Source organism: Prionailurus bengalensis, chromosome D2, assembly GCF_016509475.1.
Source record: "Prionailurus bengalensis isolate Pbe53 chromosome D2, Fcat_Pben_1.1_paternal_pri, whole genome shotgun sequence".
NCBI classification, from domain to species: Eukaryota; Metazoa; Chordata; class Mammalia; order Carnivora; family Felidae; genus Prionailurus; species Prionailurus bengalensis.
In genome coordinates, this window is record NC_057351.1 from 39,149,931 (window position 1) to 39,220,717 (window position 70,787).

At 46.5% G+C, this 70,787-nt stretch overlaps 2 protein-coding genes and 1 pseudogene across 3 annotated transcripts; 1 reads left to right on the forward strand and 2 right to left on the reverse strand.

The window, feature by feature from the left end:
- Positions 1–743: 743 nt before the first annotated feature.
- Positions 744–15,055, reverse strand: LOC122492908 (placenta-specific protein 9-like). Of its 2 annotated transcripts, XM_043596710.1 has the most exons (4): positions 14,664–14,784; positions 2,922–3,019; positions 1,374–1,500; positions 744–881 (listed from the first exon to the last, which is right to left on the reverse strand). In XM_043596710.1, the coding sequence occupies exons 1-4, from the start codon at positions 14,713–14,715 to the stop codon at positions 835–837; spliced, it is 324 nt and encodes a 107-aa protein (XP_043452645.1). In that variant the 5' UTR covers positions 14,716–14,784; the 3' UTR covers positions 744–834. The 2 variants fall into 2 exon arrangements, with proteins under 2 accessions (XP_043452645.1, XP_043452646.1); XM_043596711.1 differs by lacking the exons at positions 744–881; positions 1,374–1,500 and having other exon boundaries at positions 14,664–15,055.
- A 13,125-nt stretch (positions 15,056–28,180) lies between these two features.
- Positions 28,181–29,323, forward strand: LOC122493527 (annotated as a pseudogene).
- A 14,694-nt stretch (positions 29,324–44,017) lies between these two features.
- TMEM254 (transmembrane protein 254) lies at positions 44,018–52,352 on the reverse strand. Its single transcript, XM_043596712.1, has 4 exons — positions 52,206–52,352; positions 50,014–50,117; positions 49,765–49,824; positions 44,018–45,459 (listed from the first exon to the last, which is right to left on the reverse strand). The coding sequence occupies exons 1-4, from the start codon at positions 52,293–52,295 to the stop codon at positions 45,339–45,341; spliced, it is 375 nt and encodes a 124-aa protein (XP_043452647.1). The 5' UTR covers positions 52,296–52,352; the 3' UTR covers positions 44,018–45,338.
- Between the last annotated feature and the right edge of the window lie 18,435 nt (positions 52,353–70,787).

A 70,787-nucleotide genomic window follows, 5' to 3' on the forward strand; every position in this document is an offset into this window, starting at 1 on the left:
GGGGAATAGAAAGTGACTGCTTGGGAGCGCCTGGGTGGCTCAGTCGGTTAAGCGACCGACTGCGGCTCAGGTCACGATCTGGAGGTTCCAGCCCCGCATCGGGCTCTGTGCTGACAGCTCGGAGCCTCCATCCCGCTTCAGAGTCTGTGTCTCCCTCTTTCTCTCTGCCCCTCCCCCACTCGCACTCTGTCTCTCTCTCTCTGTCAAAAATAATAATAATAAAAAAAATTTTTAAAAAGTGACTGCTTGTAGGTACAGGGTTTCTTTTGGGGGTGATGAAAATGTTCGGCAATGAGTATACAACAGTGTGAAACGGCTGAATTTGAACAGTTTAACAAGGTTAAAAATCTGAAACTTACGTTGCGCGAATTTTACCTCAATAGAAAAGGTTTTAAGTCGCACACAAATTTGCACACCTGTCCCCTGGGGATCTCACTGAAATGTAGGTTCTGATTCAGGAGGTCTGGGTTGTGACGGGCTCCCACTGCCGCTCATCTATGGCCACATTCTGAGTAGTGAGGCTACTCAAGGGCCCTTCCGCTGTGTCCCCTTGCCGGTCTGGGCCTCGGGTGCCTCACCTCCGCACCAGCTCCTGCCCTGTCTGCCCCTATAACGAAGACGGGCGGAAGCAGCCCGCCGGAAGTCCCCAGGTCTGAGCCTGCAGGAGGATGTGGGCCTCGGGGCGTGGGAGTGGACAGAGAAGGGGCTGTGGCTATAGGGGTCACGGTCAGCAGACACAGAGGCCCAAGGGAGTAGCTTTTATTGTGCACAAAGCTGAGGAAGGCAGGCCACCATGTGCCACTCTGTGCCCAGAGAAGCTGCACCACGGGCGTGTCATTTCCAGTTGCCGGGCAGCTCTGGCTCCGGTGCTCCAAAGCCATCTGAAAGAGAAGGGACGGCTCGGGAGCGCTAAAGGCCCCCCGCGGCCCCGCTCCCAGGCCCTGCCCCCCTCCCCCAACTCCTGTGACAGGGAACTCGGGGCTCGGGGAGGGGCAGGGGGCAGCCCCTCCACCGCGCCCTCGGAGGGTTCTGTGGTGGCGCAGGAGTGGTTCCCTGCAAGGGACCTGAGAGGAGACCAGGAGCTTTGAGGCGGGAAGATGGCCAGCGGAGGAGGCAGCAGCGCTGTGCCCCCCGCGGCGCTGGGTGGGACCCCGGTGAACTGTGCCAGCTCTTCCCGAAGCCCCGTCCGGATGCCAGGCTGCAGCGCCCTCCAGAGGGGGGCGAGGGCAAAGAACATTGGGGGTGGGCCGGGGAGGGGGTGATGCCCTCCCAACTCTGACCCGAGGCCTCTCCCTGCCTGTCCAGGCCACACCCGTGCGGTGGGCAACCATCCCTCCCCCCACCCCCCACCCCAGCCCGAGGCAGCCGCTCACCCTCTCCGAGGAGGTCGGGGGTCGTGGGGCTGAAAGACCCCGGGGGCAGGTTCCAGGCCAGCTCCTCCAGCTGACCCAGCAAGCCTTTCACTTCTGCCTCCAGGTGTTCCACCGTCTTCTCCACCGTCTAGAGCGAGAGAGATGGGAGCGGGGTGGGGCCGGGGGCAGGGGGGCAGGAGTGGGGCACTAGAGTGGAGCCAAGTCCATCAGCCACATCCTAAGGGGCACGGGGCGGCCCAGTGAGGCGCGAGAGAACTGAGCGCCAGGGGACTTGGGCCCTTCTTGTTCAGGCTCAGCCCCTGCCGGCCTCGCCATCCCCCAGATGTGACAGGATCCTAGGGCTTCGTTCTCTAAGGCCACCGCTGGCTCGGGCCCTAAGCGCTTCACCCAGTCACAACAGGTGTGACAAGGAGCCACCCTTTTTTCCTGTTTTCCTTTCTGTTCTTCACCACTAGGAGCTCACATTCCTTTTGTCGCCCCGCCCCCTGGTGGCAATTCTGCCAATTGACAGGTGGGGGATTTTGAAATGTTCTTTATTCAGGGTTCCTAGCCTTTTCATGAATGAAAAGCAGTCTGGTGAAACCTACAGACCCCCTTCTCAGAAAAATACCTTAATTGAAAACAAAATAAAGCATATTAGGATTTCCAAGGATTCCCACTGCATTAAAATACTGTCCAAGTGCTAAAAATTAAATCTTTGATGTAAAAATGTATGTATTTATTAACTTAGGAAAGAACACGATCTAACATCAGGTCTAACGACGACTGTAATTACGTCATGCTGACAAGGATGAATGATGTGTCGATATATTCACAACAACTATGATGGAGTGAAATTATCTGTGATTTCTATTGAGAACAAAGTCACAGTACTGTTAATACTACTATGGTGTGTTGCCTGTATTTATAGTGAATTGGAATGCTAAATTCCAGTTAAAGGTTTGTGAAAATAAGGTGTAATTTTTTCCCACACAAGTTTATAGACCCTCGGTTACAAACCGTGGCTGTGTAACAAAACACAGTGACCGAATTTCCACCATCTCATTGTGTAATTATGTGGCGATCTCTAGCTGGGTTTAAGCAAGCCCCTCTCCCCACCCCCCCCCCCACCAGGGGCAGGGTCTGTTGAGGGCTGGTCAGCCTAAGAGACCAGACAGGGCAGGGAGATGTTTCACATGGTGGCCAGGGAGCAGAATTGGCATGGGTTTTCCCGATTTTCCAAAGCAAGGTTGTCCTGAGCCCTATAAATCTACCAGCCTGGGGACGCCTGGGTGGCTCAGTCGGTTAAGCATCCAACTTCGGCTCGGGTCGTGGTCTCACGGTTCGTGAGTCCGAGCCCTGCGTCGGGCTCTGTGCTGACGGCTCAGAGCCCAGAGCCTGCTTCAGATTCTGTGTGTGTGTCTCTCTCTCTGCCACTCCCCCGCTTGTACTCTGTCTCTCTCCCTCTCAAAAATAGACAAACATTAAAAAAATTAAAGAAAAAAAAAAAAGCTGCCAGCCTGCCAGGTGGTCCTGAAGCTGTACGTCCTCCCAAGTCACCCTGATTACCTCCTCTATGACGTCTAAACGGCCGTGGATAGCCATGTGTCTGTCACACCCTGTGTTCCAAGCTGGGTCTCCATGGGAAGGCATGAAGGGTTCAGCAGCTGTGGAAAAACAAGCCTTGTCACCATTCCCTGTGACACTAGAGACTCCCGTAAAGCGCTGGGCTCCGTGAGGTGGGTCCTGAAAACAGTCACAGAGAAGCAAAGGAAGGCTCAGTGTGTGGGTCAGGGTGTGAGGGGCCGGGGGGCTGGCCCAATCACTCGCTTGTCTCTATGGCCATGGTCACCTCCATACCCAGGTGGGCTTCTTCAAGGAGCTGCTGCCTGAACTGGGTGAGGTAAGGAAGGGAGGCAAGGTTGCAGACAGAGAGAACGGCGTGTGCAAAGAGAGAGGCACACGACGGCACGGTTCCGTGTGCAAACCCTCAGGGAGTTGGCGTGGCTGGAAAACACAGGGTGCATGGCAGGACACTGGGTCATGGAAACAAAACCAGAGGCCCTAATAAGCCAACCGCAGTGCTTATCTTGGGGGTTATTTCAACACAAGAGTCACACGGTCCTATGTGAATTTTTTAAATACAGAGAATGGATCGGAGGGATTTGGCTTTGAAGGCAGGAAGTTATTGCAGGAATCCCTGTGAGAAGTGATGAGGGGAGGCAGTAGGTATAGAGAGGATGAAGGGAAGATATTTTAGTCGTCACACTGACATTGATGACCAGTTATTAATATCAGACATTTGATGAGCACTAACTATGTACCACATGGCCCGCTAAACAAGTGTGCGAACTCATTCAATTCTTACAATAACCTGTTTATTATCCCCAGTTGATGCAGAGGGGTGAAATGCTATATCCTACGTCACGCAGCTAGTTAAATGGAAGATCTGAGGTCCGACCCGTCCGGATTTTGGTTCATCGTTTTCCTCCCCAACGCTGGTTCCCCCTTGGTTCCTCCTGGCACCACCAGCCATCACACCAGAAGGTTCTGAGCTCAGGTTTTGTGTCAGTGACCCCCAGTTACCTGTGAGGCAGCAGAGTTGGCTGGATCCTTGGAGAATGCGGATACTCAGGAAGAAGGCCACTGTCCCAGAAACAAAAAGAAGCAAGGAGCTTCCCTGAGGATGAAGTGGTCAGCATGGCCTAAAGCAGCAGGGAAGTCTAGCAAGATAAGGATTGAAAGACAGAGCAACAGGAAAGTCCTGCTAAATTCCACCCCGACCCTGTTCAAGGAGTCGTGGAGGCAAAGCCAAGCCGAGATGCTGTGGGATGGGAACGGAAAGAGAGGTTGGAAGGTGGAAATTTGGACCCTGGGAAACATTTTTCAAGAAGTTTGGCTGTGAAGGAAGGGAGATCAGATCACATGGTCTACAGAATGTTTCTTGTTGTCATTTCTGTTCTTTTAAGTCGAAGAAACAACCACACTTACAGCCTGAAGGAAAGAACTTAACAAAGGACTGGGAATACAAGCTGGTGCAGCCACTCTGGAAAACAGTATGGAGGTCCCTCAAAAAACTGAAAATAGAACTACCCTACGACCCAGCAATTGCACTACTAGGTATCTATCCATACAGGTGTGCTGTTTCAAAGGGACACATGCACCCCCGTGTTTATAGCAGCACTATCCACAATAGCCAAAGTATGGAAAGAGCCCAAATGTCCATCGGTGGATGAATGGATAAAGAAGATGTGGCATATATCTACAATGGAGTATTACTCGGCAATCAACAAGAATGAAATCTTGCCATTTACAACTACGTGGATGGAACTGGAGGGTCCTATGCTAAGTGAAATTAGTCAGCCAGAGAAAGACAAAAATCATACGACTTCACTCATACGGGACTGTAAGAGACAAAACAGATGAACCTAAGGGAAGGGAAACAAAAATAATATAAAAACAGGGAGGGGGACAAAACAGAAGAGACTCAGAAATATGGACAACAAACTGAGGCTTGCTGGAGGGGTTGTGGGAGGAGGGATGGGCTAAATGGGTAAGGGGCACTAAGGAATCTACTCCCGAAATCATGGTTGCACTATATGCTAATTGGGGTGTAAATTTAAAAAAATAAAATTTAAAAAAAGGGTTTCAGTGCAGATTAGACTGAATGAAGAACTTTTTTTTTTTGAATCAGGATTATTGCAGATTGATGATATATGTATATTATTCAGAAGTTTTAAATACATAAGTGATCAGATTTGGCAAAAATAAGCTAGGCAAGATGTATGAGTGACTGCAGCAAACTCTTCTAGGCTACCCAAGGAAGGCTGAAAATGAGCACCTGAGGAAAAGCCGGGGCCCAAGTGTCATCGGAAAGAAAGAAACATCGTGAGACAGGAGGGGCCCATCTGTGAAGGGCTGGAAATGGAACTCACGGTTCAAAATAAAGACAGATTCACTCAGGCTTTCACATCTGGGATTCTCACAGAAAGGTGAAAGGCATATGCTAATTTATATTAATGATCTAAATTGAATGATGGGAGCAGCCAGAAATGACAAAGTGAAAGTCTCAGGAACATACTAAGTTAAAATAATTCAAGTGAGGGGATTGATTCTCTCACGTCAACTTAGTTTCCAGAAGTAAAGGAGACATAGCAGTCTCAGTTCTGGGCGTGCTCGCCCACCACACCGGGCTGAGAGGGAGCACGGCAGGAAGTGCAGGTCCCTTGGAAGCTGTCCCACAGAGCATCTCAAGCCCAGAACTTCAATGAGAAACATCATCCACCCAAGGGTCCACAGTCAAGTTTCCTCTCACGGTTCTGGGCTTATTTGCTTCCATATTTGTGTTTGTGTTTGTGTTTCCCCTCGGGTCATGATCTCACAGTTTGTGAGTTCGAGCCCTTCTTCGGTCTCCCGGCTGTGAGCTGCTTGGGATTCTCTCTCTCCCTTTCTCTCTGCCCCTCCCACGGTCACTCGTGTGCTCTCTCTCTTTCAAAAATAAATCACTAAATTTAAAAAAAGATTTAGGGGCGCCTGGGTGGCTCAGTCGAAGTGTCCAACTTCAGCTCAGGTCATGATCTCATCGTTCATGAGTTCGAGCCCCATGTTGAGCTCTGTGCTGACAGCTCAGAGCCTGGAGCCTGCTTTGGATTCTGTATCCACCCCCTCTTCTGCTCCTACCCCATTTGTGCTCTCTCTCTCTCTCTCTCAAAAAATAAAAATTAAAATGAATAAAAAAAAAAACAGGGAGGGGGCCAAAACATAAGAGACTCTTAAATACAGAGAACAAACTGAGGGCTGTTGGAGGGGTTGTGGGAGGGAGGATGGGCTAAATGGGAAGGGGCACTAAGGAATCTACTCCTGAAATCATTGTTGCACTATATGCTAACTAACTTGGGTGTAAATTGTAAAAATAAATAAATAAATTAGTAAAAAAAGGAAAAAGAAAAGAAAAAAAAGAACTGAGCAGAGGACAAGGGGCACAGTAGACCTCTACCCAAAGGGCCAAGAAGTTGAGGGAGTTCTCACCTGCTGGCCTCTGTTCACTCTGTGAAGCAAGAGGGGAATCATCTGCTGGTAATACGCGTTGGCTTGTGAAAGAGGAAGCTAGTTGTGACGTTTTCAGGAATTCTGTAAGGGGGGGTTGTTGAACACAGCCACTAAAACGGGAGGCGCAGTGAGAGCACTTCCATCATGGAAACCAGCAAATGTCCTGTTTCGGTTTGTGTCTGTTTTTGCGAGCCACTTTATCGGCAGACCACTGGGGAGGGGGCTCAAATATGCAGAGGACTTCAAAAGGAGATGAGGAGAATGAGGAGGGCCATGGAGAAGGACGCGACTCAGGGAAGAACTCTGGAAACCCCAGACCCACGGTGTGCCACCTGACAGGCTGGGAGTGGCCAGGACAGGTGGCTGGATGGAGCGGAAGCTGGGAGTCTGCAGAGAGAGTATGGGGGAGAGCAAGCGAGCAAAGGACTGAGGATTTGACCAGCAAGCAGTTAAGGGGATGAGCTCTGGAGTCTAGCTTGAATAAGGAAGGAGAGAGGCCAAGAAGAGGGCCAATAAATTGGGAGAAACGGAGGGGCTGAAGGGTGATGGCAGTAACGGAAGGAATGAGTGGCAAAAGATATTGCAGCTTCAGCTCTAAGAGGTGAAGCAGCTTCCTAGTGGCAATATCAAGGTTGCGGCCATAGACGTGGGCATCTGAGGCACAGTGGGGACAAAGAGTTATTGGACTTGATCTGTCTAGGTGCAAAACTGTTGTAACCATTAAGACCCAGGTGTTGGCTGGATGGCCCAAGGGGACATACAGAGTCGCCCAGAAGGTTGACAGTTCTCGAGGCGAGGACAGAGATGGTGAGCCATTTTGCTGGTGATGAATGTGTAACTCTGAGAGGTTGAGTGACCTGCCCAAGGTCACATGGTTAGCAAATGACTGGACCCCTAGCACCCTTCTCCTGATCTCTCACTGCAGCAAGCTGGCCTTCTGGCCAGAGGCTTCCCGTCCTGAGACTTTCCTGTCCCAACTCTCTCTGGATCCCAGCTCTTCCACTTAGGGGTAAGAACTAACAGCAGAGACAAAACTCCCTTCCACCCTGAGCATCTTTCACGGAGAACAATTTGTTTCTGTATTTTCCATTAGTTCCCTCCACTGAACTTAGAAAAGCCTCTTCAAAAGACAACGGTCTTGGGGCGCCAGGGGAGTCGGCTGGTTCAGCGTCTGACTTCGGCTCGGGTCATGATCTCGTACTTTGTGGGTTAGAGCCCCGCGTTGGGCTCTGTGCTGACAGCTCAGAGTCTGGAGCCTGCTTCAGAATCTGTGTCTCCGTCTCTCTCTTCCCCTCCCCTGCTCGCGCTCTCTCTGTCTCTCAAAAATAAATAAACATTAAAAAAAAATTTTTTTTAAAGACAATGGTCTTGTTGACTTTGGGGAGGGGGGTTGACATTACAATGGTACTTCGGTTATTTTTTTCTAGTATATGTGCGGCTCAAGTGAGGACTGGTTATGTTCTTAAAAGGGAGTCTTTCAGAGATCCATACTGAAATCTTTAGAGATGAAATGTTATGATATCTTGGATTCACTTCAAAGTAATCCAGGCCTGGGAGTGGGTGGGGGCATGGGTGGCCAAACCAGATTGGCCGAAATTGATAATTGTTGAAACTGTGTGACGGGGACATTGGAGTTCTTCCCACTACCCTCTCTGCTCTTGTATATATGGTTTGAAATTTTCCATAATAAAGGCCAGTTGTCTGATAGGGTTGTTAGCTAAAAGCAGAAGCCGTGGCGGGCCGCATGCGCGGACAGGAAAGGCTCAGGAAGAGGGAGGGGGTGGTCTGAGGGACCCCACCTGGATGGTTGTGCTCTGTTCTGGGCCTTTGATAGGCAGAAGCAGATCTAGAAGTGGCCATGGTGAAGGGACTAGAAAGTTTGACTCATCTGTCTCAGCGGAAAGAACTCAGCTCTCCAGAGCCCAGTCTAGAGAGGAAGGGTTTCCTGGGGGGCAAGAAGAGTTGCTTTCACCCCCAGGGAGGACTGTCCGTGAAAAGGGGATCTGTCCAGTGTGGATCTGTGTCCACACACAGCCACTGTGGGCTCCGCCCATGAGCCTCTGGCCAAGCCTCTCCCCGGAGCCCGGCCTGCCCTCTCCCAGCCCCAGCTTGGGCCAGGAGGAAACAGTCTGACCCGGCTGGCCAAGTGTGAGGGTCTGCCAGCCCTGTAAGTCCTGAACAACATGAATCTACTCCCCTCCGCCGGCCTAAAACATCCTGTTTTGTACGAGTCTGCAATGAGGTCTAATTTGGCTCCAAAAGCCCTCCAGGGGAAAGGATTGGCTGAGGTTGCTTTCCACATCACACAGCACTAATCCCTCACATCTGGACAGAGCTGTGCCCTGGGCTCCGCTGCACAACTGTCCGTGAGCTCATCCAGGCCTCCCTACGAGCTCATCTGAGAGAGAAAGCTGCCTCGGGGCCTGTGCTGCTGCTCCCTCCCCCACGTGGGTCCCTAACTTGGCACTGACCTCACTGCACAAGGGCCCCAAACACACCGGAGAGCCCCGTTCTCACCCCCCTCTGCCACGAGTTGGTGCGGGCCTGTGGGAAGCTTTCCTCTCCTCCCTGAGTCTCTGCTGCCTCCTTGCTAACTCGGGGTGGGGAGGCCTGACGCACCGCCACCCCCATCTGGCTCATGGGGGATGCCGCTTTGTCTCTCACAGCCTGCTGAGAGGCCTCAAAAATTAGCTACCAGGACAAAACCGGCGTGAGTCAAGGACAAGTTGCTTCTTGGATCAGAAGCTCCAGCGAGACAAGAGCTGGGCGTCTGCCATGTCTTTGAGCTTCCCCGTCAATAGAAAGGGGCTCAGGATAATGCCTGCCCCACGGGGTTGTTGGGACAGTCAGGAGTGGGGAAGGCTAAAGGGTTACCATGAGCATGTTGGAGGAGCCAAGGCTGTGGGTCTCCATGTTCCCTTCCTTCCTCTGCTCCCGCCCTCCCTGCCCGGCCAGTTGGGAAACGGACCTTCTTGGACGCCGGGCTGTTTTCCCTGGCCTGGCTCCCACTCAGGGCCTATGCGCACCCTGGATGGCGGCCATGGGTGGAACACAGTGGGCTGGTGAGAGCAGGCTGTCGGGGAGGCCAGAGGCCCAGTGGAGGTGCTGGGCTAACTTCTTCAGTTAAAGAGACATGGCCACCGGGTCCCCATCCTCTGAGGCAGGAAGTATGGCCCCTCCTACTTACAGGCATAGGGGACCTCTTGTATCTGGGACTCAAACACCAAGAAAGCATGCACAGCTCCAATGATTTCTGGGATGACGCATAATTTCCCAGAGGAGACCCTGAAGATTGCTGTGCCTTCTGAATCATCAAAGACACACTCTGCTTTGACCAGCAACATCCATCAGTTAGGGGTTAATTGTGTTCGACCGCACTCACTATAACAGAATAAAATTTACCACATTTAATATTCGTATTAAAATTGGTGCTTCATTTAAAACCACCAGCGGTTTAAAAAAAATTTTTTTTAAGCAGAAGAATACTATTTTCAAACAAGTATATGAAGAATTCCAGTATGAGGAACTGCTCTGGCTGAGCCAGGAGAGAGACCCTTGAGCCCCCCAAGAAAGAGCTCAGATTCTGAGGCACATTCTTGGGGGAGACACGCCCTCCCATCTCCCCTGGTCTCTGGTCATTTTCCAAATGGGGGTCTGAGTCTTGTTGATCACTCTGAGAACACTTCAATGTCATTTCCAGTACATTCAGTATCTGGTTGCAGTAAGTAAGCTAGGCTACCATAAAAAAGCCCCCTTCCCCCCTCGGCTTCACATGTATTTATTCGTTTTCTCATATGTGAGTTCAGAGGTAGATTGGCTGGTGGTCAGGGCTGGCAGAGAGCTCTGCTCCCCGAGCCATATGGGAACCCTGATTCCTTCTATCTTGGAATACCATGCTCTTTTAGTCCGCGGGGTCATAATGTACTAGAACACTCCAAAAGCCCCACAAGACGGAGAAGGTGTAAGAAGCCATCCAGAATAAACCTCTCTCCGTGCACCGTGAAAAGCACACATGGCTGGAAGTCAGAGACGCAGCCCCACCTCCGAGACTTACTGAGGACGCTCTTTGCCTCTCTTTCAGACGGTGAGGGAGCTGTCCTGCCAGGTCTACTTGGCAGGACTGCTGTGTTGATTAAAGGGACTCCTGCCCTTGAAGATGCCTTGGAACTGCCAAGTGCTATGCCAGTGGCGTGTAGGGCATCTATCAGGGGAGCTGAAGATGGAAGAAGGCAGAGGAAGCTGCCAGGGCTCTGCCTCTCTGCTGGGTCACACAGACCAGTTCTCAGGATGGAGAGGCATCTGCTCTAGGGATAAACCTATGCAGGGGTCCAAGGGATGCTGGGGAGGGGCTTCTCCAACAAGGACACAGAGGACTCGGTGCTGACTCGGCTCTCTGGCTCTCTTACAAGCCAGTCCCACTCACTGGATTCCTGGGTCCTTCGCCTTTTCAATAAGCAGAGCCACACTCTACACGGGAAGCTCCCATCGATTAGCAATCACTCATTGTGCGCCAAGCTCTCTGTTGAGCGCTTACGTACATTATCCCACTTGACGCTTATGTCACGTTTTTACAAATTAGAAAACTAAAGAGCAAAGAGATTGCGTAACATGACCAAGATTACATAGCTAGTAGGTGGTAGGGAGAGGATTTGAATCCTACCTGCCCGACACAGTCTAGACCGTGCACTGGCAGTCATGTGACCTTGTGTAAGTTAAGGGCCTCCCCTCTCGGGGTCTCAGCTGTCTCCTCTGTAAAAGGTAACAGGGAGAAACTTAGCATGCCTGACTCCATATTGCGTTTATTTTCCTTGCCACTGTAACCTGTAGCTTAGAAACGTTGCTTAGCCCCCCACACAGGCACGGTAATCACGGAAGGAATTCTGCTTACAACTGAGATTTGCAAAAACCGCCTTCTTACCTGAAACCTGCCTCATTGGAGGAGATACAGAAGTACATACAGAAATGACTATGCTATGTTTAAGATTTACAGGAACGACACCACCAGATTCCTACACACAAAGATCAACTGACCAAGGGCAAAGAAGTTACCCGACTGTTTTCAATGTCTACAGATATCAGTCATCTTTTGACTCCCTTGCCCCTCTTCCTAACATAGAACAAGCCCGACTCACATGCTCTGAGAGATGGTTCTTTGGGACAATAGTTCACCATGTCCTCAGTTGGCTGGCTTTCCAAATAAAGTCGCTTTCCTACACCAACGTCTTGCTTCTCAACTCACCTATCATTCGGCAAGCAAATACATTTGAACACAGTTACAAAATGAGGGGTTGGACAGGTATGGGGCAAAGAGGACCTGTTCGCATGACCCTCACAGCTGTCTGGGGCCCCATAAGAGCCCAAATATGTGCTTGGCATCAAAATGTCTTTGACTGGTTCACTCCCACGATACCCATCTTTGTAGGAAGAAATGCTGTGACCCTCACGACAGCCCTTCAGCATCTTCCTTCACTTGAAGCAGAAAGCAGAATGTCCAGTGGAAGACAGATGTCCAGTCCACGGGGATCTGGAGCCGGGGCGGACAATGAGAGAATGCCCAAAGGGCCCCAAGGCATGGGTGACAATTGGTAAAAGAACCAGGCTCTAGGAGTTTAGATGTCTCTGATAGGAAAACAGGAAAGGAACTCAACAGAAAACTTAATTTTGAAAAAGGGCTCTTATCAGCATTCCAAGCAGTTTGCTTCGGTCAATACATAAAGAGCTTTTGTAGGTCAATATGAAAAATCCCAGTACCGCAACTGAAAAGCGCGAGACAATTCGCATGAATTAGTAGAAATGACCAATATGCACTTAAAGAAAAAGTTCAACCTCAGTAGTAATCAAAGAAATACAAATTAAAGCAACAAACCATCTTAACATATTCTTGCAGAACAGCAAAAGTTTCCAGACCTGCCAGTTTATAGACAATACGGGGGAGAGAAGAACATTTAAATGACTCGCGGCAGATGCAATCAGCTAAAATCTAAATGTGGAAAAACTTTTTAGGACAAAACAACCCAGCTGCGTCCACAAATACATCTTAAGGAAAAGGGGGGAAGAGACCTCATGTGTTAAAGGAAACATAACTGACATGTCCGCCAAAAGCAACATGTGTACTTTATTTGGACAAAACAAAACCAAATGTAAACATGACACAACGGGGGATGTGGACATTTGATGATATTAAGAAATTTTCATCCCTTTTTAGGGTGTGATAATGGTATTGCAGTTGTGTTTATTAAAATATTACTTATCTTCGGGGTGCCTGGCTGGCTCAGCTGAGAGTGCATATGAATTTAAACAATTTTTTAAATGTGTATTTATTTATTTTTGAAGGAGAGAGAGACAGAGCATGAGCAGGCGAGGGGCAGAGAGAGCGGGAGACACAGAATCTGAAGCAGGTTCCACGCTCTGAGCCCGATTCGGGACTTGAATTCACAAACTATGAGATCATGACCTGAGCCAAAGTCAGGCGCTTAACCTGCTGAGCTACCCAGGCGCCCCATATATGACTCTTGATCTTGGAGTCATGAGTTCAAGCCCCACACTGGGTATGCAGATTACTTAAATAAACGAAACTTAAAAAGAACAAGATTACTTATCTTTTAGAGATACCGAAGGAAATATTTACGGATGAAAATATATGGTGCCTGGAATTTCCTTTAAAATTATTGGAGGGAGGGGACAGAATGTGGGGTGACAGAGGAAACAAGACAGGCCAATACTCGCCGAAGCAGGATGGCAGGAACACCGGGGTTTGCCGCGCTGCTCTGCCTTTGCATCCAAGATATTTCATAGTCAAGCGTTAAGAAACACAATGGTAAATTGTCTGAAGTCTGAAAGATTATACACAACACTGTGCGAACGCGGTGTGAGATTACACTCATACATTTATACTTCCCCCCTTTGTAAAACATCCGTAGCAATAAGCAAGCATAATCAGAAAGAATGTTTAAGAACGGTTTTAAATTAAAGCGCATATACTGGTCATGACTGCAGGGGCCACAATAAAGTCGGCCAGTTGTGGGCGGCAGCCAGATCCTCCCTCTGGGGGAGCACAGACTCGGCTTTGTGCCCTCGGCTCCCGGAGGGGAGGGGGGGCTCCAGGAGCAGCGGGGGAGGAGGGGGGAAAGAAGGCCTGGCTCTATGGGCTCTGTGCCGAGCACAGTCCCAGCCACTCATCATACAGCCCTTGAGGAGGCAGTTGTTGGTCCTCCTTCATTAATAAGTGGGGAAACTGAGGCTCAGAGAGATCAGTGGAGCTGAGGGGATGAGGGAGGGAGCCCGTTTGTGTTGAATTCCGTGCTGGGGACTTCATTCAGTCTCCGCAGGGTGGGTGTCATTCTCCCCACCTTACAGAGGAGGAAACAGGCTCACAGAGATAAGGCAGCAGATCCAACTTACTCCGGGGGGCGGGGGGGGGGGGTGCTGCCCAGGATCAGCACAGGCCTCCACCCTGCCCCTGGGTGCTCACACCCACAGCTGGCTGTGCCCTGAAAGGCACTGGCCTGGGAGGCTCCCATCTTAGCTCAGGGGACTTCACTTAGGTGATTCACCTGCACTGGCTCCAGGCTGATGGGCAAGCTGCCAGGTGGGGGCAAGGGTCGGCCTGAGGGGGCAGGAGGCCTGGGTACTTGGTGAGGCCTCTGCCATGGCGCCGCTGTGAGAGCTGAGCCTTCCCCTCACCTGCCCCGCTGGGAGCAGCAGCCTGTGGAGCTCCCCCAGCCTGTGGAGCACCCGGAGGGCCTCTCCCTCCCGCACCCCAACACCCCCACCCAAGGCAGCTCGGGGCCTCAGGGGAGATCTCTGGAAGCAGAGACACTGGCCTCCTCTCCCACGCCGCAGAGCCCTAGGCCGGCCAGATGGCAGGTGAAGTCGTGGCCTTTCTCCTGGGGCAGCCTGTCCGCCCGCTGGCTCTGCTGGGCCAAGCCTGGGTCGTCGTCTGCCGGAACTCAGCTTCCAAGGGAGTGCCCTGCCCGTAAGCCCAGCCCGGGCGCCTCCACAGGCCCTCGGGATGCAGCTGGCCCGGAAGGCGGCGGGGGGCGCTGGGGGAATGTGTGCCCTCCCTGCAGACTTGACCTCCCCGCCCTGCGATGCCTGTCTCCTCTCTCTCCTGCGGGGCGTCGGGTCTCTCCAGCCTTCCTCTTTCGGGCGCTCTCTCTCACGTCTCTTTTCACACACCCCCCCCCCTTCCCGGGAGGTCCCCCCTTTCTCCATCTCTCCGCTCTCCGTCCCCTAGGTCCCACCCGGCCCGACCCCACTCACCGGCGGCGCGGAGCAGGGCGAGCCCGGCCAGCGCGCAGAGCAGGGGCCGCATGCTGCCGGCCGGCCGAGCGCAGCGCGGAGTCTGCCCGCCGCCGCGCCCCCGGGCCCGCGTCGGCCCGCCCGCAGGAAATGCTCGCAGCGGAGCCAAGATTCCTGGGCGGCTCCGGGCTCTCCGGCTCGCGCGACCCGCCCCCTCCAGAGACCCCGCGGGCGGAGGGGTCGGCGTGCCAGCCCGGGCGCCTCCCCAGCCGGGGGCCGCCGCCCCCCTTCCCTGCGGCTCCCGGGGGCCCGGGCGCAGGAGGGCGGGAGGGGCGAGGGCTGCCCCCACCCCCACCCCGGGGCCACCGCTCCCCGGCCCGGGTATTCGCGGGAGCCATCTCAGACCCGCAGACCGAGGCTTCCCCGGTGTCACCCCCGGTTCCCGAACCCCGAACGCACCGAGTGCGGAGGCTTTCATCCGTCCACCTACGCATTTTAATTCGTAATTAACTACAAGGGGACAGGGACCCTGAGAGTCTCAGTGGTGGGGTCTGCCTTTCATGGAAACTTCCTGTTCTGCTATCAGGTAAATAGCAAGTGTTAAAAGATACTTTTCAGAAAAAGGTAAAATCGTGACTTTCATACAGATGTAAAGTGAGCATGTGCTGAAGATTTTATTTCACTCACGATTAAGGAGGGAACCAGTAAGAGGTGACACCCAGTCCAAAGAACAGACATGGGTCTGGAATATCGGCAAGAAGGCACAGGTGGAGGTGAGACCGGCTTCTTCCACACGGAGACGGAGAATTGAACCTCTAACAGGAATAGTTTGCCTGTCTGTAGGCAACAATTATTTTGCACTGCTCTCTGTAACACACCGACTTGTGAAATGGCTTCATCGCAAGGAGAGACCCAAAGCCCTAATAGGATCAAAATCAGAATCAGGGGCGCCTGGGTGGCGCAGTCGGTTAAGCGTCCGACTTCAGCCAGGTCACGATCTCGCGGTCCGTGAGTTCGAGCCCCGCGTCGGGCTCTGGGCTGATGGCTCGGAGCCTGGAGCCTGTTTCTGATTCTGTGTCTCCCTCTCTCTCTGCCCCTCCCCCGTTCATGCTCTGTCTCTCTCTGTCCCAAAAATAAATAAACGTTGAAAAAAAAATTAAAAAAAAAAAAAGAATCAGTGTTCAGCAAATACTTAAGGTCTGTACTAGATTAGTGTTAGGTAAACTCTGGAGAAGGGAGGAGAGAAAAAATTCTCGGCATCACGTATGTCTGCCTCCAGGAGTTCATGGTCTAGGAACTGCTGTAATATTAATAAGCCGCAGCTCAGCTTTGATTGATTCGCTTGTACACACACAACCTCTCCAATCTTCACTGCAACTCCAGGAGGAGCACATCGTTACATCCATTCTGCAGACCAAGATATTGAGGCTCAGAGAGGTTAAGAACCTTGCGACAGTCACGTGGCTGATAAATGCGGAGTCAGGATTTGAATCCACTTCCACCGCCTCTGCAGGCCGGAGTTTATTTATTTATCCTTAAATAAGGATATACTTACACATCGTCCCCGAGAGCCGGGTTTTCTTTCTCCATCTAAGCAAACCCAGGTGAGTTTTGGGGTGAACTTCAACTCTCCACCTTCCCTCCAGTTTAGAACACAATAGCACCCACCCAAAAAGTGCAAGAAAAGCTAACTTTTAGCGAAAACAAGAAATGAAGGCTGCAGTCCTACCGTCTGTTCTGCACAGCTTTGAGGGCCTGGCCTGGCTACACTGGCCCAAGAGCACACCTTTATCCATCAGGTGTCTCCACTGGGGGTCACTGGAGCCCTCACAGATCCAGGCTGCCTCCCTGCTTCTCCCTCCCACCTGTGGCTGTCCCATACAGCCACCACACTACCCAGGGACCCTCACCCGTCACTTCCTCCTCCAGATAATAGCCACAGCACAGAAATTCCTGTTCTGAATCCGCAGATCTTGCACAGAGACTTGGATCTAAATTTTTAGAAAGCTGTCGTGGGGATTAGGATGCCCGGATGAGCCGGCTCAGAAAAATCTATTTCAGAATGCCAACAACAATGTCTCCCGCTTCCGTAGGACATTCCTCAGTAGTTCAGCCAGGTGGGAAGGTGTCAAAGAACAGCCGAACCCACAGGGATTCTCGAAGCTCGGACCAAGTGGGGGTACTTAAGGTTTTGAAGTCGCAGAGAAAAACAGCACATGTACTATACTTTCTGGTTGTGGTAGAGTCACGCATAGAGCAGGTAGAGTGAAAGCTGAGAGTCCTCCCTGTCACCACCCTCCCTGGCGCAGCCATTCCAGTCCACTTCTGTCAGCCTGGTGGACTCTTCCAGCTCCTTGCCTATGCATTTTCAGACGCAAACGTACGTACATGGGAATGAATAATAGATATCTGGGGGATTTGCTTTCACATTCATGTTCACCTCAGTCAGAACATTAAACCTTGAAGATCATTCTGTTAGTACACAGAAATCCACTTCATTCCTTTGAAGAGTTGCAAAATATGTCACGAACGGATGCCCCCTTATTTGTGCAGACAGCCCTCTGTCGACGGACATGTACTTTCTCTCCTGTTTTTCCCCAATATAAAGCAAGCTTCAATGAGCATCCTTTTGCGTGTATCTTTACGCCCACGTTACATACTCATATATTTCTGAAAGGCTAGATTCCTGGAAAAGGAATCATTGAGTTAGAGGGCCTGTCACATCTTACTGGTTATGCAAAAACTGACACTCAGCCGGAGGGAGGAGGCAGGCACTCAGAGCCTGACTCCAAGGGGCACCCAATTCCATTGTAGTTAATGGAACTAACGTTCCATGTAGTTAAGGCAGTTGGGCTGCAGGGGGCGCCATTTACATAAAATACTTGACCTAAAATACCACTGAAGTCTTAGATCTAGCTAGCCATGCACATTTCGCAACGCTGGAAACAACTTTTAAAACGTGGACAGTGTGACGATGAAAAATATTACCTTACTATTTTCGTTTACATGCTATTTAGTATTTGTTTGCCTAGTCAAATACTTTTTTCTATTTTCCTCTTTTGACATATTCTGATTATTAATCCAATGCCTGTTACGTATGTTGGCAATGTTTCTTTCCATTCCTCCCGAGTCTTTAACTTTCTCTGTGGTGTCTTTCATCATACAGAAGTTTTAGCTAGTTAGGTGACCAAATCTCTCAGGATTTTCTTTTATGGCTTCTAGCTTTTACAACTTGCTTGTGATTCCTCATATCAAGACTATAAAAAATATTCTCCAATATTTTTTTTGCCAACTAGTCTAAAACTTTTTTAAAGGTATAATCCCTGATCCATCTAGAATTTTAATGTGGTTGCAAAGAAAGATTCAAACTTAAATATTTTCCTGAATGGGCATCCAAACAGCCTAGTGCTCCTTGTGTACCCCATCCTTTAGCCACTAATTGGAACACAAAATTAAATAGCTATTCATTCCCAAGTGGAGTTCCAGAAAAATCTCTAGCCATCGTGTCTGTCGTAAGGTCAAAGAAACAAAAATCAAATAACCGTATCATTTCAACGAACACTGAAACTATTATTTGGTGAAATCGAACAGCCTTCCCAGACTAAACAACAACAACAAACTCTAAGAGGTAGAAATAAAGAAAATAAAGGGATATTGCCGTAACAAGATAGCTACTTTTACCTCACACAAATAGTTGACGCGTACGTACAGGAGAGAGGAGAGAGGCATTCGTTGTTAAGCCAGGAATGAGGTAAAGAGGCAACGTGAGTCACTATTAGTTATCCTTAGTGTGATCCATGCAACGAAACACAAACGAAGAGGCATCGTGAAGGGGACAAAATATTGCTAACAGTAGAAGGGTCCATTGCTTTCTTAGAAAATCCTTAGAAGGACAACTCAAATGATTCCATGAACTGGCTGGATTGACTCAAGTGTCTGGAAATCAATTTCTTTCCACATACCGACGGAAATCAGGCTGCAACACGCAAGGGAAAACTTCCGGGCCAGATGATATTAAGGTCATCGTTTGTTAATATCCTCCTTCTGACCTTCTCCAGAAATGGGCAATAAAACAAAAAGTAGAAGAAACTGGCAGGAACTAGGGAAAGTGCCAGGAACTAGGGAAATATGTCAACCATATGCCAGGTCTCAAAGCAAGTTGGTGGCCAGCTGGACTAATGACAATAAGTATCATTATGTGTTGTTACTCTGTTATCTGCTAAGCTTCTCGGAACCTGGTATTGGGCAAAGGCCGCCCGTGGGTTATCTCATTTAATCCTAGTACCAATAAACCTATAAGGTGAGTGTCCTTATCCCCATTTTTCAAATAAGATGTATTTGGTCAAAGTCAGAGAGGGGGCAGATCTCAGCTCGAAAGCCAGGTAGATCTGATGTTGCAATCCATGCTCTTGTGTGATATTAGGCCTCTTGACTCTCGGGCCCCAGGTGAGCAGGGAGTTAGGAAGTCTGGAGGGAGGTGGGTGAGTAGAGGGCAAACAGGGCATTTGAGGGCTCCGAGCGGCAAGTTCTTGGCCATTAGGGGGACACGCATAGCATCCTGTGTCAATGGAGTGCTGTAACTTGCAGAGTTTTTCATTTAATGCTACCGTCAAGATTCGCAATATGAGGCTTAGGGAGGTTAAGAAGTGGCCCAAGGTTAGACACATACCATGTAGAAATGTGGGGATTTGCTCCCAGGGACCCCACGCCTCCACAGGCAACCGGGCACGGGCCTCCCACCCGGCTTCGCTCCAGGACGAAGGGAGGGGAGTCAGGCAGAGGCTTGCTCTCCCAGCCCGCAACCAAAGCAAAGGGCCATCATCTCTGGGGGGCTGGGGGAGGGGCGGAGGGGGAGGCACAGCCCAATGGAAAGGGTCTCAGGGGCTAGAAGTGTCAGAGCTGGGCCTCACAAAGCCTCCTCGTCTTCTTGTCTGGGCACAAGCAAGACCCATTCGAGGAGAGCCCTCAGTGCTGGTGGGCCAGGCCGCCTCCTCTCAGCATAGATGGAGCAGGCTACTAGCCCAGGGCCATGCAAGCCACTGTCAGAGGAAGCGACCCAGTGGGGCGGTGGGGTGTGGCCATGGATGTCTCTGCTGAGGTTGGGGGTTAGATAGCAGTGGGGGGGGGGGGGTAGGATGGACAAGCTGAAATTTCAGAACACTTTTTGACTGTCAAGTTGGCTAACATACAGTGTAATCTTGGCTTCAGGAGTAGAATCCCGTGACTCCTCACTCACGTACAACGCCCGTTGCTCATCACAACAAGCGTCCCCCTCAATGTCCGTCACCCATTTCCCCCACCCTAGAACTTTTTGTTTTTGACTCTGCTCCCTTTCTGGTATGCGGTCCTGAATCTCCCCAGATAGGAAAATATGTAAGATCTTTCTGTAAGAAGGGAAAATCTGCTGAGTCCAAGGGGCTGAGCAGTGGGGGAGGGTAGAGGCTTAACGTTGATAATATCAAGGGGCGCTGGGTGGCTCAGTCGGTTAAGCGTCCTACCTCGGCCTAGGTCATGATCTCGTCATTCCGAGTTTGAACCCCACTGACATCTCAGAGCCTGGAGCCTGTGTCAGATTCTGTGTCTCCCTCTCTCTCTTTGCCCCTCCCCCACTCACGCTCTGTCTCTCTCTCTCTCTCAAAAATAAGCATTAGAAAATAAAAATAATGATAATGTCAATAATCACAGCCCTGAGAGCTGACGTTCACCGATCCCGACCGCGTTGGAAGCACCGTGTGCTCCGTTTCTCAGTGACTGCGGCTGCCACTCTGGGAGATGGGTTCTGTGGCCATCCCAGAGCTTGGCAAGAACACTTTCCCAGCCGGCGTTTTCTGAAGTGATGAATCCACATTTAAAAGTGGAGAAGACCCGCCGAGTGGGGTCTAGCAAGGAATCCTGCCTGCCCAGAGGTATTTTGCACAGATTCACATTGCTCAGTGTCCGTTCAGGTCATCGTAAGAGGCAGTGACATTTGCCAAGAATGTGTTGATGCTCGATTCCAGCATCCTCCGTGGCTTGGTGGGTGGGGAGTCGGCTGGCATCACCCTGACTCTTTAAGAATCTTGTCTGCACTGCTTTCTAGGGAGATCTCATTTTGCTGCTCAAGGCTGGAGTTGGGGTAAAATGTAGACTGTCTCAGGACCCTGCCTGGCTAACTATTCAAAGCATTTCAGTTCGAATCCGTCAGTAAGCAAGGGAAGGCATCGGGTTTAAGCCCTGACTCTGTCCTCACTGGCTATATAGCCTTAGGCAGATGCCCTCCTTTCTCTAAGCTTCAATTTGCTCACCAGCGAGGAGGGGATCACAGCAACACCTGCCTCACTGCAGAAAGTGTGAATTCCCCTGCCAGCCTCTGACCTGCTTTCCGAGTGTCCCTGAGCCTGTCACTGTTGTTTCCTGGCCTTATTTGCATGTCGTGCGTTTCTCGGGGATAGAAAGGGTGTGTGAGCAATGCCTAAAAGGCCTGCGGAGGCCCTCGGAAGGAGTTCAAAGTTCCCAGCGAGTCAGGAAAGTCAACTGCTGACCAAGTAAGAGCCAACAGCAGATGCTGCTTCCTGAGGTCAGTTCTGAGTCAAGGTCCCATGACGGTGATCTTTAAACATAAGGCTTCTCCCAAGCACCTCATGCTTTCAAGATTGGTGGGGAACGTTTGGCTTGATTACTGAGGGCCTTGAATGCCACTCTCAGGAGAGTCTGCTTTCGTGCTATGGGCAGAGGTGCTGGAAGGGATTTTGGCCGAAGGATGACACAGTCGTGCCCAATCCCTTTCTTCTTCCTTTAAAAATATTTTTCTTTTGAAATTATTTTATTTTATTTTAAGTTTATTTATTTATTTTGAGAGAGAAAGTGCAAGCTGGGGCGGGGGGTGGGGGGTGGCGGTGAGGAGAGAATCCCAAGCAGGCTCTGTGTTGTCACTGCTGAGCCCGACACGGGGTCTCAGTTCCACGAACCACAAGATCATGACCCGAGCCAAAATCAAGAGTCCGATATTTAACCCACTGAGGCACTCAGGCGCCCCAGAATAATTTTAGACTTAGAAAAATAATACAGTGAGTTCTTGTATAGGCTTTACCAGCTTCCCCAAATACTAACATTTTGTATGACTACAGAAGAATTAGCAAATCCAGGAAATTAGCAGCAATACAATAGGATTAAGGAATCTATAAACTTTACTCAGATGTTGCCAATTGTCCCCCTACTGTTTTTTTTCTGGTCCAGGATGCCGTCCGGGATTCCACAGATCTAGAACAGCTGCTCTTTTTCCGTGTGTCTCAGAACTTTGATGGTTCTTATGAGTCCGGGTCAGTTATGTTTTCTTTCATAACCTTGACATTTTTGAAGAGTATTGGCCAATTGTTTTACAGACTGTCCCTCAACTGAAGTTGAGAGAGAGAGAGAGAGAGACAGAGTGTGAATGGGGGAGAGGCAGAGAGAAAGAGAGACACAGAATCTGAAGCGGGCTCCAGGCTCCGGGCTGTCAGCACAGAGCCCGATGCGGGGCTCGAACTCATGGACGGAGAGATCATGACCTGAGCCGGAGTCAGACGCCCAACAGACGGAGCCACCCAGGCGCCCCTGAAGTTGTGCATTTTTGGTCAGAGCCCCACAGAAGTGCTATTGCATCCTTCCCAGTGCATCAGACCAGAGGGCCCATGTGATATTGCTCTCGTTACTTGTACTGTTAACTTTGAAGGATGCTGTGGTAAAGCTGTTGTGTGCCAGGTTTCTCCACTCCAAAATTACTGCATTTCCTTTTGTAATTAGTAAGTACCTTATGTGGAGATGCTCTGAAACTATATAAATCTATTTCTCATCATACTTTCAACCCAGTAATTTTAGCGTTCATTGCTGATTCTTATCTGCAATATTTATTACCGTTGGTTTTCCAAAGGTGATTTTCCACCTCCATAATTCCTTCTACATTTATGAGTTGAAATCCAAGTGTATAGAAGGGCTCTCCCTTCTCTCCCATTTAGTGACTTATTCAGTTGTTTATTTAAGTATGGACTCGCGGATATTTCTTTTATTCTGTGGCTTCTAATCCATTACAAACATTATTTGTTTTGTTTCTCACATTGTCCCAGATATGGCGATTAGGAGCATCTTTGGGATGACCCCTGTGTCCTTTTGAAATACTCCTATTCTATTCTGAGCACTTCCATACTTCCTGAGATCACAGGATGTTTCAGGCTCATCTTGTATTCCCGTGGCCCGCCCCCCGCCCCCGGACTCAGTCATTTCTCCAAGGAACCCTGGTTCCTTTTTTTGGAGAATGGTATTTAGAAACTAACATCTGAGTGCTGGGTGTGCTCGTTGCTACTGGGGTGTCACTGCTTCTAGGCCCTCTCAGCAGACAGGACTAAGGACTATGGGTTAGCAATTCTGAAGCTATGTTATGGGTATCCTAGGATTGAGCGAATAAGTAAATATATTGTATTTAATGGGAGCTAGATTTCTCAAAGAAAAGAATTACAAATAAGGAAAGGGGGAAGGATAACATGGGCCCTGTTCTGTTCGATCAGAATTGGAGAGATCAGCATGAATTCAAGTTTTTTGTTTCTTAAATACATATGCAGATCGAAAGATGCAGAAATAAATGTGATCTAGCACCTCCACTCACGGGTATATACCTAATGGAAATGCGTGGTCACGAAAAGACGTGGACAGCAATATCAAGAGAGCTGCACTATCACAATAGCCCTGGGATGGAAACTACCCAAATTCCCATTGACGGCTGACTACATCAGGGACAGATCTACCCCCACATGTAACAACAGGGATGAATCTTTTTTTCCTCTTTTTTAAAAAGTTATTTATTTATTTATTTATTTTAACTTACATCCAAATTAGTTAGCATTTAGTGCAACGATGATTTCAGGAGTAGATTCCTTAGTGCCCCTTACCCATTTAGCCCATCCCCCCTCCCACAACCCCTCCGTAACCCTCAGTTTGTTCTCCATAGTTAAGAGTCTCTTCTGTTTTGGCCCCCTCCCTGTTTTTATATTCTTTTTGCTTCCCTTCCCTTATGTTCATCTGTTCTGTGTCTTTTTTTGTTTTTTTTTTACATTTATTTATTTTTGAGAAACAGGGTGAGACAAAGCGTGAGCGCAGGAGGGGCAGAGAGAGAAGGAGACACAGAATCTGAAGCAGGCTCCAGGCTCTGAACAAGCGGTCAGCACAGAGCCTGATGCAGGGCTCGAACCCACAAACTGTGAGATCATGACCTGAGCCAAAGTCGAACGCTCAACTGACTGAGCCACCCAGGTGCCCCTCATCTGTTTGTTTTTTTTTTAATTTTTTAAAAAATGTTTAGTTATTTCTCAGAAGGAGAGGGAGCATGAGTGGGGGAGGGGCAGAGAGAGAGAGGGAGACACAGAATCCGAAGCAGGCTCCAGGCTCTGAGCTGTCAGCACAGAGCCCGATGTGGGGCTCATACTCACAAACTGTGGGATCATGACCTGAGCCAAAGTCGGACGCTCAATCGACTGAGCCACCCAGGCACCACCTCCTCCCCATCTGTTTTGATTCTTAAAGTCCTCATATGAGTGAAGTCATATGATACTGGTTTTCCTCTAGTTTCACTTAGCATAATTCCCTCTAGTTCCATCCATGTTGTTGCAAATGGCAAGATTTCATTCTTTTTGATTGCCGAGTAATACTCCATTGTGTGTGTGTGTGTGTGTGTGTGTGTATATATATACACCACATCTTTATCCATTCATCCATCGATGGACATTTGGGCTCTTTCCATACTTAGCCTCTTGTCAATAGTGCTGCTATAAATATTGGGGTGTAATTGCCCCTTTGAAACAGCACACCCATATCCAGCAGCAAGGCTGAATCTTACAGAAGTATAATTAATGAAAAGAAATAGTCACCAAAAAATCTGAATGATTCACTTTATACGAAGTACAAAAACAGGCAAAATTAACCCATGCTGTGAGAACTGGGTATTGAGTTACTCTCATGTGGGCTGGGGCTGCCAGTGGCTGTAAAAATGAGGGACGCCTGGGGCACCTGGGTGGCTCGGTCGGTTAAGCGTCCGACTTCGGCTCAGGTCATGATCTCGCAGTCCGTGAGTTCGAGCCCCGCATCGGGCTCTGTGCTGACAGCTCAGAGCCTGGAGCCTGTTTCAGATTCTGTGTCTCCCTCTCTCTGACCCTCCCCCGTTCATGCTCTGTCTCTCTCTGTCTCAAAAATAAATAAACGTTAAAAAAAATTAAAAAATAAAAATGAGGGACTCCTCCGGTGCCGGTACTGTTCTGCAGTTCAGTCTGGGTGCTGGTCACTTGGGTGTGTTCCAGTCTTAAGATGAACATACTTCAGTAAAAAGTTTTTAGAAATCTTCATGTTGCCTTCATTTCAGCTCAGCTGCTGGAGCAACCCCATTAACTGAATAGAATAGGACCAATCTCTAAACTTTAGGCACTTGAGAGTTTAATTCTTTCACTTCATCCCAGTTGAAAAAACCTGAGGGCAATAATTGAAAGTTCATGTAAATTGGTATTAACGTTTATCGCCTCTAATCTGGCCCCCACCTGCATACTGATCTCTAAACTACACACGTTCTTTTTTAATGTTTATTTATTTACTTGGAGAAAGAAAGGGGGGGGAGGGCAAAGAGAGAGGGAGAGAGAGAATCCCAAGTAGGCTCTGTGCTCTCAACACAGAGCCCAACACGGGGCTCGATCCCACGAACCATGAGATCACTACCTGAGCGAAATCAAGTTAGATGCTTAACTAACTGGGCCACCTGGGCACCCCTAAACTGTACGTGTTTGATGCTAACCTTCCAGGGCTAAGATGCTTGATCCAGTCCTGGCTGGTGCTGCAGGGTGGGAAGGGATTATTTTAGACCCACCCAACTAGAAGGGTGGGGAGGTGTAGGGAAAGGAAGTGACTTGCCCAAGGCAACCCCATGCTGGGGAGGGGCCAGATTACATGGTGAAGGTCAATGTCAGCTACTGATCTTTCAGTTTCCACCATCCAGGTTTTCTCAACTAGCATTAGGGAAAGAATCAAACTCAAATGCCTAAAGCTTTCATTCTTGTAATGAATCGTGATGAGTTGGGCTTCTGTTCAATGCATTATTAAAAGATACATTTTTGGGGCGCCTGGGTGGCTCAGTCGGTTAAGTGTCCGACTTTGGCTCAGGTCATGATCTCATGGTTGGTGACTTCGAGCCCCACACCAGGCTCTGTGCTGACAGCTCAGAGCCTGGAGCCTGCTTCAGATTCTGCATTTCCCTCTCTCTTTGGCCTTCTCCTACTCGTGCTCTCTCTTTCTCTCAAAAATAAATAAACATTTTAAAAATTAATAAAGAGATACATTTTTTTTTTAAATAAAAAAGGTAAAATAGTGACTCTCAAACAGATATAATGCAAACATGTGTTAAGGATTTTATTTCACTGATTCAATAAGGGAACAAAGCAAATTATAATTGGTCCAAAGGAGAAATCCAAAAGCACAAAGGTGTAGACGTAAAGGAATATTACAACAAATGCATGAATGAAGGCCAAACCAGCTTCTTCCAGGGCGGAAACCTGTTTTGGTCATGTGCATGTCTAAAAACAAGAATTATTTTTCTGTTGCTGTCAGTTACCTACATTTTACAGAATTGCAAAACAACCCCCATGAAATCAAAACCAGAATGCAGAAGGAAATACTACAGCCAATGCATAGTCTTCCACTGAAAGAAAATTTCCTATAGTTTCCTCCTCTTTCGATCAAAAATAATTCCATCCCTTCCCATGCAACTTCATCAATAGTAATGTATCAAATAGATCTAATTATTTCTGGCACCTCCCTTTTTATAAGGCGAAGTAACAGATCTCTTGTGATTTTCCTTGGGCTGTCTGGGAAATCTCAGATATCATTATAATTTTATTTTGTTTTATGTTTAGGATTGACCTGAGGAAGGCAAAAATCCAAAGTTGTCAGGAGATTTGAACACTTAAGGTAGGATCACGGGTACGTGGGAAATACTCATGTATCTACTTGAAAGTGACAATAAAAACATTTAAGAATAAATACAGAAAGTGACATGACTATAAAGCACACTTAGCACCCTCCTAAGTAAGAAACCTTGTTTTCTTAAATAATTAAAGGCGTAATAACAACATAAAAATCAGATCATTATTCTGATAAAACTGAGTCTTTACTCTCTAGGCAGATCACATGGGAAAAAGAATAACCCTTCATATAATGGGTAACAATAGAACAGGAAACCAAGGAAATGGGGCCATCAAAATTGAGAAAAATTTTCTAATATCTTTTTTTAAGTTTATTTTTATTTATTTTGAGAGAAAACAAAGCCTGAGTCGGGGAGGGGCAGAGAGAGAGGAAGGGAGAAAATCCCAAGCAGGCTCCCTGCTGTCAGCGCAGAGCCAGATGTGGGGCTTGAAACCACAAACCGTGAGATCATGACCTGAGCCAAGGTCGGCTGCTTAACCGACTGAGCCATCCTAGGTGCCCCTAAAATTTCTAATATTTTAAACACATTTCACAGTGTCTCAGACTCAGGTGTTATAAAGCAAGGCAAATGAATTTCACTGTTAAGTCTTTCATTACGCTCTTTCATATTCTGCAACAAACTGACTCTTTAGGAATGATCTCGGAGGACCCATGAGGTAAGAACCAATCTCCTAACGTTGCTAAGACGCTACTAACTTGCAATGCATTCATTATTGCTTTTTTCAACTGAATTACTAAATAAGTGTTAAAATCTTTTTCGATTTCAATGTCCAAGGCAGTAAATATCACTAGTTATAACACAAGAAAAGCTGTTCGGTGTCCTCAAAATGCTTGAAGAATGTATAGGGAGTTTCACCAAACAAACAAAAACAAAACCCCAAAAAACCAATGTGAATACTGGTGCCTTAGGGAAACACTACTCTTTTTCTGGGAAAACAGAAGCACACACAGTTGTCTTTCTTTGAAACTATTACTGTTAAGCATAGTGTCAATCATGCTCATCGGTGATAACTTTTAAGCAAAGTGACTTCCATTTCACAGAGAGATACTCGTAACTACCCACTGTCACCCATTAGCATTTCAGCAGATGAGCAGAACTCATGAGTACTCAAACACAATTTTCTGCGGCCATGGGTATCCCAATAGTACAGCTTCTCCAAGTGGCGAAAAGGAACACGTGCATTAAGAGACCCAAAGATAGAGGCTACCTGTAGCATATAAAAGAAGAAGCAGAGGCGCCTGGGTGGCTCAGTCGGTTGAGCGTCCGACTTCAGCTCGGGTCACGATCTCGCGTTCCGCGAGTTCGAGCCCCGCATCGGGCTCTGGGCTGATGGCTCAGAGCCTGGAGCCTGCTTCGGATTCTGTGTCTCCCTCTCTCTCTGCCCCTCCCCCATTCATGCTCTGTCTCTCTCTGTCACAAAAATAAATAAACGTTGAAAAAAAATTAAAAAAAAAATATTAGAAATTTTAGGGGCACCTGGGGTGGCTCAGTCGGTTAAGCAGCCGACCTTGGCTCAGGTCATGATCTCACGGTTTGTGTTACACTTTATTTTTCTCTACTTATTTTTTAGAGATCTTTCCATATCAGCACATAAAAGTACTTCCTCCTTCTCTTCATTTGACAGCTGCATAATATTTTATGATATGCCGTCACAGATAATGCTGCAGTGAAAAACCTTGTCTGCATATTACTTGCGTGCATCAGAATATATCTGTATTTCTGGGTCAGAGGCTATACGCATTTGCAATTTTGATTGATAATGCCAAATTGAGTTATGGTGGTGACTCCAATGTTCACTCTCAACAGCAGTATGTAAAAATGCCTTTCCCCTCACACGAGTTCCAGATTGTGTTATAAAACTCTTAGGTGGTTTCCTCTCAACATGACAGGTGGGAAATTGTTTTCTGAGTAGAATTTTAATTTTAATGTATTTTATGATGAGTGAGATTTAGTATCTTTTAAAATATCCGGAACTACTTGTATTTCCTTTTCTGTGACCTAGATATTAATATCATCTACTCCTTTTTCTGTTGTGTTGTAAAGCTTTTCCTTATTGAATTGTGGGAGTTCTTTACATATTAAGGATGTTCCCCTTTGTCTATGTTATGAATTCCATATATTTATCCCAGTTTCATTATTGTCTTTTTAGTCTGCTTGTAGTAATTTCAACATCAAATTTAAAATTTTCACATAATACAGTTTACCCGTATTTCTTTTTAATGTCCTTTTATGACTTTTGTGTTTTATATCATAGTTAGACAACCCTTTCCCACCATAAGGCTTTAAAAAAACTACACAGTATTGTGTGTGGTCTTTGTCAGCTTTCACCATGGTGCACCATGGCCCGGGGTCACAAAATGTACAAGGTAATGGTAGAGCCCATCAACCTCATCTTCAGATACTTGCAAAATATATCTTGGATTCAGGTGTGGCCTTATGAGCAAGTAAATTCGGAGAGAGGGCCGTATCATTGGTTTTGATGAGTGTATGAACTTTGTGTTAGATAATGCAGACAGATTCATTCTAAAACAAAGTCGAGAAACCAACTGGGTCGGATCATGCTAAAAAGAGATACTATTACCCTGTTCCAAAGTATCTCCAACTAGAAATGATCGGTGAAGTGAGAAATTCTTGAGAAGGCAAATATACTTTGTTTTATTTTATTTTATTTTATTTTTTTAACATTTATTTATTTTTGAGACAGAGAGAGACAGAGCATGAACAGGGGAGGGGCAGAGAGAGAGGGAGACACAGAATCTGAAACAGACTCCAGGCTCTGAGCTGTCAGCACAGAACCCGACGCGGGGCTCGAACTCACGGACCGCGAGATCATGACCTGAGCTGAAGTCGGACGTTCAACCGACTGAGCCACCCAGGCGCCCCAATATACTTTGTTTTTTTAGGCGTGCTTCAGAACAAGTCGTTCTGAAACACTTGTTCATAATTGTTTTGACTACCTTCACATTGTTATCAGATGACAGCAAATGTTGTGGGATTGTTTTCATTAAAAAAATAGATTCTTGTTTCTAATATGACTTCTTTTTTTTTTTTACATTTGAATCTCGAAGTAAATGTGCCTACCTAATTTTATACGTTTTCAGATGGCTATCTACTTTCCCCAGCGACATTAGTTGCACAATACTTGTTTGTTTCCTTTACTGATTTAAAAAGTTGCCTTCAGCATATACCAAACTCCTATATACTTAGATCTGTTTCTGGGCTTCCTATTCTGCTTATCTAATATGTTGCTGTATTCATGAGCCCGTTTTTCATTACTGAAGCTTTGTAATGTGTTGTGCTGTCTAATAGGAATAGGTCCTCTCCATCTTCTTTTCCAGATTCCGCCCCCCCCCCCCCCGACTCTTCTTGACCCTTTCTTTTTTTTATGGGAACTTTAGGATCAGCTCTTCTGATTATAAAAAGATCCCATTTGTGTTTCCTTTGCAGCTTATTTAATTTATAGAATAATTTAGGGCAAATCGACATCTCCATGATCGTGATTCTTCCCGCTCAAGAACATAGAACGTCTTCCCACTTGTTCTGCTCCTCTTTTGAGGCTCCCAATAGCATTCCCAAGTGTTCTTCATGGAGATTGTATCCGTTAGCTTTTGCTGTATAACAACCCATCCCCGAACTTGATGGTTTAAACATCAGTCATTCTTTAGCTCATGATTCTGCAGGTTACCAATTTGGACTGGGCTCTGCTACGTGGTCCTTCTGCTGGTCTCCACTGATCTCAGGTGGGCTCACTGATGGGCCTGTGATCAGCGGCGGGACAGCTGGCACTAGCAGGTTACGATGGCCTTGTTTGAGAGGGTTAGAATGGCTTGGGACTCTGCATCGTATCTTACCTTCCAGAAGGCCAATTTGGGCTTTCTGTGTGATGTCTCGTGTACATTGAGATTTGGGATTAGCTCCTGGAAACTATATGCAAAGTTGCATGTGCACATTTGTCTGAGTATGTGTGCGTACTCAGGGCACAGGTCCCATGCTTTTGTCAAATCCCGAAAGGGGCCCATGATCCCAAAGAGATGGAGAACCAAAGGCTGTGATCCCTCTGCCACAGAATTGAGATAAAGGTTTTTGTTCTCCCTTCTCAATGGCATGAAGCATCTTCCAGCCTTGGGTTCTGAAGCAATCAATCCTAAGTCACTGGGAGCCGCCCTGAGGATGCTACTATGCTGCCCATCCTCAGTTCGATGGAACTAACCTTTCTCCCGATCCTCTGGGCTGAAGCCTCATTCTTTCAAGCTCAGATGGGCCTCGTACTGACCCATCACCTCAGATTTGGTTCTCCTGATGGCTCCCACTTTCTCTGATGTTAGCCTCATATTCTGCTGGTGGGAACATAAATTTGTACAGCCTTTGTGGAGGGCCATCTGCCCACATCTACAACAACGTTACATGTACATGCCCTTGGTTCTGCAATTCCACTTTCAAGAATCTAGTCCATAGGTAATGAATCGAATGTACAAAAATGGCAGACAGTATACTAAGGAGATGTTACAATGAAGGAACTCCATCTACATATGCCAGAATGGAATTACCTCCAAGACTTAGTGTTGCAAAGAGAAAGCAAGTTTCAGAAGAGCATTCATGATACAATCCCATTCCTGAACAAAGTGCGTGAATGAGTGCGTGTGCATATGTATCATAGTCTCTTTCACGCATGCCCATTCATACACCCATTGCTGATACGTAGAAAACGAACCTGACATTCAACTGGTGAGCGTGGAATCTCTTCAACGCAGAAACTGGGATGGAAGTGAGGTCCTCGCATGCCTGGGAGCTCTGTGTGGCCGACGGCACGTTGTTGATCGATCCCACGTTTCACTACAAGCATGCGATACGTTTGTAATAGCAGTAGAAACAACCCCTGCTGCAGTCAAGCTCATCTTTCTCCAGAAAGGGAAACTGAGGCCCCGAGAAAGGGCCTTGCTCAAAAGCCAGCCAGTGGGTTAGCAGCAATGAGTGGGGGCAGGGAGCCGTTGAGGAAGCAGGGCGGGAAGGAGAAGAGGGTAGCAGAGGAGGCCCAGCCCGGGAGACTGTAGAAAATGCACTGAGCCTTATGGGAGGGCGCAGGAGGGGCTGGGCCCTGCCTCCCTAAACTCTGAGAGTTCCCTTGTCCAGTCAGCAATGGAAAACAGGGCTTCGGGCCCTAGTTCTGTGGCATTGGGCACAGTTCCTGAGTGTGATGGGCTGGTGAAGGCGGCCATGACGCCAGCTGGGGCTGATGCTGACGACAGTCTCTACATCTGAGGGTGAAGTAGGACCTGTAGCAGGTGACAGAGACCAGGGTGCAGAGGCCCAGACCCACTGATGCCCCCTTCAGCCAACACGTCCTGTGAGGGAGTCCTGTCATCACCCCCATTTTAGAAATGGATTGAGAATGGATAAGAAGCCTGCCCAAGGTCACACTGGACTCCAAAGCCTGCTCCTGACGGTAAACAGTGCTCCAGACTGTGGAAGTGGTGAGGAAACAAAGGTGAGAGAAATGTAGCTTAAATTAAATCTCCTTAAAGCCTGCAGCCCACTGAGAGACACCTAACACCTGCAGAGCGTGACCTTGCTCAAGGAACTCAGGGCTGCCTTACTTCCTTAAGGTTTTTGTTTCATTAAAGACTAAAAGAAATCTATCTATCTAGACAGTAGCTACCCCTCAAGGGCCTGAAAACCTTGCTTTCAAATTCCTTAGGACTTAACGCTGTCCCTAACCCCCACTAACTTAAGAGTATATCGTCAGTCACTCCCCACAACCCCAGTGCGGCTCTTTCTGCCCACGGGTCCTGTCCCTGTGCTTTTCTAAAATCACCTTTTTGCACCAAAGATGTCTCAAGAATTCTTTCTTAGCCGTTTGCACAAGAACCCCATCAGAAGGACCCCTTGCTAAGGGGCTGGTCCTCATGCCAGCATGTGACCTAAAGTTATACAGTCCTCGGACACCCTTTAAATCATACTGAAATTAAGAATTTTGCACCTAAAATTTGGAAACCACTGAACTAATAAGAGACAGGAAGGAAGGGAGGGAGGAAGGGAGGAAGGGAGGAAGGAAGGGAGGGAGGAAGGAAGGGAGGGAGGGAGGGAGGAAGGGAGGGAGGAAGGGAGGAAGGGAGGAAGGGAGGAAGGGAGGGAGGGAGGAAGGAAGGAAGGGAGGGAGGGAGGAAGGGAGGAAGAGAGGAAGGGAGGAAGGAAGGAAGGGAGGGAGGGAGGAAGGGAGGGAGGAAGGGAGGAAGGAAGGAAGGGAGGAAGGAAGGAAGGGAGGGAGGGAGGAAGGGAGGGAGGAAGAAATGGAGGGAGGGAGGAAGGGAGGGAGGAAGGGAGGGAGGAAGGGAGGAAGGAAGGGAGGGAGGAAGGGAGGAAGGAAGGGAGGAAGGGAGGGAGGGAGGAAGGGAGGAAGAGAGGAAGGGAGGAAGGAAGGGAGGAAGGAAGGAAGGGAGGGAGGGAGGGAGGAAGGGAGGAAGGAAGGAAGGAAGGAAGGAAGGAAGGAAGGGAGGGAGGAAGGGAGGAAGGGAGGGAGGGAGGAAGGAAGGGAGGGAGGGAGGGAGGAAGGGAGGAAGGGAGGAAGGGAGGGAGGGAGGAAGGAAGGAAGGGAGGGAGGGAGGAAGGGAGGAAGAGAGGAAGGGAGGAAGGAAGGAAGGGAGGGAGGGAGGAAGGGAGGGAGGAAGGGAGGAAGGAAGGAAGGGAGGGAGGGAGGAAGGGAGGGAGGAAGGGAGGAAGGAAGGAAGGGAGGAAGGAAGGAAGGGAGGGAGGGAGGAAGGGAGGGAGGAAGAAATGGAGGGAGGGAGGAAGGGAGGGAGGAAGGGAGGGAGGAAGGGAGGAAGGAAGGGAGGGAGGAAGGGAGGAAGGAAGGGAGGAAGGGAGGGAGGGAGGAAGGGAGGAAGAGAGGAAGGGAGGAAGGAAGGGAGGAAGGAAGGAAGGGAGGGAGGGAGGGAGGAAGGGAGGAAGGAAGGAAGGAAGGAAGGAAGGAAGGGAGGGAGGAAGGGAGGAAGGGAGGGAGGGAGGAAGGAAGGGAGGGAGGGAGGGAGGAAGGGAGGAAGGGAGGAAGGGAGGGAGGGAGGAAGGAAGGAAGGGAGGGAGGGAGGAAGGGAGGAAGAGAGGAAGGGAGGAAGGAAGGAAGGGAGGGAGGGAGGAAGGGAGGGAGGAAGGGAGGAAGGAAGGAAGGGAGGAAGGAAGGAAGGGAGGGAGGGAGGAAGGAAGGGAGGAAGAAATGGAGGGAGGGAGGAAGGGAGGGAGGAAGGGAGGGAGGAAGGGAGGAAGGAAGGGAGGGAGGAAGGGAGGAAGGAAGGGAGGAAGGGAGGGAGGGAGGAAGGGAGGAAGAGAGGAAGAGAGGAAGGGAGGAAGGAAGGAAGGGAGGGAGGGAGGGAGGAAGGGAGGAAGGAAGGGAGGAAGGAAGGGAGGAAGGAAGGGAGGAAGGAAGGGAGGGAGGGAAGGAAAAAGAAGGTACAGGCAAATATCTTTGCCCTGGAACAATTCTGCTTTTACCTCAGTTCCCTAGGACTGAAAGGGTAGATGAGTGGGGGATTCTAAAGCAGAGTGGGGTCACATGTCTCTGACTGAGGCATAAATTTAGTTTGTAAACTAAGTGTTCCAGTGACTGCAGTTCCCTCGGGGGTGCACGTGAGCAGGAACTCACAGCCCTGGCAGATAAGCCGAGGGCGTTTTGGAGGGGGGGGGGCAATTCTAGCGGGCTGAGGACTTGGGCAAAATACAGTAGGCAGGAATATGTAATTCGGGGTCAATGTTAGTAAAGACATGTGCTTAAAAGCAGAAATGCTGATTCAGGATCAGTATGAGGTAAATTTGGTCGTATGGGGGTGAGATTAGATTCGGACTTTTAGAACAGACAGGAATTTAAATAATTACCAGCCTTGTGAATCTCCAATTAGTTGTGGTTGATCCATTTGCCTTCATGCGAAAATGTGTCTAGTCAGAAATCAAAACCGGGGGACTGTCAGGGACGGACGGACGTGAGCTACCACAATAACAGGGCTGAGCTAAAAACAAAACAACACAACGTCAAGCGCCGACCTGGAAGTCGGGACGCAAGGGGGTTTGTTTTCCAGCTCTGACACTTAATGTGCTGTGTGAGTGTAGTCTTCCCTCTGTAAAGGGAGGTGGAGGGTGAAAGGGGCCCAGAGCACTGGGGTTCTCAGCGCGGATGACCACACCTTCCTGCTCTTGGCAACATGCCTTGGGAAAGCATCTTTGTTGGCAAGGATGTCTGCATTCCACTAGCTCAAGTGGGAGCAGTCGTATGGCCGTGCACTCGGAACCCAGGCCGGGCAAGGCATGCCTATCCCGGTGGTGACAGAGGCTGAAGGTGGAATGAAGGGTGGTGGTTAGGAAGTGGGGGAGTCAGAGCAACATGTTGTCAACCTCAGCTCTGAATGTCCTCTGCAAAACGGGAATGTTAATCATACGTGAGATGAGATGTGTGTAAATGCTTAGAACAGTACTGGGCACGTGTTACCTACTTAATCAATGATAGTTAATATTATTATTATCGTTATTATTGTTTTTATTACTCAAAGTCAAATCTTAACTTCCTAACTAATGTAGGAATTCTCTCTCGGGCCATGTTAGACAAGTGGCTATTCTCCTTCTTCTTGAATACTGCCAGTGACGGGGAACTCACTACTTATCCCAGTAAATCCTTGCACTAGTGATTAGTGCTTCTGGGATTTTAAAGGAATTTTAAAGCTGGAAACATATAAACCATCAAGTTTAAACTGCCTCATGAGGAAACCCAAGTGCAGGAGGTGAAATGCTTTGTCCAACATTGCCGGGCTAGTCACATGGCAGCTGTACCCTCCTCTGCCCCCCTATCTTATTAAGTCCATTTTCCTGAATGCATCTGAGAGCCTTGGTGCTGTGCCAACCAGTGCCCCCCACCCTCTCAAAGAACAATTCCTGGAGGCCCCAGGCTGTGTTCGCTGGGCCTCTTCAGATCCCAGACTATATTAAAGGTTCGCTGATCCATCCGTGGACCCCAGGACGAGAATTATTTTGGAACATTTGAATGATGAACTGAGTTCTCCTTGCCACATTCTGCAAGGCAGTCCCCTCACCCTGCCCCAATATCACATGAATGGTTCCTCTTTGCCCCATTTCTGGGCATACCCTTTCAGTTGCCCAGCCCTCTCTAGTCCCAGTGGCCTCTTTTATTTTTTTAATTTTTTTTCAACGTTTATTTATTTTTGAGACAGAGAGAGACAGAGCATGAACAGGGGAGGGGCAGAGAGAGAGGGAGACACAGAATCGGAAACAGGCTGCAGGCTCTGAGCGGTCAGCACAGAGCCCGACACGGGGCTCGAACTCACGGGCCGTGAGATCATGACCTGAGCCGAAGTCGGACGCTCAACTGACCAAGCCACCCAGGCACCCCCGCAGTGGCCTCTTAATCTCCACCTTGATCCTGCTTGAATGAAGATGCCTGGTCTCTGGCTCACAGGCCCTGAAGGCCAAGGTCCATTTACCTACCTGTTCCACCTAGTGTGGATGTAACGGTTATAGCTGACCTGCTTCGGGCTATCTCCCAAGCTAGCTGGCCCTTGCTCAGACTCATGCTCAGATGGAAATGTCTTTCCTACTAGATGCCATTTCAAAGAGACATTTCAAATGGATCCCTTGTTTGAAATATACTTGGAAGAATTTCTTAAAAAAATTTTTTTTTAATGTTGATTTATTCTTGAGAGGGAGAGAGAGAGACAGAGTGTGAGCAGGGGAGAGGCAAAGAGAGAGGGAGACACAGAATCCAAAACAGGTTCCAGGCTCTGAACTGTCAGCACAGATCCTGACGTGGGGCTCGAACTCATGAACTGTGAGGTCAGGACCTGAGCCGAAGTTGGACGCTCAACTGACTGAGCCACCCAGGCACCCCTAGAAGGAATAATATCTATATAAGAAGCTAGGTGGTGGAGTCCATTTTGAATATGTATTTCATGGAGCAGTGTATTTCACTGTGAATATATTAATCCCAGGGAATGATTTTATTCGGTTTACGTCTGTCATCCAGAACCAATGGGCCATGAATGCCCATTACAAACGTAGGCTTGGGACTCACAGGGATCCGGACTTGATTCCTGGTTCTACCACTCACTGGCTCTGACTGTTAAAGAACTACTCAATTTCATCAGACCTCAGTTTTCTAACCTGGAAAATGGGAGCAGCGCCTACTTCCCAAAGGTTAGTGAGGATTCAAGGAAAGAATGCAAGCAAGGCTCTAAGCATAATGCCTGGGTCACAGGGAGAGTTCAATTAATGTTTGCTCTCATTATTATAAACAGAGAAGCCATTCTGTGAGATTCCTGCAGTTTCAAAGGATATCATGGGATTACTTAAGGAATTCGGGTCTCTGGCCAACAGTGTGTTTTGTAATAGGCACGACAGGACACCAGGACAACACTAGTGACATGTGGAACACTGAAATTTCATAATGTATTTATTTTCGGTTTCCTAGGAAATATTCTGTAATACCAGAACATAAGCCCGGCCAACTCGCCAACATCGCAGATGTTAAAGTTTCGCAAAGGCTATAAATACCCCTATTCTGTATACATGTGCAACATATTAGTGCCGCATCTTTAACCAATAGCAAGAAAATCCCTAGGTCTGTGGAGTGTTTACAATATTTGTACATTGCTATGGAGACGGCATCAAAGGCAGGCACCCATAACATGAACGGGATGTAGGGGTCTAGGGCAGCTAACAACGACGGAGATAATTCTCACTCTTCGTGGATCATTCTTGGATAACATTTGTAAAATAGTTGGGAGGTGAGGCGTGCTGTTGAGAACAAGACTTTGGATGTCTCGTCCAACACCGCTGACCTGCGGCTTGGTGACATATGGAGGAGTCAGGGACCTAGGTCTGCCGTCAAACTGGTTGTGTGACCTTGGTGGTGACGTGACTGGCACTCAGTTTCTCCAAAGCTAAAATGAAAGGGGTGTCTATCTGAACATTTAAGCAGTCCCTTCCAGCTTTCTGATTACAAGAGGGCCACAAACATGATTTCATCTCATCTCCTCTGTAGTTTAACGCCATTCTCTCTAAGTTGAGCAAAACTAAGATAGATTTTTTTAGTTGGCCAACCTGGACTTTCTTTTTCTACTGTTACCTGTCTTGTTCACAGACAGACAGGTTCCAGCTGGCTCTCATGTTGTATTGGAGACAGATTTTTCCCCGCTCCAAAGGAGCATACAGATTTTCTTCCCTCCAATGGAATGTGGGCAACCCAGCTCTTGTTGGCAAATTGTCAAAAGTTAAACAAGAATCAGATTAAGTTCCCAAACTCACACTGTCCTGGAAGTCCTTCTGGAGACCAAAGTCTAGTAGCAATTGGCATATTGCAACATGATCCGGTCTTTAAGTCTTAATATATCACAATACCACTCATTTACATTAAAGATACTTGCTCACAAAACAACGTACATTTTGCAAGAATGAATGCCCAGCAAACACATTGGAATTGTTGCCTGGGAGTGGGGGCAGGCAGGAAATGGGGATAAAAGGAAACAAAACAAGGGGCGAGTAGACATTGAGACTCAAAGACGTGATGAAACTCACCCAGGGTGACATAGGTAATAAGTACGGGATAACAATGTGAACAGAGCTGTGGCTCAAAAGCCAAGGACCCTACTCCATTACACCTGCCGCCTTTCATTCTTCAGGGGAAACAACAGTAACAAAGGGGTGCAGTGTGACTTATTTACCAGTTGTCTCAGAGGGTTGCTATGTTGTTATTTTTCCCTTGGAAAGTAAAGTATCTGCAGGATTCCCCCTTCTGGCGCTTTCTCCTGATTAGATCTTGTCTTTTTTGGGTGGCTTCATTTCCCAGTAGCCGGAAAGGTAAGGTAAGGTAGTTCAACTTGGGTCTTCTGAGGTTATATCAGGGGCACAGCTCTGGCTCATGGAGATTTTAGAGGACTCTGGAGGGTTAGAAAGCGGAAAATTTTACAAAATTTGGTGCTTCGCTCGATGTACCACTCTCCCGGGGATGGGTTCCCCCAATCTTTTGCCAGGTGTTTTGTGAAAGGGCCTCAGCCCATTTTTGTCTGGAAAATCTACGCCATGGTGGGCATCTATCTACCACAGGAACTGGTACCTAAGGAAAAGGTGAAGTAAGAACATTTATTTGTTTGCATTTGCAAAATTACACACAGGAGGGATAAATCAAAATTAATGATACCTGTTATGGGTAAGGGTAGATAGAAAGGTTGGGGCACCCGGGGGGCTCAGTCGCTTAAGCATCCAATTCTTGGTTTTGGCTCAGGTCACGATCTCACAGTTTGTGGGTTCAAGCCCTGCATCCGGCTCTGTACTGACAGTGTGGAGCCTGCTTGGGATTCTCTCTCTATCTCTCTCTCTGCCCCTCCTCCTGCTTGCACTTGCTCTCAAAATAAAATAAACTTTGAAATAAGCTAACTATGCCACTCAACATTAGTACCCAGCAAAGTTTTTCTTAAAGGCCCTGAGCTGGCTGTTCAAAATGTAAACATTATGGAGGCCAGTGCCCCACACCGGGTTTATAATACATAAAATTTAAAAGAGATCATAAGTTCATTGTGATACCTCCAATATTAAACGAACAAAAAATGAAAACGGGTGGAGCAACGAGAAAGGAAGTCTTTTCTTTTTAATTTTTAAAAAGATTTATTTCTGAGAGAGAGTGTGTGTGAGTGGGGACAGGCGGAGAGAGAAGGAGACACAGAATCCAAAGCAGGCTCCAGGCTCCGAGCTGTCAGCCCAGAGCCCAAAGCGGGGCTCAAACCTACAAACCGCGAGATCGTGACGTCAGCCAAAGTCGGTCACTTAACCAACTGATCCACCCAGATGTCCCAAGGAAATCTCTTCTTTACAGAATGTCAACTAATAAATGTAGAAGAAATGATGGAAATAGGAAAATCACCAGTTCATAAACATCATGGTAAAAATTGGTTGAGGCTAGAATCACCCATGGATAATCATAATGGATAATCATCAACGGGTTGGGAATATGTGGTCATGTGGTATTGAAGTGTCGGTCCACACATCTCTTATTAACTCAAAGGGAGGGGAAATACCTTTCACTGTGATGCACTGGAAAGGACCTGGCAGTGTTCCTCCCAGCACGTTTAATTTCAGTCTGATCGTGAGAAGGCGGGCAAAATTGGGGGCCATTCTGCAACATAGCCTGGGCCTGGGCACTTCAAAAATGTCGGTCGTTAAAGGCAAAAACCAAAACCAAAAAAGGCAGAGAACCCTTCTAGGTTAAAGAGACTAAGGAAAGCGGACAACTAAACAGTATGTGTGATTCTGGACGGGATCCGGGACCCTCCCACCCCCATCATCCCTAAGGCTCTGAATGATGTTATCAGCACAAGGCGGGAGATTCCAATCTGAACTGTGTAAAAGACAACATTACATTTCCTGGGTGTAATAATTATGTAACACAACGCTTCCGCTCTTGGGAGATGCACACTGAAGGTGAAGGGCAGTGGTGTCTACAAAGACTCTCGGATGATTCAGGGGGGAGAAAAAGAAACAATTACATATGGAGGGACAAAAAGAGAGGGATAAGGCAAACACAGCAAAATGTTAAAAACTGGTGAACCTGGGAGGTGAAGGGTATATGGATGTTCTCTATACTCATCTTGTAACTTTTCTGAAGGCTTACAACTTTTCAAGTAAAAGCAATGATATATATCCTATTTCTGTTCTTCTGGGAGTTGTACCTAGTCCCTCAGCTCACGATTTATTACCCCAATCATTTTCTTCAACTGATCAGCGTATTTCCCCTTAAAAAGGGAACTATTTCAATTTAACATCAAGACCAGTTAACTTACCGAGTGCCCGCCCTCCCCGCTACACACGCGTAACCCACACAGAACCTGCATTTCTGCAAGGTTTCACGTGACCCATCTGCATGGGCACATTTAACAAGCACAGGACGCATCACTGGTGATTACCAGCCTTCCAGTAAAACTGTTGTTCCGTACGATACAGTGTATGAAGTTGCCTTATCTAGATTATTTCACTTACGTTTAGCATTCTACTTTCATCCCAGCCGCGATGCAAAATTGATGCAACTGAGGTCCAGGAAGGTGACAAACTTGCCTAAAATCTCGTGCCTGGAGCCAGGTGAAATGCCACACTTCGGTATCACTGCGTAGTGTTATACCCCTAAATCGTTAACAGTTCGCTGAATGCATCATTAATGTGCCTGGTGAGTTAGGTAACAACTGTGCTTTCTTCTCATACGTATCAGAGGAAAAAAAATATAACGAACAAACCAAGCAGGGCATTTCATAGTTATTCTTCCCTAGGAAGATTTCTTAAAATGAATTCCTGTGTAGCATAGGCATGACCAGCCTTGCGGGGGTGGTCCCCACATGCCTGAGGGCTAGGGAACACTTCCCTATCTTATCATTACTCTCCTTTATAGCAACATCAAAGCTTTGGTGGCAGTTTTTATCAACTAAGTTCTGTTTACTAAGAACGGCTTGTGCAACCTGTTGGTACAAAGAAAAAGTGAATGTAACTCCCAGAGACAGAGTCCCCAGCCCCAGAAGGGGAACAATAGAGACATGAGCTGGAGGCAAGGATGGTGATTTAAAAAAAAAAGAAAGAAAGAAAGAAAAAGCTACACAAAGCCTGGGAGCTTGAGGCTGACCTTGAGGCTTCTAAGACCTTGGGCCTGACAGCTCAAGAGCCACAGGTACGGGACAAGTGCTCTCCTCTCCCACCTGGGCCCCAGGGTAACCCCCACACTCAATATATGCACTGGCATTGGGTCCAGCCCTGCCCGTGGAGAAGGGCCGGATCAGGCTACAAAGCAGGCAGTGATCGCCCTACAGTGGAAGGAGTTTCCCATCCTGTTGGCGGCAACCTCCTTTAGAGGCTTCCCCACTGTGTGTCCCAGCTCCCGGCCCAGAGAGACCCAGTAATATCCAAACCCAAAACAACCTAGGGGCTGGTTCCACCTTGGGGAAGCTGCCGGCTCTCTCTCCCGTTTTGAGAGCATGCCTTCGTTTTAGGAAACTGCTTGGTGCTCGCGGTTTCCTTTTGGCTGGCTGTCATTGCAGCGCGGTTCCCCCGTGTGAATCGTCTCGTGGGAAATCCAAGGACTGAGACCTCCATTCCCACAATGCACTCTCTCACCCCTGACACTTACGTGAACATTTCCCTGACAGTACTAGGGTGTCAAAGGCTTTTTCCCTAAGCCACCTTTATGCCTCACTACAAGCAAAAAGGAGGCAATCGGTAAACTCAATCCTATCAAGAAAGCCTAGTAGCCATCTTAAAATGGTCATAGAAATGACAAATACAGTATTTTGAATAGGATTTTCAAATATCCGCTGTGGAATCAGAGGATAGCGTTCTTCCTCATAAAGAGAAATGTGAAATGACATTAATCTCTCACTAACCTTGATGAAGAGAGAACCATAATTCCCAATTTGAGGCAGACAAGGAGCCTTGCGGACAGGTGTCTCCTATGCTTACACAGACATTACTCAGCTGCCCTACCAGCATCTTTTGGCCTGGGCCAATAAAGGGCAGATCAATGATATTTATGCCAAACTAAGAGCTTTAATTAACAAGGTTCCAGGAAGGGTCCAGGCAAAGATAAAAACGTGATCGCAGGGTTCTCTAATCTCAACGGCAGGTGCTCAGACTGTCCTTGTGTCTTCAGACCCTCCGTGTAAATACGTACGGCCCGCAGATGGCAAACTGTTTTGCCAAAGACCCTCCATCTGGAATAGGACCTCTTAAGCCCAAGACTTGTTTTAAAACCGTGGCTTGAAAACATGTTTAGACGTAGACTGCATGGAGTCCTAAATAAGTTGAATGTTTATAAGGAGAAACTATAAACAGGTCTGTTACTATTTAAGTGGTGAGGTCATTAGTTTTTTCCATTAGTCCTTTCTTTTTTGTTCTTCCAAACTACACATGCTCCCAAACATCTTCGGGGTAGGGGCAGGAGAAAACAGGTTAGTTTGTCTGCCTCCCACAGTTGCTTCCATTAAGGTGCTTCTGGTCCTTTCTCATCCAAACTCAACAAGGATGTTTCTCCCCTATCACCTTTACAGCTGCAACACAAAGCCAACAGGTCTCTGTATTTGTTTATTTTTTGCTTCACAGGCTTAATTTCTATGCTCCTGGGCTGCAGAGGAGGGGAGACACAAGATCCAGCTGAGGTCTGGCCTCTCCATGTGATGTTAAGTTACTTCACCTCGATGGGATGCAGGTTATGGGTCCACAAAATGACCTACACTGTGTGCTCATTAACATCCTTTTTTTGGGGTAAGCCATGATAATATCACAAGTGAGATTATAGTTTATACTTTTGGCACATAAAAGAGCACAAATATTCCTCTTGCCTGCTGCATAGACTGTATCAGATGCTGAATGAAATATAAATGAAAACAAAAGGGGAACACTCCTACAGTGAAAGGAGACACTGACGTCCACCGACAACTCTGTGTGCATGGAGGTAAACGGGCCCTGGGCAGCTCTGTAAATGTAACAAGGAGCATATGCCCTGCAACTAAGGCATTCTACGTTTTTGTTTTTTTTTTTTAAACGTTTATTTATTATTGAGAGACAGAGACAACATGAGCATGGGAGGGGCAGAGAGACAGGGAGACAGAATCTGAAGCAGGCTCCAGGCTCTGGGCTGTCAGCACAGAGCCCAACGCCGGGCTTGAACTCGCAAACCGTGAGGTCATGACCTGAGCTGAAGTCGGACGCTTAACCCACTAAGCCACCCAGGCGCCCCTCTACGTTTCTTTATCCATGGAAAAAAAAGCCTAAATATCTGAACTGTACGAACAGTTCCATAATAGAGTCTACCTAGAAAAGAGTAAAATCAAATGTGCGACAATAACAAAACTGACATACAAAAAAGTATTTGAAAAGGCAATTCACAGCATTTATTCAAGTTAATGCATTTTATTCAATAATCTGCCATATCGTTGCTGTCACCATTACTGTAATATTGTCATTACTATTTCTCTTTTGACAGGGCCATGCATTTCAAAAATCTGGGTTGGATTTCCATGATGTTTAACTCTATGATTAAAAATCTGTCTCTTGGGGCGCCTGGGTGGCGCAGTCGATTAAGCGTCCGACTTCAGCCAGGTCACGATCTCGTGGTCCGTGAGTTCGAGCCCCGCGTCAGGCTCTGGGCTGATGGCTCAGAGCCTGGAGCCTGTTTCCGATTCTGTGTCTCCCTCTCTCTCTGCCCCTCCCCCGTTCATGCTCTGTCTCTCTCTGTCCCAAAAATAAATAAACGTTGAAAAAAAAAATTAAAAAAAAAAAAAATCTGTCTCTTCACCAAAAGGCAACCCCTTCACCACCAGAGAAACTGGAAAGACTGAGATTTAGTTGTAGAAAGTGATCGCCACCAGAGACAATTCAAAGTCCATCATCTCTCAGGGTTGTACTTTTACTTGGGGCCTCTTTAGGGGTGAGCGGGCTGCCTCTCATAAACGTTTGCTTAAAACAGGTAACATGCCCTCCTGCATCATAGAAGGAAAATAAGGTCTAGTCCCTGGGGAACAGATCATCCTGGGAAGGAATCTGAATGTCTCCTAGGTGACTGAGCCATTCTGGCCAAGGTCAGGGGACAGAGTCAGTGACCCTTCTGCCCTGACCAGTCAGTAGTAAAAAGGTCTAATCAGGTGAATGGGAGAGGTAGTCGCTAGCTTCCAGTTAGAATCTCTAGCTCAGGAACAGCTGTGTTAGAGTAAGCCAGAGCAGGAGGGAGATGTTAGACTCTGGAGAAAATGACTAAGAAAAAGATACAGGTTTCCTAATGGGGAACCCACAGAAAGGTGGCGCTACCGGCCAAGGGCAGTCCTGTGCTTCTCTCTGAGAAGAGAATACACTGAGTGGGTTCTGCAGTTTTCATAGAACAACTGGAATGACACTGAACACGTGGAAAGTTACATCGGTTTCTGTCCTTTGTTCAGAAAACGCTGGTAGGACACCTGTGTGCAAAGCAATGGGCCAGGTGCTGAAACAAAAATAAATCTGTCTGAGATGTGATCCTGCCCGGAAGGAGCAATCCAGCAGTGGCCTTCAGACCCTTGCACACCACAGAGTGCTATGTCCTAGAGGCCACGTGGAGGGAAGGACAGCTTCGGGCTGGCAGGATCAGAGAAGGCGTCCCCCAATCCTCCCCTCTCGGTACTCAGTGTGTCCTCTGTGCCTCTATGTTACTGCTCGGCCTGGCCCATTCCATGCACCTGCTCATCTTTCTGATCTTTTCTTGGTGGCGTGAGAAAAGGAAGTTCAAGATGAGATCCTGCCTCACAGATGCCTGCCGTGTGTGGAATTGAGGTGTCGTGGAAATGTCACTCTGTCTTGGTTCAGAAAGGTGGAAAAAACTGGCGGAAAAGAGAGCTGAGATGGGGTTTACGGAGAAGGTGGGAGCAAAATTATACCACCAGACAATTCTGGTGCACAGCTTAAACCAGACAATAGAATGAGCACCAGCACTGCCAATGACCTCAAGAAGGTAGCTGGAAACCTTCTGCCTAACAGTCTGTCTACAGAACTGGGAAGCTTAAATCCTTTCTTGTCATCCAGTCAAGTTCAACCAGAGCATATGAAAGAATAATGAATAACTAGACAGTCTCCAACTTCTGGAAAGTAGAAAGATCAAGTAAAGTCAGCATCTTCCTTGCCCCCAAAACAGTGAAGTGGAAGGCCAAAAGTGTAGAGAAAGCATTTGAGTATCTTCCTTAAGTTTGTTTTTGGCGTTTTGGTCTGTAAGCAATTAAGATGGAGAGAGATGCCACCCCAAAGAGGAAAGTTTGTAGGAACCACAGCACTTGAGCCCGACCGTCCGTGATGCCTTTAGACCTAAAAAAAAAAAAAATAAAAAATAAAAAAGAGAAACTTAACCACCAGAATTTTTATGTTATGGTTTCATAAGAGTTAGTCTTCCATTTTTTATTTTTTTAATTATTTATTAAAAAAATTTTTAAGGTTTATTTTTGAGAGAAAGAGAGAGCACAAGCAGGGGAGGGGCAGAGAGGGAGGAAGACACAGAATCCAAAGCAGGCTCCAGGCTCCGAGCTGGCAGCACAGAACCCGACGTGGGGCTCGAACCCACGAACCATGAGATCATGACCTGAGTCGAAGTCGGACGCTTAATCAACTGGGCCACCCAGGCGCCCCTAGCCCTCCATTTTCTTAAAAAATGTATTCCTTCTAGGGGTGCCTGCGTGGCTCAGTCAGTTGGGTGTCCAACTCTTGATCTCGGCTCAGGTCATGAGTTCAAGCCCCACATCAGGCTTTGCGCTGACAGCATGGAGCCTGCCTGGGATTCTCTCTCCCTCTCTATCTGTTCCTCCTACTCTCTCTCTCTCAAAATAAGTAAAAAAACTTTAAAAAAAAATATATATATATATATATTCCTTCTATCTACTTTCATTAGGTTTATTTTTGCCATTTTCCTCTAGTTTCTTAACTCGCATGGTTAGTTCATTTATTTTCATTTTTCTTGTGCATTCAGGATGGTACACTCTTCCCTCAGACGCAGTCTGGCTACTGCCTAGGACATGGAATTCTGAAACTGTTTCTCGGGGCACCTGGCTGGCTCAGTCGGCTAAGCGTCTGACTTCTGCTCAGGTCATGATCTTGCGGTTTGTGAGTTTGAGCCCCGCGTCGGGCTCTGTGCTGACAGCTCAGAGCCTGGAACCTGCTTCGGATTCTGTGTCTCCCTCTCTCTCTGCCCCTCCCCTGTCTCTCAATAATAAATAAATGTTTAAAAACATTAAAAAAAAAAAAAGTTTCTCCTGAGACTTCGATGAGCGGAGGGTTAAAAAGCACTGGGATGCCTTCAGAGGAAGAGTTTTGAAGGTAGACCAGATGTAAATCCTAGCTTGGCCAACTACCAGCTGTGACGGCTGGGCAAGCCACTCCTCTCTTAGACTCTGTGTCCTCCTCTGAAAAACAGAAGTATCGGTATTTATCCCAGCAAGTTTGGGGATGATTTAGGAGATAACATACACACAGTGCTTAGTCAAAAGCCTGGCTCACAGAAATAATGAACACCCGGCTGCAAACTAAATTGCTTGAAACAGAGCTCAAAAGAAAATGGCCTAATGGGAGTGAATGGCTTGCTGGTCTCATCTGTATATAAATAAGTCTTATGTGGATGACTTCTAATTTAGAATAGTATACGTAGAAATGATATTGTTTTCCACACTAATAGATTAAAGGAGAATGGTCATCTGGATACATGCAGAAGCATCTGAGAAATGACAACATCCATTCTGAATACAAGTTCTCAGCTAACTTAGAAACAGGATGGAACTTCCTTACTCTAATAGAGGAGGTCTACGTGACTCTAGAAAAAACGGTGCAAAATTTGAAAGCTTTCCCTTTAATCGGCAACAACACAAGGGCCAGGATATATGAGGAATTCATGTTCATGCAGTATTATTTATAATAATAAAAAACTAGAGACTTCAAAGTCCATCAGAGGGGGGATTTGTGAAATACAGTGAGGCACAGCCATTTAACAGAATACTATGCACTAATAAAATGAATGAGGTAAATTTATAGGTGTAGACATGAAAATAGGCATATGCGACAATGGAAAGTTACGGAAGAGTTGATATCTACATTTATATATATTATGGTGGCTACGAAGTCAAACACATAGACCAATCTTTTCTCTGGTTAAAAAGGATTCACCAATTCCTTTTTATGGCTTGATAGTGTGATTTGGGAGGTTACAAAAATACATTCACATAAATTCATTCATTCATTCATTCACAATTCAAATGGAGTATTTATTCTGATGTACAGTGACTAACCGCAACATGTGAGACCATAAAGAAATAACTTCAAGAACATAATAAGAGTGACCTCACCTCTCTATGCCTGCTCTTCCTCTACCCTTCAAAAACTTGGATAGCAGGATGTTAAATTTGAGTCTTTTGGTTTTCACTAGAGGCTCCAAATGCCCATAACAGAACAGGCGTCAAATACTCCAACACTGTAAATTCGAGGGGTTAGACCACACGCCTCCAAGCTAAGATTTCAATGCAAGGCTGAAGGGGCCAAGTGCTGCGGCATTTCCTGTCACAGGTCAGACTCAAAGAACAGCTTCAACAGACCCACTTGGAGAGCCTGACCCGAGTCCCCTGGAATTTAGGGGAAGAGATTAATATCTGGCTCTAAAGTTAAGACTCAGGTAAAGCTTGCCTGATGGGAGACCAAACATACATGACTGCAGTGGGAAGTGCATGTATCTGCAGATTATCCCACTGGGAGGACAAGGAAGCTGTGACTGTGAGCCATCCAGATCTGGTGGAAGGCCACAGGCGTGGGTGGGCTGAAAAGGGACCCTGGCCCAGAGGCCCTAATTGAAGGGTAGAAGAGATCTCAGTAAAAGAAAACTTCCCCTCAACCACAGATCCTGAAGGGAAACTGCAGGCGGCAGGCTGGAGGAGGCAGCGGAAGGAACCATCAAGGGAAATGCAGAAGGGAGACTGATCCCCAGTGATGGCTGCTTTCTCAAAAATCCACTGGGCCTCCGCCGGAGAAAACAAGCCACCACCAGGCATGCAACATCCACAGCCCCCAGCTGCCTGACCACAAGGCGGACCGTGCCCTGTTTCCCCAAACTTACTCCCACCTTGGTGGGCCACAAGCAGCTGTCGCTAACAAATAGGAAAAAGAGGTGGCCCGAGAGAGAAGACACTAACTACACTCTCTTCCCCAGGGCAGCCTCCTGAGCCCCAGCTGGATGAGAACAGACACTTTTGACTTTGGTTAACAGTTTCATCGTTTTAATAAATAGCCTGGACTAGACTGGATGACATCAGAGAGTGACTGGAAAACCTATGGAACCACTTCAGATTTCATCCACGGTCCAGTGGGAGGCAGACAATAACCCATAGGGTGAGTGTAACTGGAGAGGGGTGAGAAAGAATAAAGCAGCTTTCTGCTCCTCTCCTAGAGCGCCCAGCTTGTTTCATAAATCAGAAGACAGAGTGACATAATCTATTTGAAGCACTTAACAGGGGTCTGGCAGAGTGTGCACCCAATAAATATTAATTACTTTTATTATTAAAAGATAGTTGTTATAAAGTATCTTAGTTCTCACCTTTAGAATACAATAATAATAGAGGTGATAGTTCATCTCGACCAGAAAAAGTAAATATTGCAAAGTAAATATGGCATGACGGTAACCATTGCTTCATGACAGCAGGCTGTCTCTACACGCTTACGTAAAGTACTAATGGAAAGAGAATCTTTCCAAATACGCTCACATAGTATTAACTTAGGCTGGCATCTGCTGAGTAGGGTCTAGTCCAGAAGCTTCTTTTTTTTTTTTTTAACTTGCCGAATTAACCCAGAATTATTTGTGGAGCTTGAAAGCAAAGAACATATTCCCATTTCTGAAGCAAGGCCTACCAAATCAGGATCTCTGGGTCTGGAAACCAGACATGTGTATTCTGAGAAAGCTCCTCAGGTGATTCAGTCATGAAACTAGGACTGAGAATCTGAGAATCGATGGCCTATGTCCATAACTTGGCTCTTTTTCTTTTTTTATTAAAAAAAATTTTTTTTTAGTGTTTATTTACTTTTGAGAGAGAGAGAGAAAGACAAGAGCACAAATAGGGGAAGGGGCAGAGAGAGAGGGAGACACAGAACCTATAGCAGCCTCCAGGCTCTGAGCTGTCAGCACAGAGCCCGACGCAGGGCTCGAACCCACGAACTGTGAGATCATGACCTGAGCCGAAGTCAGATGCACAAACAACTGGGCCACCGAGGGTCCCCTAACTTGGCTCTTTTTCAAACTAGAAAGCAAACTCCAAATCTTCTGTTCTAGTTGGGGCTATTCAGAGAATTTTTTTTTTTTTTTAATGAGAAAAACCATCTAAATTAAGTAGCTCATTAATTGACTAGCCAACACAAATGAAATGAATCCATTTGTTAAATATTTACTGAGCACTCCCTCTGGGCTAGGCTCAGTATTAGGCGTGGGGATTCAACCCTACCCTGAGGATGCTCTTGGCCTACAAAGGCATGAATTATTTAAATGTGGCTACTCTTAACTTACATTAGATACCAAGAGAAAAATGATAAAGACCTATTAAAAACAGTTACTTGCAAAAAACAAACAAACAAAAAAACCCCAACACTTACTTGCACAAAACCATGGCATATAAGGCCTCTCCCACGTGAATCAGCCAGGCAAGCCAATACCTGAAACAAAAGTCAGCCTTGCTTAAGGTGATGGTTATCTGCTGATGAAATCTAACACAGAAACCTCAAAAAGAAAGGTGCCCTAATGTGAACCAGCAACACTCTTAGATATCTAAAGGCAAGTGCAGGCCTTCCAGGTCTTCGGTAGGGCTGGAGCTGGCCACACTCCACTTCCGGAGCTCTCCTTACCCACTGCGCAGGAGGGTGTGATGATGGTCCACCAAGTACTGAGTGAAGAGGCCCAGCGGCCCTAGGCTCTGGTAAGGAATACTCTGAGGCCAGAAGACAACCCACTGAAAGAGAATCAGAGGCACAGAATACCTATTAGGGTGCTGAAATCAGCACAGGTTTATTTTTCAAAGAAACTATGAAATAACCCAGATTCTACAAAAACAACTAAAGACCAAAGAAACTCGGAATTAAGTCATTTGGGTTTCCATTCTCCACTTGTGTTTTCTTTCTTTTTTTTTTTTTTTGAAGTTTTATTTATTTAAGAGAAAGAGAAGACAGTGCGAGTGGGGGAGGGGCAGAGAGTGAGGGAGAATCCCAAGCAGGCTCCACACTGTCAGCACAGAGCCCGATGTGGGGCTCGAACTCACAAAACTGTGAGATCAGGACCTGAGCCTACATCAACAGTCAGACACTTACCTGACTGAGCCACCCAGGTGCCCCTCCACTTAATATTTCCTAAAAGTTATCTGGTTGGGAGATTTATGACAAGGAAGCTGTGTGATTATCAGACTCAGTGTCCAGGCTGGATGACTCCTATTCTTAATGAATTCCACCCAAAACATTATTTTTATACAGGTTACTAATAAATGTTTAAGTTTCCGCGTCCTTGGTAGCTTCTTTACGACAGAAGCTACAGCTTGAACAAAACCCCCATTTAACTTAGAATTCCTTCACTTCTTTCACTCTTCCTACCTCTAAAACTGGGAATGATCCACCTCAGAGCTGAAAAACATGTGAGTCAAGTTTGTGAAGTACCTAATCACATTAGGTTTGTGTAATCTGATCGACTCTCCTTTAATCTCTATGTTGTAACCTCTGCCGGATTTTTCTGAGAATAATTAAATGCCAACAGGTCCAAAACGTTATTGTCTCATTCAGATCTCAGGCAAGAGCAGTCCTACCTCTCCCATTATGTTGTAACACATCTAAAATTTAAATAAAGCTTAAAATATCACTGCACCTTCCAAAACCAAAGGGAATGGAAGGGGCAGCACCTGCCAGCCCCATAATATCCCAATTTGAGGTCCCCAACGCTTTCCTCCATCTATTTTTCTAACTAGTCAGGAATGCAGAACCATAGAACAGAAATGCACCTTTGCAGAATTTCGGTTCAATCCCTCCATTTTACATATGAGGAAATCAGAGTCAAGGAGCTCAGATTTGACGACAAACACCACTGTGGACACGACAACACACTTCTAAGCCCCAGTGTCCAAGGATCTCCCCGTCAAGATCCAAATAGATTTCCCTCTCTTCAAAATTATACCAACCTAGTCCCCAAGCTACTTTTCCAGGCATCTTTCCTATTATCCATTAAACGAACTGTCAGCCAGACAAAAGTCGCTCCTCTCTCAGCAGAGATCCCTTCTTCCTGATACCACATCTATGCCATAACATTTATATCCTGTCTATCCCTTCTTTAGGTTTATCCCCGTTTTCCAAACAATTCTAACTGCCTCAAACATTCTGCTTCGGAAGCCCTATTCTGAGCCGGCAGGCCTACGGCAGCCTGTCAACGTGAATTCCTCCTCGGTGAACTCTACTCACACCCGGTTATGCCGCAGTAAGTGTGGAGGCGCGAGGACGCAAAGGAGGGACAGGTGGAGTAGAAACCTTCCCGTGAGCCCACCGACCTTCCGCTTACGATAGTAACCTAGGCAACCGCCGGACGCGCAAGCGCGAGACCTCGCTGCCGAGCTCCCCTCGCCCTACGAGGGCCTGGAGGGCCCAAATAGGTGCACGACCCCTCCCTACTCCTCACCGCGAAATAGCCCAGTCCCAGGACGGTGACCAGCGAGGGCAAACGTCTGGCTCGACGGAAGTAGCCAGAAGCAGCCCTGCCGGCCTCGGACTTCGTCACCACCATCTTGAAAGATCTACACACTGAATCGTGGGATGGGGAACCATCCCCGCCCCCGCCCCCATCCCGACAAAGCCTGGGTAGCAGGTTTCTCAGGACCGCGAGAACCCGGGAGAGGCGCGGGCACACGAGTGCGCCTGCGTCTTCTTTCCCGGGCCCGGTCCCCGCCCCCGGGGCTCCGAGCCTTTTTGCGCCTGCGCGACCCCTCCGGCCCTGCTGGCCCGGGTCCTGCGCTTGGAGGAGTGCTTGCTCCGCTCTTCGGACGGCTCAGGGCGGGCGCTGCCCTTACCGTGTAATACCCAAATGAAAGGATGATGACGGTGAACCACAACAGACTGCCCCTCTGGAAGTACGCTTTACCGCCTGCCGCTGTCCCCATGGTTGCGGCACTTCAGCGAGACTGCAAGGCTCGAGACTGCGTGCTCCGCTGCTCACGGCGAGGCGGGGCGGGGCCTGGGCGAGCGCTCCTCCCTTCCTCCTTACCCCCGGGAGGCCGAGGCACCTGCGTGTTGGGAAACGCGGACAGCGAGGCTTGCTGGCCTCTGACCTGCTGGGCCGGTCGTTGCCTCGCAGGGAACACCCCCTCTGTGCATGGCCCTTTCCCGGGCTTAAGAGGAAAGTGTTGGAATAGATGGTACTTTCCGCCTCCAATAACCACGAGTCTGAGTGAAGGGATGCTTTTCCTCTTCGTTAGTGAAGATGTATCGTACTGCACAGCACTAGTGAGCAGGGGCTGTGGAATAGACGGCTTGGGTTTAAGTACTGCCTGTGCCACTCATTTGTGTCTTAAGCCTACACTAGTCACTATTAAATAACAAAAATTCAAGTGAGTAATTGATCAAATTGGCTTTACTGAAGGATTCCTGAGTGGGGCAGCGCCCATCTAGCAAATCAAAAGGAGCTCTGCTGAGCTGCAGAAAAGGCTTTGGGTTGTTTGTTTGTTTTTAAGGTAGAGAGAGGGCATAAAAGCAATTTATTACCAAGGATTGCATTGTTTTAGGCAATGCATCCCTGCCAAAGGGTAAGGGGTTGACCGAGAAATTCCAATGTGGCTGGTTGAAGTTCACATCGGGGAGTGGGATGGAGAATGAAACTGCAGTTAAGTTAGGTATTAAGTCTTGACATGGGGTCTGTTTCTTCATCTGTAAAATGGGAATATATCTATTCCTACCTCAGGGCTTTTCGGTGGATTAAATGAGTTAATACCTACCTATAATAACAGCACTCACAAAAGTCTCTCGCCCATAGTGCTTTATAAGTTTTGATGATAATTCCTGGGCCTTTGCATCAGGCCCTGTGCTAAGTGTAATTCTGAAAACAACTCTGCACAGATTATTGTCCCTCACATGAAAGAAGAGGAAACAGCACATAGAAATGTCCAAAGTCATGTAAGTGGGCAGGAATACTGGAAATGAAGTGGTAGCCAAGCGTTCTGGCACTCTTTTTTTTTTTTTTTTTTTAATTTTTTTTTTCAACGTTTATTTATTTTTGGGACAGAGAGAGACAGAGCATGAATGGGGGAGGGGCAGAGAGAGAGGGAGACACAGAATCAGAAACAGGCTCCAGGCTCTGAGCCATCAGCCCAGAGCCCGATGCGGGGCTCGAACCCACGCACCGTGAGATCGTGACCTGGCTGAAGTCGGACGCTTAACCGACTGCGCCACCCAGGCGCCCCTCGTTCTGGCACTCTTAAGGACCATGCTCTATGAGGTGTGGAATATTTCCATAACTTCTTTTGTTGACATGGGAACAGCCGAGGTTCTGTGTCCTCATTTTTTAACATGAGTGTATTGGACTACCTTTTTTTTTTTTTAATTTTAAAGTTTATTTGAGAGAGAGCACAAATGCACATGAGTGCAAGAAGGGGAGGGGCATAGAGATAGAATCCCAAGCAGGCTCTGCACTGTGAGCACAGAGCCCGACTTGGGGGCTTGAACCCACGCACGAACCGTGAAATCATAACCTGAGCTTCGGGCCCTGTGCGGACAGCTCAGAGCCTGCTTGGAATTCTCTCTCTGGCCCCTCTCCAACTCATGCACGTGTGCTCGCTCTCGCTCTCTCTCAAAATAAATAGATACATTTTATAAAGAATGAATTCCAGGATATGTGATGCAATCCATTTCCCAGATAAATCACAGTGCCTGTCAACATTGGAGTTAACAGTCCTGGACAGCTTTTCTTAGTACTAATTTTTTCCCATCACATCACTTTCTTGGTCCTTCTCTCTCTCTGAATACCTGTGCTTTCTCAGCTTTCTTTTTACTTCTTGTCTTCTAGACATAGGTTTTTCCCATGATCTTTTCTCTATATTTATAATCATACGTTTGAGATTCAATTTTTGCCTCCATCTGGATGACTCCAGCCTTAATGTCTGCAGCCTTAGCCTCCCTCCACTTGCCTGTTGGTCACCTTTACTAGGTGTTACACCGCACTTAAAAGATATGTCCACTATTATCCATAGGGTCAGTCCCACCAAGGCTCCCCTGTTTATGTTAATAGCCACTTCCTTCTTCCGGGAATCCAGATTCCCTCCCGCCCACCTTTGGCTGCCCTCATATCTAGTCAGCTTCCAAGAGTTCTGTTGATTGGGTAACATTACTTACCGTCCTTCTGGATTAAACCATGGCTTAATTTCTACTGCCTCCCTCAGTCATTCTCTCCTCTGTCCTACTTCTTCAACCCACGTGCAATCCCTTTATGAAATCCGACCTACAGGGGCGCCTGGGTGGCGCAGTCGGTTAAGCGTCCGACTTCAGCCAGGGCACGATCTCGCGGTCCGTGAGTTCGAGCCCCGCGTCAGGCTCTGGGCTGGTGGCTCAGAGCCTGGAGCCTGTTTCCGATTCTGTGTCTCCCTCTCTCTCTGCCCCTCCCCCATTCATGCTCTGTCTCTCTCTGTCCCAAAAATAAATAAACGTTGAAAAAAAAATTAAAAAAAAAAAAGAAATCCGACCTACAGTAATCTACAAAGTACAGTCCTAACCCAACCTTTACCAAGAGTTTTCAAGAACTTCCCTAATTTTAGGCTATTGTTTTTCAGTATGCCTCTTCTGGTATTAGTCTGCAGCAAGGGAGATAATAGGAGGAATAACTCAGGATAAAAGTTGTTGAAGAGGCAAAATGGCTAGGAAAACCATATCTTCCACCATCACGCTCTGAGCCCATCAAGATATGTAGTCCTCCGTGGCTCCCCTCCCCACAGCCTTGATTATGGTGGGAAAGAGTGGTAGGGACATAACCAGGGGTCTTACCATCAGACCATCATGCACACATAAGGAATCCAGATGAAGGTACAGAAGATCTTTACTCAGATGTGAGTAGTTTTTGTCAATTCATAAAGAACACACAGCTGGGGCGCCTGAGTGGCTCAGTAGGTTGGGCATCCCACTCCGGCTCAGGTCATGACCTCACAGATTCTGAGTTTGAGCCCTGCATCGGGCTCTATGCTGACAGCTCAGAGCCTGGAGCCTGCTTCGGGTTCTGTGTCTCCTTCTCTGTCTGCTCCTCCCCAGCTCATGCTTTCTCTCTGTCTATCAAAAACACAAATAAACATTTTTTTTAAAAAATCTAAAGACTTATCTCTTAAGAAAGAAACAAAGAAAGAAAGAAAAAACAGTGGTTTGAACAATATAGTGTCCATAGGGGTTATAGATAAATGGGTAGATTTGAGAGATACTGGGGCACCTGGGTGGCTCAGTCGGTTAAGCAGTCTGACTTCAGCTAGGGTCGTGATCTCACGGTCTGTGGGTTCAAGCCCTGCATCGGGCTCTGTGCTGACAGCTCAGAGCCTGGAGCCTGCTTCAGATTCTGTGTCTCCCTCTCTCTCTGCCCCTCCCCTGCTCATGCCCTGTCTCTCTCCATCTCTGAAAAATGAATAAACGTTAAAAAATTTTAAAAAAGATACTGAGGAAATGGAATTGTTGTAATTAGTGACTGACTGGATGTGGAGGAAAGAGGTAAAGAAAAGGGCAGTGTAAAGAATGACTCCCAAATTTCTCACTTGTGCAACTCAGATGGGAGGGTGCTATTTACTGAAGCAGAGAAGACTGGAACACGGTTGGGGGAGAAAAGAATACAATCAATTTCAGACATGTTGAGCTAGGAGAGACTTCTGAGTGTAATTATCAAACAGACAGTCTTAGAGAAAAACACAGCCCGAGGGAGGCAGTAATTGGCCTGCTGACAATAATTTAAGTCATGGAAATGAATGAGGTCACCTAGGGAAGATGTGTAAAATGGGAAAGAATAGGACTCAAAAACAGAGCCTTAAGGAATAAAATATTTAAGGTATGGATGGAGACAGGAATTAATTGCTAAAAAATTTGTGGAAAACTAAAAATTATGATGTTGTAGAAACCATCCAACAACCTCTTGAATATTTCCAAGAAGTTAAACACAAAGAGTCCACATGTGGGGGTATAAGGTTCCGTGCGGTATAGACTCGAGTCCAAAAGTAGGAGGAAGGGGCTAGGTCAAGAGCTGAAGGCAGGCTTTGCTCATACCATCACATTCTGGTGTGGTGATATTGTCAAGGTGTGAATGTGGAATACATTTCCTTTACCACCTTGTTATCTTGAGTTACAACTTCTAAATGTTAAGACGTGGTATGTGAGCATTCATTTATATTGTTGCCCTGGACCCTGCAAATGTTAGAAGAAGGTCTGTTTTTCATGTGTAAATTTTTTTTTATGTTTATTTATTTTTGAGAGAGAGAGAGAGAGAGAGAGAGCACATGAGCAGGGGAGGGGCAGAGCGAGAGGAGGCAGAGGATGCAAAGCACAGAACCCAACACGGGGCTCGAAACCACTGACCATGAGATCACGACCTGAGCTGAAGTCGGGCGTTCAACCAACTGAGCTACAGAGGCGCCCCACGTGTGTTAGATTTTTATTCCTATGTACTAGTGGTCTACAGGTAGGTTTACCTGTAATTTCCTTGGATTTGTACTTACCTTGGATTTGCAATTTCCCGCAGAGTTGTCAGCTCAGTTCCCACCCCAGAGACAGTGATGTTAGTTTCCCTTCAGCAATTTACCCCCCTCCACTTTCTATCCATTACTCAGTTTCATTTTGTTTCTAGCCAATTACCTATCTGACATTATTTAATTATTTGCTGCCTTGTTTATTTTCTGTCCTCCCACCCCTCCCGGCTCCCACCCATTGGATGGATGTTAGTTCCACTGGAACAGGGATTATAAGCATTGTGCTCGCTGATGTCTCAGGATTTAGAACAGCACCTGAAATGTGGTAGACACCTAGTAATTTTCTAAAATGTAAATGAGTACTTTTATTTCTAAGTGGATACTGTGATTTATTTAAGGTATAAAAAATGGGTTAACCAAACATTTTCTGTAATATCACTGAGAGATTTAATAAACAGCTATATTGATATGCAAGTAGCATATCACTGATTTATCATGGAGATTTCTTAAGTAGTTGAGAGTTTTGAAAATGCTTTGTTCTCCTGGCCAATTTAAATCCTTCTCTAATCTTAAAATTACTACTTTTTAAATGTTTATTTATTTATTTTGAGAGAGAGATAGAGTGAGCAGGGGAGGGGCAGAGAGAGAGAGAGACAGAGAATCTAACTCATGAACCATGAGATCATGACCTGAGCCAAACCCAAGAGTCGACACTTAACCAACTGAGCCCTCCAGGCACCCTGTTAAAATTACTAATTTTTAAGATATTCCTCTTTCTAAATTTTGTAAGCATAAATTTAAGTTCCTCTTCTTTCCAATCATTACTATTTAATGCATTTACATTGCTTATTGAAATTTATTAATAAGTTGTTATTGTGACACTGATGATTGCTTTCAGACATAACCGATATTAAAAAAAAGAAATTAACTGATATTTTAACTAAAATAGATGTAGAGGGGCACCTGGGTGGCTCAGTCGGTTAAGTGTCCGACTTCGGCCCAGGTCATGATCTCGCGGTTCATGAGTTTAAGCCCCGCGTCAGGCTCCGTGCTGATGGCTCAGAGCCTGGAGCCTGTTTCAGATTCTGTGTCTCCCTCTCTCTCTGACCCTCCCCCGTTCATGCTCTGTCTCTCTCTGTCTCAAAAATAAATAAACGTTAAAAAAAAAATTTAAAATAGATGTAGAATCAGGGGTGCCTGGCTGGCTCAGTCGCTAGAGCATGTGACTCTTAATCTCAGGGTTGTGAGTGCAAGCCCTACACTGGGCATAAAGCTTACTTAAAAAAAATTAATAAATAAGATAGATGTGAAATCAGATAGAATAGGCAGATTTTTATTTTCTGAGCTTCTGAGGCAAGCTTAAACATCATGATATACCTCAGCATCGGTTTTTAAAAGCAAAAACTTAATCAGTTAAGATCATACTTCAGATTCTGTGTCTCCCTCTCTCTCTGCCCCTCCCCCGTTCATGCTCTGTCTCTCTCTGTCCCAAAAATAAATAAAAAACGTTGAAAAAAAAATTAAAAAAAAAAAAAAGAAAAAGGGGCGCCTGGGTGGCGCAGTCGGTTAAGCGTCCGACTTCAGCCAGGTCACGATCTCGCGGTCCGTGAGTTCGAGCCCCGCGTCGGGCTCTGGGCTGATGGCTCGGAGCCTGGAGCCTGTTTCCGATGCTGTGTCTCCCTCTCTCTCTGCCCCTCCCCCATTCATGCTCTGTCTCTCTCTGTCCCAAAAATAAATAAAAAACGTTGAAAAAAAAATAAAAAAAAAAAAGGACATACTTCAGAAATAAAAATAACCATCATAGAAACAGTGCTTTTCCCTACGAAAGTGCATTCATTAAATGTTTTATTTCACATTCTGGCTGGCTCAGTCCAACTTCAGCTCAGGTCATTACCTCATGGTTCGGTTCATGAGTTTAAGCCCTGCATTGGGCTTTCTGCTGTCAGCTCAGAGCCCACCTTGGATCCTCTGTCTCTTTCTCTCTCTGTCCGTCCCCTGCTCACTCTCTCTCTCAAAAATAAAAAATAAACATTAAAAAAAAGGTTTTATTTCACAGACTAGTATGTCAAATCAGTGTTCTTAGATGGTCTTTCTCAGAAGAAATTCCAGAAGCAATTTGCCTTCAATTACGGGAAGAGATAAGGGTGTTTTATTTCGCACAGCCCCCGGAATCACAAATGAAAATTTACCACTAAAATGGTAGTCATCTACTATTCGTTGTGTCACAAACAAATCATTCCACTTGGCTGCAGGTACAGTCAGGGTAAGGGATATACAGTGCTTGAAGCCTGCAAGGCTTGAGGGGGACTTTGCATTCTTGTTTCTAAGCAGCCCATTTCAAGGCTTCCTCTGGTTTCCCCAGCACCCCCAAAGCTACTCTCAGTGGTGCAAAGCTCCTTTAAGTACACAGAGGCTCCATATTTAGAAGCCATCTCTGGGAATTCAGAGTGTTCTGAGAGGAAAATTGGACTGTCAAGATTAAGGTGTATTAGTGAAAAGTTCGGTGAAATTTCTGTTGGGATGCTAGTCAGTCTCCTGAAAATTGTTAATCAGTTCAATTATGTAACGCACTTCAACTTCAACACATGGTACAGGAAAGAAAATGCCCTGGGGCATTCAGGAAGTCAGGGGAAATAGTCTAAACGAAAATCGTTCCCAAATAGTCTTTTAGCTTGATTGTCAATATTCACTTGTTCTATCACGTTTGATAAGTTTGGGAAATCAATATTTAAAGCTCGGATAGCTGAAGAAGTATTAGAAGAATTCAGGAAATAGAATTAGAACAATTATTCTTTAAATGGAAACCCCTACTTGTAGTGCAGAATACAATTTTAGCATGGATTATTAAACTCATGCTGGTAGCTTTAGCTCAAATTATTAAATAAAGAAATAATCCAGGGGCACCTGGGTGACTCAGTCAATTAAGCATCCGATCAGGTCATGATGTCACAATTCATGAGTCTGAGCCCCACATCAGGCTCTGTGCTGACAGCGTGGAGCCTAGAGCCTGCTTCTGATTCTGTGTCCCTTTCTCTCTCTGCCCCTCCCCAGCTCACGCTCTGTCTCTTTCTCTCTCAAACATAAATAAACATTAAAAAAAGTAAAAGCAAAAAGAAATAATCCAATACTTTTTTAATATTTGAAGCCTGACTAACCACACTGTCAGCATTGAGCTAAATGAGTTACACTGTAAGTTATGCTCTATTCCTATTTATATTAAAATATTTTGTCTGCGTTGTTAAGAATATGGATCATATCAGAGTTGTCAAATATTAAAATGTCAATCCATCTCTAAATATTAGTGTACATGAAACGGTATGGGAAAGTATGTAGTACAGTGCCTAGAAAATACGTGGTGGTCAGAAATGTTAACATGAATGAAATACTAGACAGAGGAACAGTAACAGATGATGTGATGTGACGACAAAAGTTAACCATAGCCTACAGATCTGCCCGTGAGTTTTACTCCTGGAGAATCGGATCGGGTAGGTCTAAAATGTGACTGAGGCAGCCTTAGTTTCTTTTTTTTAAATCTTTTTTTTTTCAACGTTTATTTATTTTTGGGACAGAGAGAGACAGAGCATGAACGGGGGAGGGGCAGACAGAGAGGGAGACACAGAATCGGAAACAGGCTCCAGGCTCTGAGCCATCAGCCCAGAGCCCGACGCGGGGCTTGAACTCCCGGACCTCGAGATCATGACCTGGCTGAAGTCGGACGCTTAACCGACGGCGCCACCCAGGCGCCCCATGAGGCAGCCTTAGTTTCTATTTCGCAGCCCGGTCAGAGTTGAGAGTTGTGAAGATCACATATAAGTAGCAGCACATATTTTAACAAATAATTTTAATAAGTCATTTTGAGGAACTAAAAATTATAACATTTTAATCTTGGACCTATTTTTCTGTTGTTTTAAAAGAAGAAAGTTGAGGGGCGCCTGGGTGGCGCTGTCGGTTAAGTGTCCGACTTCAGCCAGGTCACGATCTCGCGGTCCGCGAGTTCGAGCCCCGCGTCGGGCTCTGGGCTGATGGCTCAGAGCCTGGAGCCTGTTTCCGATTCTGTGTCTCCCTCTCTCTCTGCCCCTCCCCGGTTCATGCTCTGTCTCTCTCTGTCCCAAAAATAAATAAACGTTGAAAAATAAGAAAGAAAGAAAGAAAGAAAGAAAGAAAGAAAGAAAGAAAGAAAGAAAGAAAGATGATGTTAGTGATTCTGTTCTGGTTTAGAATACATTTCTCCTGGCCACAGCTGAAGACTGTTTCCAGTAGGGTCGATGGAACAATTCACCAAGCTCACCTTGGCGAAGACACGTTGATCTTGGCTGTAATCTTGGGGTTTACATATTCAGCAACTCAATTTTATTGGTTCACATAATGGATGATTAGACTTTAGATTCCTGCTTGTCAAAACCACTAATGACAACATGAACTACAAAGATAATACCATATACTAGTGCTTCTGAGGGGCTGGAGAAAGGGAACCTAGTTAAAGCAGCGGACTATTATAATAGAGTATGCTAGCAAAAGGAGGCTTGAAAGGGGTGCCATATTTAAAGATATTGGTGCAGTTGTGATGAACTCACTAGCGTCCTATAAAATCATTTTCTCAACATTCTCTGAACACTTTTGAGAAGACAATAACTAGCTTTGTAACCATAGGAAGACATCTCATTTTTATGGACCCTTGAGGTTCTTTGTAAAATCACCAGAACCTATTTATCTGAGCGTTTGGGGCCAGGTTATTAGTCCTAGCTTCTACTGAGCTATTGAATTAGATTCTCCTACCAGTTCTAGCCGCTAAACAATCCACTTGTAGGCTTTTGCATACAGCTATCAGATGATCAAATTGTTCTTGAGTATATTGGGGTCCCTTTAGAAAAATGATTAATTATAACCTTATTTGTTTGCAGGATGTTTTCTGACTATGGGCTTTCTCTGGGAAAATATGGAGCCTTTTCTATTTATTTATTCAATGAGATAATTATATTTTAGGATTGCATCACTATGATTTTCCTAATAATATTGCCTTTCTTTTCTTACCTGATCATTTACTATGGATTTAAGGCCAATTATGCTTAAAACTTGGGGATGGTATGGTGAGATTCTTTGGTTTCAAGGAGAAGAAAGTAAAGTTGAAATTTGAGCAGAGTAAAACATTAAAAAAAATTTTTTTTTAATGTTTTTATTTATTTTTGAGACAGAGAGAGACAGAGCATGAGCAGAGGAGGGGCAGAGAGAGAGGGAGACACAGAATCCAAAGCAAAGCTTCAGGCTCTGAGCTGTCAGCACAGAGCCCGATGTGGGGCTTGAGCTCACAGACTATGAGCTCATGACTATGAGATCATGACCTGAGCTGAAGTCAGACGCTCAACCAACCGAGCCACCCAGGCACCCCTAGCAGAGTAAAACCTTTTAAAGAGAGCAAGCAAGTTCAATTCATCATTAGGAATGAATCTTCAGGGGGGCACCAGGGTGGCTCAGTCGGTTAAGTTTCCGAATTCAGCTCAGGTCATGATCTCACAGTTTGTGGATTCTAGCCCCAAGTCAGGCTCCCTGCTGTCAGCTCAGAGCCTGCTTCGGATCCTGTCCTCCTCTCTCTCTGCCCCTCCCTTGCTCCTGCGCTCTCTCTCTCTCTCATAATAAATAAATAACTTAAAAAAAAAAGTTTAAAACTTTTCTAGTAAACCCTTGTGGTTTCTTTATAAATGGCAATTGCTTAAGGTGAGTGTATCATCCTGACCCAAACTGGATTCACAGCCTAAAGCGAAATTTCGTTGAGATCAAATAACGCAATTCTTTTTTTTTTTTAACGTTTATTTATTTTTGAGACAGAGAGAGACAGAGCATGAATGGGGGAGGGACAGAGAGAGAAGGAGACACAGAATCCGAAACAGGCTCCAGGCTCTGAACTGTCAGCCCAGAGCCCGACGCGGGGCTCAAACTCACAGACCGCGAGATCGTGACCTGAGCTGAAGTCGGGCGCCCGACCGACTGAGCCACCCAGGCGCCCCAAATAAAGCAATTCTTGATCAGTCTAAATGAGAATAAGTTTTATATCTCCTCATACATCCAGACAACTCGAAAGTTTATTGATCAATACAAGCTATCTTCATTAAAAGAAAAACAATAGCACATTTGAATTCGACATACAGTGTTTATTAAGCTAACAAAAATGGATTCGTGTTCGGTTTCACTTTCATATAATATTGCTTACCTTAAACTTTCTTGCTCAGAATTGATTTCTGCCTTTTCTAAAGGACTCGTCACCAACTTTAGGAAACCTCCGATTGATCTCTTTTGGAAAACAAAGAACACGTTATTTCCAGTGTCTCTAGCTTAATTTCCAACAAAACAAAAAAGCAAACATACCCTCAAGATTGGTACTTCACCTCCAGTTGAAGCACATGGAACTGACATACAAAAGATTTCTGAAAGCAGCAAAATTTAGCTGTAGGACGGCAATAAGGTGTGAAATCTGCGTTAAAAACTTAGTCTTGGGGCGCCTGGGTGGCGCAGTCGGTTAAGCGTCCGACTTCAGCCAGGTCACGATCTCGCGGTCCATGAGTTCGAGCCCCGCGTCAGGCTCTGGGCTGATGGCTCAGAGCCTGGAGCCTGTTTCCGATTCTGTGTCTCCCTCTCTCTCTGCCCCTCCCCCGTTCATGCTCTGTCTCTCTCTGTCCCAAAAATAAATAAATGTTGAAAAAAAAAAATTAAAAAAAAAAAATTTAGTCTTGAAATGCCATAGATTTTGAGAAAGAATGTGGGAGGTTTAGGATCTGCAGAGAATAAGAAGTTCAATGGCTGCACTTTTTTCAAGATGCTTTTTTTACTTTAGAGTTTTAATTGACTACACAATTGTGTTTATGTTAGGAGAAATTGTTAGGGTTTAACATATTATTTTTATTTTTGATATTTTATGGCTAAAACGGAGTTAATAATTGTCTCTTAGAAGAAAAAGTCCTCAGGGTGCCTGGGTGGCTCAGTTGGTTAAGTGTCTGACTTGGGCTTAGGTCATGATCTTGCAGTTTGGTTTGTGAGTTCCAGCCCGGCCTCGGGCTCTGTGCTGACAGCTCAGAGCCTGGAGGCAGCTTCAGATTCTGTGACTCCCTCTCTCTCTGCCCCTCCCCTGCTCATGCTTTGTCTCTGTCACAAAAATAAATAAAACATTAAAAAAATTTTTTTAAAAAGAAGAAGAAAAAGTCCTACATCAGAGCCATCCCCTCATAACCAGGTTGTCAAAAGTGAACTTTAAAAACTAAAATTCTCAGGGCCTGGGTGGCTCAGTTGGTTAAGCGTCCAACTTCAGCTCAGGTCACTATCTCCCGGCTCGGAAGTTCAATCCCTGCATTGGGCTCTGTGCTGTTAGCTTAGAACCTGGAGCCTGCTTCAGATTCTGTGTCTCCCTCTCTCTCTGCCCCTCTTATGCTCACGCTCTGTCTCTTTTTATTTAAAAAAAAAAAAAATTAAATTAGACAAACAAAAAATAAGATAAAAAATAAAATAAAAAATAATAAATAAATAAATAAATAAATAAAATTCAGGGCACATGGGTGGCTAGGTCGTTAAGCACCTGACTTCAGCTCAGGTCAAGATCTCAGGGTTCTCGTGCTTTCTGTCTCAAAATAAATTTAAAAACTTAAATAAAATAAAATAAAATTCAGAGCTCAATGCAAAAAGTAAAACAAAAAAATCCAGAAAGGTTTCCTCTCTTCTAACTCACCCTCTTCATGCGTAACAAGGGTAGCTCAAGTCCTTATGTCCTATGTCCTCTTGTCCTATGTTGCCACCTATGTTGTCGTACGTTGCCACCCCTCTGGGTTGGCAAAAAAGTCTCTCACCCTTTACACTTTCTGCCTCTTTTTTTGGGTGGATTAGTACCTACACATTGGAGACAATGAAGAAAATATAGGGAAAGAGTTTTACAACCTTTGAGAGGGGGAAAGAAACTTCTTAGCAAGATATTAAAATTAAAAGCCATAGAAGGAGGGGTGCCTGGGTGGCTCAGTCGGTTAAGCACCAGACTTCAGCTCAGGTCATGAACTTACAGTCCATAGGTCATGAACTTACAGTCCATGGGTTCGAGCCCTGCATCGGGCTCTGTGCTGACAGCTTGGAGCCTATAGCCTGCTTTGGATTCCGTGTCTCCCTTTCTCACTCTCTGCCCCTCCCCTGCTTGTGTGTGCTCTCTGCCTCTGTCTTTCTCTCAAAAATAAAAAACAAACATTAAATAAATAAATAAATAAATAAATAAAAGCCATAGAAGGAAAGCTAGAAATTATAGCTGCATCTAAACTGAAAACTTATGCTTAAAAAAAAAAAAAAGTTTATTTATTTATTTTGAGAGAGAAAGAAAGCGAGTGGGGGAGGGACAGAGAGAGAGGAGAGAGAATCCCAAGCAGTCTCAGAGCTGTTAGCGCACACAGCCCCACCCAGATCTCGATCTCCTGAACCGTTGAGGTCATGACCTGAGCCCAAATCAAGAGTCAGACGCTAAACCGCCTGAGCCACCCGGGTGCCCTGAAAGCTTCATTCTTATGAAGGGCACCATAAAGTTGAAGGACTTGGGAGGGTAGAGGCTGCTTTGAGGCAAAGAGGCTTGAGCAACGGAATGTAGAAAGGGGCCCACAGCAGCCCCCTGGCTGAACACTGACAGGCCCCTCAGGAGACCCACCTCAAAATGTCCACAGGCCCTAACTGACCAATGGGCTACTTACAACCAGGCACAGTTACCAAAAAAAGAGAAGATTCCATAAATCCCCATACCTCCTCACCTTCTGCCTTTAAGTACAACCCCGCCCACTGCCTCTGTGCCCACAGCCTCTCCTCTGCTGTCCTGCTCACTGCTCCCTTGCAGTGTATTCAATTAATGTCTGGGGGCGCCTGGGTGGCGCAGTCGGTTAAGCGCCCGACTTCAGCCAGGTCACGATCTCGCGGTCCGTGAGTTCGAGCCCCACGTCGGGCTCTGGGCTGATGGCTCAGAGCCTGGAGCCTGTTTCCGATTCTGTGTCTCCCTCTCTTTCTGCCCTTCCGCCGTTCATGCTCTGTCTCTCTCTGTCCCCAAAATAAATAAACGTTGAAAAAAAATTAAAAAAAAATGTCTGTCTCCTTTGTTCTGCTTCAGGTGAATTTGGGGGCTCTTATCTGATCGGGAGAGACACCCCATCTAGACACTACAAGAAGGAATTCTTCGATGTATACGTTATTGACAAATTAGTAAAGGGTATAAATCAGACATCCTTAAAAAAGGAAACTTGAATGGCCAAGAAATGTGAAAAGATGTTCAACCTTCATGGCAATTTGGGATGTGCAAAATAAAGCCCAAATAAGATACCGTTGTGGTTTTTTTTGTTTGTTTTTTCCCATAAGACTGTTCTACCAGGTATTAAGACACACTATAGGATCACCTGGCTGGCTCAATCTGTAGAGCATGTGACTCTTGATTTCAGGGTCATGTATTCAAGCTCCACGTTCGCTGTGGAAACTACTTAAAAAAAAAAAAAGAAAGACACACTATAAAGAACTGTAATAATTTAAAACATTTGGTATTTGAAACCCAAATCATATACATCAATGGGAAATGATACTCAAGAGACACATCTGATGAATACCCAACCACTTATTTTGTGATAAAGGTAACATTTCAAAATATGGAGAAAAAGTGAAGTATGCATTGACTTAAGATGACTGGTTATCTATTTGGGGGAAAATATTTTTTTTAATTTTTTTTTAACGTTTATTTATTTTCGAGACAGAGACAGACAAAGCATGAATGGGGGAGGGTCAGGGAGAGGGAGACACAGAATCTGAAACAGGCTCCAGGCTCTTGAGCTGTCAGCACAGAGCCCAACTCGGGGCTCCAACTCAGGGACCGAGAGATCATGACCTGAGCCAAAGTCGGCTGCTTACCCGGCTGAGCCACCCAGGCGCCCTGGGGGCAGGGGGGGGGGGATATTTTAAACTCTATTCTCTTCCCTACACAAGTTCCTGGTGAGATGGGTGGGCATGAACTGATGAAGAAAAATCCCCCATACTGTCCTAGGATCATGAGGGGGAGGGGACTCTAAACAAACCTATGGGAAACTGGATAGAGCCCTGTGTGCCCTGAGAATTAGAAGCCATTTGTTGTTGCCAGAGGGAACAATGTGACACTGAGTGAAGGAAGGTGAGGCTGGAAAGGCAGGTAGGGTCCTGATCCTTAATGGCATTAGGTGCCAAACTGAGGAGTTTCAATCCCTCAGCCAACGTGAGTCAGTGAAGATTTTTTTTTTTTTTAATTGGCAGGGTGAAAATGGTGTACATTGGATGGAGGTAAAACTAGAAGCAAGGAAAGCAGGGAAGTTGAAACATAGATGAAGGAGTAAAATGGAGTTGCAGAAAAGGTTACATCATTCATTCAAATAGTCAGTGAACATTGGGTGTCAGGCACAGTGCGGGGTCCTGGATACAACTGTGGTGAACAAGACAAATGAGGTCCAGACAGGGAGAGAGGGTTCTCTGAGGACGCGCCAATCAATAAGGATTTACTCGAGGCAGCATAACTTAATCTTTTAATACAACGGAGCCATTTTGACCTTAAAATTTGACACCCTGCACTCCCGGGGAGGGGGGGGGGTTGCAAACAGAGGTGTCCTTAGGGCATTAAATTAACAAATGAATGAAGGGGGTGGAGATAATGAGTAGGGGGTGGTGAAGCTCTGGGGGGGGGGGGGGGAAGGAGAGTGTGTTTGTCCTGCCTAAGAACCTTCAAATGACGGGTGATGACTGATGCTGATGATTAGATTTTGTGCTGGATCTTGGCCAATGGGACTCTGATTTTTTTTTTTTTTATATGAGCTTGGCAGTGGTTGGTTAAGAGGTGGCATAAAGTAAAAAGTCAGTGAATACTTTCTGTTGTTCTTCCTACTGGTGTTGATTTCAGTGACCTAAGGGCTGTGATACGGGAGGAAGAGGTGAGCAAACGGCTAAAATTCTGTTTGAGAAAATGCAATTCACTGAATGGGCAAATTTACATACAATCAACAAAACCCAAAATGACAAAGCCAATTTGTTGAATCATCAGTTTGCAAAGTCACCAAATTTATGGAGTGTTGGCTTTATACTTTAATGGGGACAGTAAACAGCTTTGTCAGATATATTTACTTTTGGTCATGGAGTAGCTTTTCCATTTATGCTAATAGTTTGTGACTCTTTTAAGATGTAATTTCCTGTTTGTCAACCTTCAGAATTTTTACAGGATTTTTTAGCCATTTTCTCATATAGTCTATTGTATTAGTTAGGGTTAGATATGGCTGTGAAAAAGCAAACTTTTATTTTTGTTCCACAAATCCAGGTGTTGATTTCCAGGGCTGGTTTGGGGACTCCCATGGGACTCTTTAGGCCTGTTCTCAGTTTACCCCCACTAAGCTTGCGGCTTGGTGGTCAACCCCTGCAGGTATCCTCACGCCTGTGTAAATGATTTTATTCTTTTTTGTGGAATAGCATTGCACACTGCACACAATTCAGCTGAGACCAACTTCTCATGTGCAACCAAGATTTCAGTATGGGGCACGGGATGCATGCAAGTGAAAATGCCTAAAATTTCCCTTTGAGCACATACCCTGAGAAAGAAAAATAAAAGACTATCACCTAGAGGCAAATGCAATGTCTTTGTAAAAACACATTGTGGTTAATCTCTGCATAAAACAACTGTGGCACAGAGTAGGGACTCAGAAATACGTATGGAGTAGATAAATGAATGAAATACTCTGTTTCAAGTATCTGTATAGAGGGGCACCTGGGTGGCTCAGTCACTTAAATGTCCAAGTCTTGATTGCAGCTCAGGTCTTGATCTCAGGGTCGTAAGTTCAAGCCCTGTGTTGTGCTCCACAGTGTGGGTGAAGCCTACTTAAAAAAAAAAAAAAAATGTGTCGAAGGAAAATGTTAGTCACACCTTTGAAGTAAGCAAAGCGAAAACTAACCACTTGGGGGGCAATGAAGCTTAATTTTTAATATCACAAAAACAATGGAGCAAATGAATACAAAATTCATTGGATCCAAAAAGTGGAGGAAAGTTCCCAAAATTCTTGGGGTGGGGGGCCGGAGAACCCAGAGAAAAACACTTAAGGAAACAAGACTACAGAGCACCAAATTCTTAAACTCACCTATTCTTTCTTGTTGCCCTTTTCTTTTCCCTTTTAACCAGATGATCATTTTATTTATGTATTTATTTATTTTTTAACATTTATTTATTTTTGAGACAGAGAGAGACAGAGCATGAACGGGGGAGGGTCAGAGAGAGAGGGAGACACAGAATGTGAAACAGGCTCCAGGCTCTGAGCTGTCAACACAAAGCCCGACGCGGGGTTTGAACTCAGACCGCGAGATCATGACCCGAGCCGAAGTCGGACGCTTAACCGACTGAGCCACCCAGGCGCCCCAACCAGATGATCATTTTAATCAAACTGCCACACTAATCAGCTTGCTTTTGGCTAGTTTCTTTTACAGGGCCTGAAATTTATTTTCCCAGTACCGGAGACACATCTATAGGCCAGGAAGGCAGAGAGCATCACAGTAGCCGGAAATGGCCTGGCCTGGTTGGAGCTAAGAGTTTGCAGGAGGCCAGGCAGTCTCCAAGGCAAGGCTGAAAGAAGTACCGGCTAGGTCGTCAAACCCCGGTTAGGCGTTCTAGTAAGTTCTGACTTTTCCTTGTGGGTGATGATTGGGAGTTAAGTACTAAAAGCTCCCCTGAAGGCTGGTTTTCTGAGCACAGAAACAGTGTTTATGTGGAGCACGGCTGTATCACAAGGGCTCAATGCACAGGACCTGATGTATGTTGGGCTCTTACTGTTATGGGGTATTTTTAAAAAGTTTAAAGGACTCAGTGGGTATCCCTTGAAGCCAAGCTTATTATAAAGAATCTGGGGGTGCCTGGGTGGCTCAGTTGGTTAAGCAGCTGACTCCTGATTTTGGCTCAGGTCATGATCTCACGGGTCATGAGTTTGAGCCCTGCACAAGGCTCTGTGCTGACAGTGCAGAGCCTGCTTGGGATTCTTTCTCTCTCTCTCCCCCCCCCCCCCCCCCCCCCCCCCCCCCCCCCCCCCCCCCCCCCCCCCCCCCCCCCCCCCCCCCCCCCCCCCCCCCCCCCCCCCCCCCCCCCCCCGCTCATTCTCTCTCTCTCTCTCTCTCAAAATAAATAAACTTAAAAAAAAAAATCTGAAGTAAGCGAGTTTTCAATAAAAACTGAAACAAAGATTGGCCAACAATGTTTGATAACTTAGGGAGGCAGATTAACCACAAGACTGGGCAATTTAGGGGCTGATTTGTTGATCTTTGCCAGTGATGTCTAAAAATGGAGTGGGAGCAGAGGCAAGACCCACTGGAGGCGAGAAAGAATGTAAGGCAAGTAAAATAAAGATTGGAGGGGTCCGGTAAAAATGCTTTCAGGAAGCAGCTTGAGGGAGGACGCACCCAGTGTGAGTGCAAGGTACTGAGAGAAAATATGAAACAAAGACAGTTGAGCTGAACTTTGAATTACTGGGGGGAAAAACGCCAGAGATAATCAGGTCCAACCTTATTTTGGTTTGCTCTGCTCTCTTAGTCTCCAGACGTCTCCAATGCTTCCAGCTCCCCCAAATATTGCCCTCGACTACCTCAGAGCATCTGCTACTGCCCAAACAGATTGGCAGAGACACCAATGCCTCTGATGCCAGTGGCCAGCATAGGACCCATCTACAGCCATAACTCACTGACGTGACTTCCTACGATTTCATCTGCAGCTTCGAGTCTGTTCCTCCTGGTGATTTTTCTTCACTTTGGTTGGGGAGGCATGATCTATCTTGGGATCAAGTCAGAAATAAGGTCTCCCCTTCCACCGCAGCCATTAACTTGCACAATTAATATCAAATACTTTTTTTTTTTTTTAAAGTAAGTTCTGTGCTGAACTCTGGGTCGTGAGGCTTGAACTCACAACCCTGAGATCAAGTT

Excerpts from the sequence above, each read along its gene's own strand:
- TMEM254 (XM_043596712.1), bottom strand. The coding sequence starts at position 52,295 with ATGGGGACAGCGGCAGGCGGTAAAGCGTACTTCCAGAGGGGCAGTCTG. Across the intron at positions 50,118-52,205 it reads TTTCATTTGGGTATTACACG|TGGGTTGTCTTCTGGCCTCA; the intron begins GTAAGGGCAGCG and ends ATTCTCTTTCAG. Across the intron at positions 45,460-49,764 it reads TATGCCATGGTTTTGTGCAA|GTCTAAAGGCATCACGGACG; the intron begins GTAAGTGTTGGG and ends TTTTTTTTTTAG.
- LOC122492908 (XM_043596711.1), bottom strand. The coding sequence starts at position 15,040 with ATGGCTCCCGCGAATACCCGGGCCGGGGAGCGGTGGCCCCGGGGTGGG.